The sequence below is a fragment of the Neomonachus schauinslandi genome, chromosome 11, assembly GCF_002201575.2.
Source record: "Neomonachus schauinslandi chromosome 11, ASM220157v2, whole genome shotgun sequence".
NCBI lineage: Eukaryota > Metazoa > Chordata > Mammalia > Carnivora > Phocidae > Neomonachus > Neomonachus schauinslandi.
Window position 1 is genome coordinate 67,145,872 of NC_058413.1, and position 72,089 is coordinate 67,217,960.

At 37.7% G+C, this 72,089-nt stretch overlaps 1 pseudogene; it reads right to left on the bottom strand.

Annotated features, from left to right (window-relative positions):
* Positions 1-30,534: 30,534 nt before the first annotated feature.
* Positions 30,535-30,860, bottom strand: LOC110581901 (annotated as a pseudogene).
* Positions 30,861-72,089: the final 41,229 nt, after the last annotated feature.

A 72,089-nucleotide genomic window follows, 5' to 3' on the forward strand; every position in this document is an offset into this window, starting at 1 on the left:
GTTTCCCTTGCCTCAGGGGACATATCTAGAAAAATGCTGCTATGGCCAATCTCAGAAAAATTACTGCCTGTTCTCTCTTTTAAGATTTTTATGGTTTTAGATCTCCCCTTGATGTCCTTAATCCATTTTGAGTTTATTTTGTGTATGGTGAAAGAAAGTGGTCCAGTTTCATTCTTTTGCATGTTGCTGTCCAGTTTTCCCAACACCATTTGTTGGAGAGACTGCCTTTTTCCCACTGCATATTCTTGCCCCCTTTGAAGATTAATTGACCATATAATCATGGGCTTATTTCTGGGCTCTGTTATGTTCTATTGACCTATGTGTCAAAATTACTGATTTGAAGGTGTACATGCACCCTCATGTTTATAGCAGCATTATGGAAAGAGCCTGGATGTCCATCGACTGATGAATGGAGAAAGATGTGATATATGTACAATGAAATATTACTGAGCCATCAAAAAGAATGGAATCTTGCCATTTGCAACAACATGGGTGGAGTTAGAGAGTATTATAAGTGAAATAAGTCAGAGAAAGACAAATACTGTATGATTTCACTCCTATGTGGAATTTAAGAAACAAAACATATGAACATAGGGGAAAAACAAAGAGAGGCAAACTAGGAAACAGACTCTTAACTACAGAGAACAAACTGAGGGTTACTGAAGGGGAGGTCACCTATAACTAATATTACACTGTATATTAACTGGAATTTAAATAAAAACTTGAAAGAAATGTGTCTATTTTTGTGTCAGTGCCATACTGTTTTGATTACTACAGCTTTGTAATATATCTTGAAATCTGGGATTGTGATACCTTCAGTTTTGTTCTTCTTTTTCAAGACTGCTTTGAATATTTGAGGTCTTCTGTAGTTACGTACAAATTTTAAGATTATTTGTTCTAGTTCTGTTAAAATGTTGTTGGCATTTTGATAGGGATTTCATTAAATCTGCAGATTACTTTGAATAGTATGTGCATTGTAACAGTATTTGTCCTTCCAATCCATGAACATGGAATACCTTTCCATTTGTTTGTGTCATCTTCAATTTCTTTCATCAGTGTTTTATAGTTTTCAGAGTACAGGTCTTTTACCTCCTTGGTTAAGTTTGTTCCTAGGCATTTTATTCTTTTTGGTACAATTGTAAATGGGACTGTTCTCTTAATTTCTCTTTCTGATGCTTCATTATTAGTGTATAAAATGCAACAGATTTCTGTATTGATTCTGTATCCTGTGACTTTATTGAATTTGTTTAATAGTTCTAGAAGTTTTTTGGTGGAATCTTTAGAGTTTTCTATATATAGTATAATATCATCTGCAAATAGTGAAAGTTTTGCTTCTTCCTTACCAGTTTGGATGCCTTTTATTCCTTTCTCTTGTCTGATTGCTGTGGCTAGTACTTCTAGTACTATGTTGAATAAAAGTGGTGAGAGTGGACATCCTTGTCTTGTTCCTGATCTTAGAGAATAGGCTTTCAATTTCCCACCACTGAGTGTGAGGTTGGCTGTGTGGTTTTCATATCTGGCCCTTATTATGTTGAGGTATGTTTCCTTTAAACCTACTTTGTTGAGGGTTTTTATCATGAATGAATGTTGTACTTTGTCAAATACCTTTTCTGCATCTATTGAAATATGTTTTTTATCCTTTATCTTGTTGATGTGATGTATCACATTGATTTGTGAATATTGAATCATTCTTACATCCCGGCAATAAATCCCCCTTGATTGTGGTAAATGATTTTTTTCTAATGTATTGTTGCATTTGGTTTTCTAATATTTTGTTGAGGATTTTTGCATCTATGTTTACCAGAGATATTGGCATGTAATTCTTTTTATTTGGTTTTGGTATCAGGGTAATGCTGGCCTTATAGAATGAATTTGTAAGCTTTCCTTCCTTTTCTAAATTTTGGAATATTTTGAGAAGAGTTAAGTATTAACACTTCCTTAAATATTTGGCTAATACATCTTTCTTAAAATTGATCCTAAAGACCCTGAATCAAGACATGATATGGTTCAATGCAAGATAAGAGATTCCAATTCTAATAGCAAGTTTCAACATAAAAATAAAATGTTCTTTCCCCATCCCTTCATTAAATATTTTTTATATCTTTTTCACAGGGCTACAATCAAATGATGCTGAAATAGATAGGATGGTTTACATATCCAGTCAATAACCACTGAGGGTTAGGAGGAGGGGTATATCATAGCACAGCATACAGTCTTACTTTCTCTCCCTTTCTGTTGGTTTATAAACTAGCCCCTGTACATAGAGGGAAAGGAGAGACCAAAGAAAGAGGCAGGCCGCTCCTGATTGGTAGGAGAAAGTTTTAATAAACAAGAGAATTTACATACTAGGCTTGTCATGGGCAGCAGCAAGACAAGTAGATCTCTGCATCTGCTTGCCAGAATCTGACAAGTTCTCACAGAGGCCTTAATAGGGTTCAGTTGCAAGTACCATCTAGATAGTCTCAACCTCTCTCAAGATTGGGTCCCTAAAATGGTTCCAGCTGTGGAAACAGTGAGCATACTTTCCAAGGACAGAGAGGGTGAGGACTCTCTGATAGCCTGGATTTAACTTGAGGGTCAACCTGTGGTCCTGTCCTCTTGATCTCCTCCAAGCATCTCTCAGTGATGCTTTTCCATTAAACATTATCCTTTATCTAAAGCCTTGACACTAACCAAAATCCAGATCCTGGTGCTACACATTTACCTGAAATTGACTCCTTAAGACATATTTTACAAAAAAATGGAATGTGTCTAACAAAAATACTTGTAACAACTGTGAGGTGATTTTAAAATCTGCCTCTTATTAAAATTAAATTATTAAAGTTAGTGTCCCTTAATCTCTTAACTTTTTCCATGTGTAGCAACTACAAATAAAGCCATAAGGGAAATATTTTCTTCCTAGTAGCAAAATCTTATAATTGGACTTCTGTTTAAAAAATACATTTTATGCCATAAAATTGCCAAAATTGATTTTAAAAATAACTTATCAAAAATAAAACACCTTATTTACAAACATTTCTTATGTAAAAAACAAACAATATATAAAGTTATAGTGTAAATTTTTGTCTTTGATCATTTTATGCATTTGTTGGACTTGCTGAGATCCCTTAAAATATAAGCTTATTGAAATTTGGACTGAAGATTCCCTCTATTTTTCCTTAGAAAATGTTCCTGTTAGTAAGCAGAGGAAATTTGTATTGTTCTATTGCTCTAAAGACTCTCAGATTTCATCAAAATTAGAGTAATCGGTTCTAAAAGTTTTCATGGTTTATTCAGTGCATATGAATGTTTCCATAAAGTCTTTAGATGAAATACCCAGGGAGAAGCACAGTTTCCTTGGTGATCTTCTTTTCTTCAGTAATCTCTTGCTATTCCATTTCAATAATACCCCTGTAGACCCCTGCTGGCTTACTGAGGTTATAAATCAATTCAGAACAGTGGTAATGTCAGCATCACTCACAGTTACTATGTAGTAACAAATCAATTTTTTTGTGTCATTACATTGGAGGCATTATTTAATGTAAACCACGGTTTCAATTTGATCCATTCAAAGTCATTAAAGTTAATGTGGGGAATAGAGAACATGGAGTGAAGTGAAAGTTTTAAAATATGACTTTATAAATAATGGTTTATACCTATTTTCAAAGATATCAGAGAAGAAAAATTACATGAAGGTGTTTTATAAACACCTAACATATGAAATAAAAATAGGAATGAAGGTGTTAGAGTTTAGTTTTTTTCTACATAGAAAATACCTCTGCATTCCAGTTGTAATATGTATTTAGATTTCTTTTTTTACATTTGTCTTTTAAATAATTCTAATAGGTCTACTAGTGAATTAGTATAGCCTCAGCATATTTGTTCAGCAGCTCTATCTTTATAGTTTTCTGTCTATATATATATTCTACAGGGAAATATAAAATTGGTAGTAAAACACTCACAGAACTTTGCAACATTTAGTTAAGTGTTCCTCAAGTTTTTTTAAACTAATGGCTTTCTAAAAGCCACCGTAATTTTATAAAACACCATGATGCACTTACATACAAACTTAAAACAATTAAAAAACATACATTGTGATACATAAGCAACAATCTGTGGCAGAGAAAGTGCTATGAACTTATAAAATGTATTTCATTTTCTTCCTGGTCAGACAGGAGGATTACATATCCTAACCATTAGAAGTAAACTTGGCATCATAAATTTCATTCTGGCCAATAGAATTGAGTGAAAGTGATGTGTTCCATGACTGACAAAAAAGGTAAAACTTTATTATTTTAAACCAATAAGATTTTGAGGTGATTTGTTTCAGCAACTAGGCATACTTATTCTAATACATCTTATATAGATTTTAGTATTTGAAAATAATAACAAACACCAAAAGTTTTAGATAAATTTATTGAAAAAAATTTTCATCACACCTGGGAATAATTGAAATAATTCAAATTTATAATTAGAATCCCTTGTTTCCACTAGAGTATAACTTGAGAACAACTGCTTCTAAATAAAATGGGTACTGGTGATGGGCATTAAGGAGGGCAGGTACTGCATGGAACACTATGTGTTATATGAAAACAGTGAATCATGGATCACTACATATTGAATGGTGACTAACATAACATAATAAAATAAAATTAAATTAAAAAAATAAAATGAGAACTGAATTACATCATGAAATCATCAACAAGGCTTACCATACTTGACTGAAGCAGGTGACAAGTTATATTTCAGTCCAGTAGGTAAATATTTCATTTGACAAGGAAAAGATATAATCTACTTTTAGGTGAAGAATAGAGCCATGGATAGTCAAATATTTGTAAAGAATAAGAGAAGGAAATAACACTTTCCCTATAAGATATTTCTATGAAGCTATATTAATTGAGAAAACAAATAATCCAGTTAAGAAATGGGCAGAAGATATGAATAGGTATTTTTCCAAAGAAGACATCCAGATGGCCAACAGACCCATGAAAAGATGCTCATCATCACTGATCATCAGGGAAAGAAATGCAAATCAAAATTATGATGAGATATTGCCTCACATCTGTTAGAAGGGCTTAACAACAGAAGAAATAACAGGTTATGGAGAAAGGGGAACCCTTTTGCACTGTTAGCAGGAATGCAAACTGGAGTGGGCACTCTGGAAAACAGTATTGAGTTTCCTCAAAAAGTTAAAAATAGAACTACCCTCTAATCCAGCAATTACACTACTAGGTATTTACCCAAAGAATACCAAAAATACTAATTCAAAGGGTTACATGCACCCCTATGTTTATAGCAGCATTATCTACACTAGCCAAATTATGGAAACAACTCAAGTGTCCATCAACTGATGAATGGATAAATATAATATATAAATATATATAAAATGGAATATTACACAGCCATGAAATCTTGCCATTTGTAATGATATGGATGGAGCTAGAGAGTATAATGCTAAGTGAAGTAAATCAATCAGAGAAAGACAAATACCATATGATTTCACTCATATGTGGAATTTAAGAAATAAAACAAATAAGTAAAGGGGAATAAAGAGAGAGGCAAACCAAGAAACAGACTCTTAACTATAGAGAACAAACAGATGGTTACCAGAAGGAAGATGGGTGGAGGGATGGATTAAAAGGTGATGAGGATTAAGGAGTGCACTTTTTGTGATGAGTGTTGTATGGAAGTGCTGAATCACTATATTGTATACCTTGGAACTACTATTTCAGTATATGTTATCTAACTGTAATTTTAATAAAAATAAAAATAAAAAGATTGGAAGAAGATAACCAAGTAGTTAGATATAGGTCATTGTCAAAGTCCTGGATTTTGCTCTCAGTGACGGATTTGCAAGTGTTTTTTAAATTGTCAAACCAACCAAATAAATGAAGCCATGTAATTCATAAGCCAATGTTGGCAATATGTCATAAGACAAGGGATATGATTAATAAAATTATATGTACCTGAGTTCAAAAGGAAAAAATTAAAATGGATTAATGAAGTAGAATAAAATCAAGCAACAAACTTAGGTATACAAATATAACAGATGATGAAAATGACATCTCAAATCACTGGGAAAGAATTAACTATTTAATAAATAGTATGTAGCACAATTAGTTATACATTATATATTATCTCACAATATACAACCAAATAAAGTCAATGATATTGTAATAGCATACAGTGATAGATAGTAGCTACACTTGTGCTGGGCAAAACATAATCTATAGAACTGTTGAATCACTACATTATGCACCTGAAACTAATGTAACATTGTGTCAACTATACTAAAAAAATAATAAATAAAAGAAGAAAACTTTAAAAATATTTTAATGTTTTAAAAATCAAATAGTAAATTAAAATTTAAAAATTGAGGATAAAATAAAATTTTAAAAAATTAAGGAAGTTCATATGATTTATGAAGAATCTCTAAGCAAGACAAAAAATGTATCAACTACAGAGAAAATGATTGACAGATGTCACTAGTAAAATTTAAAACATCTATATGTGAATACCATAAATAATATTTCAAGAAAAAAGATAGTTTAGAAGAAAATATATTCACCTTATGTAATAAAGGATATATGAAGACCATCTGAAAATCATATAAATGATCTAATCAAAAAACAAGAAAAATGTATGTACAGTAAAGGCACCAGAAAAAAATTATAAATGGTAAAACGTGTGAAAAATTATCAACTTATCTTTTCTAAGATAATTCAATTTAAAAAGATATTTTTTTTACTATATATTGTCAAAAGATAAAGTTGTTTATAATATTTTTGATGGAGAGGGGTTTGTTGTGTTTTAAGTTGGTAGAGTCTATGGAAGGGCAATTTGTCAATATCTATAATAATTTTAACTGTACATACCCTCCAAGTCTGACACTTATACTTTCAGGTATCTATCAGCATCAGTAAGATATCTTTTGGTTGTGATTAACAGAAAAGCTCACCTAAAATGGTGTAGGCAGAAAAAGGAAATTTATTGCTTCATATAACTATAAAATCCAGGGCTACTTTTTGCTGGCAACACAAACATCTTGTTTCAGGGATTGACATTAGGTCAACAGGACTTTCTTCTCTACCTACTTCTTGGCTCTGCTTCCTTATTTTGGCTCCATTCCCAGGTAGGTTTATTCATGAGGGTGGCAGGAAAGTGGTAGCACTTTCAAAATTGTATTATATCTGACTAATAGTAAGTGGAATATAATATTTCTCTTATAAATTAAATGAAAGCTATCATGCTCATGGGATGAAATGGGTCATCTTGAATAACATTGAAGAGTTGTGGAGGAAATTCCACAAAAGTCATTTGGATTTCATCATCCAAAAAAAAAAAAAAGGATGCTAGATGGGTCAATACCTGGAAGTATTCATTACCCTGTAGTAAAGAAAGATACCATAAAAAAGAAGGAAATCCTGCCATTTACCACAACAGGCTTGGACCCTGAGGATATTAAGCTTAGCAAAAAAAATGTCAAGCAGAGAAAGACAAACACCTTATGATCTCACTTACAGGTGAAATCTAAAAGACAAAAAAAAAAAGGCAAAACAAAACTCAATGATACAGGAGACAGAGAGGTGGTTGCCACAAGGGGGAGGGGTGGGGGTGGGAGAGATGGGTGAAAGGGATCTAGAGGTATAGTCCTCCAGTTTTGAAATTAATAAATCATGATTTGGGGTGCAGCATGGTGACTGTAGTCAATGGTAACATAGTGCACATTTGATGGTTACCAGGAGAGTACATCTAGAAAGTTATCTGAAACAATGAAGCCAGAATTGAAAACCAAGTTGGAAAAAGAATAAGGATATCCAAAGCCTAAAAGGAGTGGGGACAGAGGAAGAGAGACTGAGAGTCACTGAATATAACCAGAATATTGAGAAAAGAGTTCAATAAGAAATAAATATCAAGATCTCTGGGTCACCAGATGTGCATTGCCTTTAATTTGTGGCAATCTCTCTGGCAAGCACTAATGCTATGCAATGGGCAGTATCTTTCCAATGGAGTCACCTTCAACACCATCACTTTCTATGGCTTTCTTTACTTGTGTTTCTTTACAAACAGAAATAACAATGAGTCAATTCACTCAGAAGATAGACCCCTACTGTGAAGAAAAACTTGTGGGGTAGATTCCTAATTGAACAGGGAGAGAATGTTGGAGGTAAAGAAGTTTCAAGTTTTACCATGAGATGGAATGAGAAAAGGAATATCTTGGAAACTTCACTGAAAATTACCATGGAGGGGAGCCATATTATTTTCTCAAATACATTCATTTTGAGAAATTTCAAGCTTATAGATCTTCAGCTAAAATGGCAAATTGTTAATATTTTGCCCCATTTGTCCCCTCCCACATGCACACATATGCTTTTTTCCCCTCAAACCATTTGAAAATGTTTCACATTTCATAATATCTGAACACTGAGTATTTCAACAGATATCTCCTAAAAATAATTATATTCTCCCCTGTATGCACAAAACCTTTATTACACTCTATCATGGATATACTATCTAATACTATGTGGCCCATATTTAAATATCCCCATTGTTCCAATATTGTCTATTTAGCCCTTACTACTTATAGTGTAGTCTGCAGACTGAGTAATTGTATTACCTGGGAGTTTGTTAGAATTATAGAACCTCAGACTCTACTCATTTAATAAGATCCCAGTGATTCTAAATACATGCCAAGTTTGAGAATTGCTGTTGTATCTTTTTTTTTCCTTTCAAATCCAGGATCCAGTTGAGAGAATCACACATAGAATTTAGGTGTCTTACCTCTTTAATATCCTTTAATGCGAAGTTCCTGACTTTTTTATTCTAATGACACTGACTTTTTTAAAGAATCCAGCCCAATCATCATATAGAATGCCCTACATACATATTTGTCTAATAGTTTTCTTATTAAAATCATGAATCTTCAATTTATCCAAAGATATTGCAAAGCTTTAGTTAATACTTATTCACAAACCATGCTTCCCTCTATCTTCTCAGAACCATCTATAATAATAATGGCTGACATTTAAATATGCACTTTTATACATATCTTATTTGTTCTTCATAATCCTATAAAGAGCCAGTATTATTTTTTTCTTTTTATTAACATATAATGTATTATTGTTTCAGGGGTACAGGTCTGTGATTTATCAGTCTTACACAATTCACAGCTCTCACCATAGCACATACCCTCCCCAATGTCCATCACCCAGCCACCCCATCTCTCCTACCCCCCTCCACTCCAGCAATCCTGTTTGTTTCCTGAGATTAAGAGTCTCTTATGGTTTGTCTCCCTCTCTGGTTTTGTCTTGTTTCATTGTTTCCTCTCTTCCCCTATGATCCCCCCCTTCTCAAATTCCACATATCAGTGGATCCTATGATAATTGTCTTTCTCTGATTGACTTATTTTGTTTAACATAATACCCTCTAGTTCCATCCATGTTATCGCAAATGGCAAGACTTCATTTTTTTTAAATAAGAGCCAGGATTTTTAGCCTTCATTTGACAAAAGAAAGAGAGGCATGGTGAGGTCTGACAACAACCCAGAGTCACCATTATGAAGTAGTGCAATCGTCTGAGCAACCACTACAGCAGAGCGCTTTCCCCAGTGCATTCTGGGAAAACCTCTAAAAGTTTAAGAGGTAAATGGAGGAGGAATCAGGGATCCAGTCAACATTGATATGACAATGTACTTTAGTTACAAAGTGATATTTATGCCATCTTTACTCACTTAAAAGGTAATTCAAAAGTAACTAACTGCTTAGATAACAGAAGAGACTAAGTAATATCTACCTTCCTCTGAGTATAAAGCTTGGTAAGGAATGAGACACAACCAATGCTTTAGAACCAGGCCTGGGCATCTCCCCCATGCAAAACCTTGGTGGAGGAGTCCACGGGGTTGCAGTGCTGGGACAGCTCAGGTAGCCCTCAACTAGTAAATATGAATCGAACACCAAAACCTGCTTTGTGACCTTTTGTGTGAACTGAATCCCTCCAAGCTTCAATTTCTAAGTCAATGGAGAGCATATGTCTCAGGGTAATTTTCAGGATTAAATGAGCACTGTAGTAACCAAACAGAGGTACTTATTAGTTTTAAAGACTAAAATTTTATCTCCATGAGGTAATTTTAGTCTCAGTCTTTGGAGCTTGGGAGACAGTAGATATGAGATGAAAAAGACAATGCCATAAAAAGAAAGGGCTTCAATTTTAAAGAGTCCTCTAGGCAACAGTTGGTCTAAAAGTCATCCATTGCCTTGCTGGGAACCAAACCTCTTTAGTATAGCCACAGAGAGCACTCTTGAGGCTTTTCTGGAAATTGTTATAGGCAGAAGACATTAGTAAAGCTTCCTGACATTGAGGAAGAATAGGACCTTATATCCCAAACTGCACAAATGTGGGCAATGGCAATTTGGAGCTATGGAAATAAACAGAGATGAAAAACAGAATTGATAGAATCTAAAGTTGAAAAAGGCAGCCTCTGTACTTTGTGACTATGAATACTTAATATTTAATGAATACCCATCCTGTATGGATGCTATTCTGAGTGATTTGAACATATTAGCTCATTGAATTATCAAGGAATTCTAAGAGGAAGGAAACATTATTATTTCTATTTTACAGATGAAGAAACTAAAAGCCAGAGCTCAGTTCACTGAGCTGGTAAGTAGTAGATAAGTCTCAAACCCAAGTTATGTTGCCTTACCCAGCAGAGTCTGCAGTGCCATACACTGTAAAAGGCAGAATACTTGAGTTATGGACACAGATGCTGAAACCTTCTGCAGTGGAAAGACACGAGGAAATCACCAATCTGACATGGAATATTCAGAAATTGAGGACACTATGGCACAGAGACTATGACAATAGAAATTAAAGAGCGACCCAGATTGGGGAAGGGGGAGAGAGAGACAGTGAGAGAGAAAAGAAAAGAAAGGATAATTTGGAGGTCAGGCATACACCTGAGCCATATACTCCTCACAGAAGGCTTCTCTGCTACTGAGTAGCCCCCAGTGAGGAAGGATGGGAGTCATAGGGATGCTACTGTTGGTGCTCTGCCATTATCCCCTTTACTGGCTGGTACATACCACCCCAGCTGCTTCAAGTATTGCCTCCTTCTCAGGAGAACTGCCCCCTACTAGGCAACAATGCTCCCCACCCCAGTCCCATCTCCTTTAGATCGTTATATTGTGGCCAGTGACTGTGGGCCTGGGGCCAGGTAGCAAAGGCTGCCTCCACTGCCCCAAGTGAAACCAAGACTGTCGGACTGTTCATACTTCAGAGCTCTCCACTGTGAACAGACTGAAGTGAGTCCAAACCTGAGACATCATTGTTGATTCACTTTTTTCACTGTCCTATCCTCTTCTATCTGATAGAAGAGTAATCTATCAGAATCCAGGAAAGTAAAACCACAAAGGCAACCATTTTAAATGACACTATTACTTAAACTTACATTCTTGTGGCAAATTGTCCTTTACTATTCTCTGCTACATGATTATTCATTTTCATCAACCAAATAATAAATTCAGCTACTATTTTTTAGATTATTTATTATGTTCCAGGCCCTGGGATAAGCACCTAACACAGTATCTCATTTAATCTTCTTAAGAAATCATGGGGCACCTGGGTGACTCAGTTGGTTAAGTGACTGACTTTTGGTTTTGTCTCAGGTCATGATCTCATGGGTCTTAGGATTGATCCCAGCCTCAGGCTCCATGCTCAGCAGGGAGTCTGCTTGAAGATTCTCTTCCTTTGCCCCTCCCCCACTTGTGCACACACTCTCTCTCTCAAATAAATAAATAAATCTTGAAAAAAAAAGAAATTGAATGACCACTCACAGGTACTTAGCTTGAGAGCCTCAATGTGTCATGAACATTTATCCCAAATTAGCGCCCTGCTCACTTTACTACAAAACTTCTGTAAATAGGACTGAATTAACAAAAGTATCAGTTCTCTTTGGAACATGTAATAGTTTTATAGTTTTGGACATACCACAGCAGCAATGTTAGAGTGCTATATATATTTCTGCTGTTTTCAATGATTTTTAAGATCAAATATATGTGAAGGATTTACTGAAAAAACCCATTGGGGTACATTCAAGATTATCTCTAATAACTTCACAATAGTTTGTATTCTGTTATGTTTTCTTGAGTGGGAGACAGCCCATAACCTACAACCTTCCTATCTATGCAACCCAACCCAACCAATTGCATTCCTATTCTTTGCGCCTACTCTTTGATGTATATCAGTGAGGGAGGTGTGCAGGATACTTCTGTAACTAAATTCACAAAAACATGTGCCTGTTACCAAGTCAAAGGCAACCAGACTGAGCTGATACCATGAAAAAAATGAGTACTACATAATATGGGTTAAAAGTCAGAAAATCTGGGCCACCTGGGTGTCTCAGTTGGTTAAGCAGTTAAGCATCGGACTCTTGGTTTTGGCTCAGGTCATTATCTCAGGGTCCTGGGATCCAGTCCTGTGTGTTGGGCTCCATGCTCAGCAGAGAGTCTGTTTGTCCCTCTCCCTCTGACTCTGCTCCACCCCCACTCACTCTCTCTCTCAAATAAATAAAATCTTTAAAAAAGAAAGTCAAATTCTATCCATCATAATTTTAACAAAATAAATTTGCTTATCCTGAAATGATATAAAATTGTTCATCTTAATAATACCTGTGGAACAGAAGTCTGGAAAAAAAGGGCTTTCTAAAATTAATAACTTTTGACATGATATTATTTAGCCTTTTAAAGTAAATACTTATTTGGTACTGATTTTATTATTCACATGCTGACAATAAATATTTTTTATGAGTGCTTCATTAAAAGATTTCTATGGATCTGTTTATTGTACTTCCTCACAAAAGCTTTTACAGTTCCATGAAAGAATCTGTGTAGGCTCAGAATGTCAGACATGAACATCATCCTCTATGAGTCATCATGACAGTGGGTCAGAAACATTGCCCTGCAAGGGTATATAAAACAGCTGTAACCCAAAGTTGAAATAGGCTTTATGCTTATGATGTGCTAGTGTGCTCACATTTATTCTTAATTCAGGTTTTTTAATGCCGTATGTCAAATAGAAAAAAATCATAAAAAATTAATCATGGCAGGGTCTACACACCTATTGTCACCAGGGCCCCATCACTTTTTTTTACTACAGACTTTGGCTCCTCCGGCTTTTTTGGCCGTTCATGTTTCTTTATTCTTGCCTTTCTTTTCGTGTTTCTGAGATAAGATAGCATCCTATTTGTATTTGCTAATAACATTCCACATAAAAAAAGATGCCCACAGGGCGCCTGGGTGGCTCAGTTGGTTAAGCGACTGCCTTCGGCTCAGGTCATGATCCTGGAGTCCCTGGATCGAGTCCCGCATCGGGCTCCCTGCTCGGCAGGGAGCCTGCTTCTGCCTCTGACCCTCCCCCCTCTCATGTGCTCTCTCTCTCTCATTTTCTCTGTCTCAAATAAATAAATAAAATCTTTAAAAAAAAAAAGATGCCCACATAAAGTGCAGAAGGAAAATAACTTAAGCAAAGATGTGACACAATGGTTCCCATTCTCTGCCCAAGCCAGTTTAGACCTTTCTAAAATTAATAGCTTAGTTTAGACTAGCCATGATATTATTTAATCTTAGTAAATACTTATTTGGCAGTGATTATTATTCACATGCTTGAAAGTGACAGCCTCAGAACCATGTGGGATTTTTCTCAGTCTGGTGTTTGTGTACAGAATAACTATCAGAGTCTGTATGTTTGTACTTTTTGCTCAGACCAAATAAAAACTATGGTTTTTCATGTGTAATGCGACCATTCAATCCTGTATTTTATGTAATTGAATTTTTTATACAATTCATAGCATTATGTTGTGTTTTACTTTATTATGCAAAATGTTAAAATGGTTTTATAACTATATTTTATGTACAAACTATTCCATTTGTTCCAAAATTTAATCTGTATCCAAACACTGGGTTTAATATATAATATGTAAAAATTAAACTAAACAATTTTGAGAAAATCATTTTTGTGTTTAGTTGATTTCACCTGAGGGTCCAAATATGATTCAAGTTAGCTGTTAGTTTGTTTGTCAAAGCATGTTATTGTGTATTCTGACTGCCTTCAGGACAAACTGTGAACATCTAGGTTCCAGAGAATCAGACTGTGATCCATTCTCAACAACCCCTCCCTACCTTCTGCCATCAGCTCCGGTAAAGCAGTGATCAGAACTTAGCCAGCTCAGCTTAGGTAAGATGTCAGGCTTCACGTGAAAAAAGACTACATTTACAAAACAAATCCCCAAATACCTGCTATATGCCTGGATTTTGGACTTGATCCAGAAGTTTGTGGTGTACACACACACACACACACACACACACACATTTTAAGTCCAAGTGTCTTCCAATAAAGAGCATGAATTAGTCTATAAAAAATCTCGGGCATTTTTAAGTACAATTTCATAGAAATAGACATAGAAAAATAGACAAATCATAAGTATATAGCCCAATTCATCTTCTTCCTGTCTCTCCCCACCAACCTTACTGAATGAGCTCCTCTTGGCTACCAGTGCAGACTTCCTAAGGTAGTTTCATCCTCACAGCTGATATCCTTAGTGAGGCCCAATTTACCACCCAGGTCTCTTTAGTAGCCATGAAATCACACTCTCCTCCTTCTACATAATCCTGTGCTCCCAGATTCTCTATTAATTTTACCCTCTTCTTGAGTTCCTGACCAGTGTCTATTATAACAGCTCCGTGGTGTCTACTTTGTTTCACATTCTGCATGCATTACTTATCCCTATAACATGATGCAAATAAGTCTTATTCTCATTTTGCATAGAGGGAAACTGAAAATTTAAATAAATTCCCCACAATCCTACAGCTGGCATGAGGTGGGCATAGGGTAAGAACTCGTTTTGCCTGACTAAAACCTAGACTTTGCCCATTATACTCTTTTTTTTTAATTTAATTGTTCTTGTGTCCCCAATGCCTAACACATGCTCAAAGAAGTATTTAATTTGAATTAAATGTTCTCAGTCTCTTACTTGTGAACCCCCTGGTTATGCTGCTCAGAAAACAGCAGAGGATGGTGCATAAGCTTCATAACATTCCAGAAAGTAGACAATAAAATGTCTTAAAACTACAAAATGATGAGGAAGCGTTCCGTGGTTTCTGGAAGAATTTATCCCAAGGCAATGTTGAGCATGTCGAAGAATGTTTTCATCAAGGATAATCTCAGTGTTAGAAAATCAATTCCCATTGCTGACAGTGAGGCTATGCTAAAAATTGCATTTCCCACTCCCCAGTTTTAGCTCCTCTTTAATTCATGTACTCCCACATATGGGTAAGCAAATCACAGCAGTTAAATCCAGCTGTGTGCCACTTACATCTGCAAAAACAGTGGGTTCGCCAGGTGAGCTCCTTGCTCAATCCACCTCTTTAATCCATCCCATGGAGAGAAAAATGAAACTCTGGCTCAAGGATGAAATTGTTGCCCTGCCTTATTATACCATTCTCATTAAATCAGTTATTTCCACATTATTGCAATGGAAAATATCCAAGTTGAGTATCCTATCCTAGCAGGCTTCTCTAATTTGCAGAGCAATTATTGAATCTTTTTTTTGGGGGGGGGTGCCCCTGTGGGAAACTTACATTGCCTAGGCATTTAAATTCTGGCAAAGGAGTTGGAGGGTTGGGGAGGCAGGTCATACTAAAGAAAGGCAGAACTCTAGCTATTTTTGTTTTGCTTTTTTACCATGGAAAGATAATGGTTTTTATATTAAGAATATCATAAATATAAATTACATTGTTTACTAATTCCTACATCAATCACTAAAACAATAAATTACTTGAGTTGAGCATAAAATTTCTTATTTACTTGCAATGGGACTGTATGCACACAAATATTTTCTTATTTATGTGGCTATGTAACCACATTGCCAGGGCACAGCACATTCTAACATAGGGACAGATTTCAGAAGGAGCACCTGCTTTGCTTCTCTCTGTTTTGTTCACTTCTCTCTCTAGGGAGGGAGGGGTGGTGGGAGGGTGATAAGATAAATTAGATAGAGGGAGGAAGAGAGAGAGAGAGGGAGGAAGAGAGAGAGAGGAGTTTTGCAGTGACTGAAATTTTTTTTTTTTAAGATTTTATTTATTTGACAGAGAGAGAGACAGTGAGAGAGGGAACACAAGCAGGGGGAGTGGGAGAGGGAGAAGCAGGCTTCCCACTGAGCAGGGAGCCCGATGCGGGGCTAGATCCCAGGACCCTGGGATCATGAACTGAGCTGAAGGCAGACGCTTAACGACTGAGCCACCCAGGCGCCCCTAGTGACTGAAATTTTTTAAGTTGGGACTACAAAAAACAAAAAGACTTGTTTAAAAAGGTAGGACCCATACTCTAGGATGGGAACTCTAGGAGCTTTATTTTAGGGCTCTGTGTAGTGGACTGAGGGGATGTATAATGGGTTCTGCTGTGCCCTCTAGTTCTTCATTAAGGAGCCATAAGAATCTCTGTGTTGTCATGGAATAGTCTCAAATGCTCGTCTCATGTGGTTTTTCTCCTAAGAGTGTAAAATTATTTTTATTCTGGGGCAAAACCATCCAGTTCTTATTCTGAAAAACTTTCATTACCAGGGCTAATCATTGCTTATTCTGTTATGCAAAGTGCATTAATTACTGTGTGACCTTGAGCAAGTTGCTGTCTTTCTCTAAGCCTTAGTTTACTCATCCATAAAAAAATAGTAACAGTATCTATGTCTTAGCATTGTAAAAAATAAATAAATACAATAATATCTTTAAGGTGCTTGAAATGCTCAAAATATTACTAATTATTATTTTAAAATATTATTATAGTTTTTCCACAACATGTTATATTTCTCTATCAAGGCACTCATCTTACTTCATAATGGCTCATTTATCTTCCCTTCTAGAGAGTGGGAACAGTGGTACATAGTAATAACTTCATATATACCTAGTGACTGAGTTAACTAATATCTGATTACTGGATCTCTATTAAAGGATTTCTTTGGACTATTTTATTTCTCATTTGTATTTTCTTTTTATTTTAATATATTTTTTAAAGATTTTATTTATTTATTTGTGAGAGAGAAAATGAGAGAGAGCACATGAGAGGGGGGAGGGTCAGAGGGAGAAGCAGACTCCCTGCCGAGCAGGGAGCCTGATGCGGGACTCGATCCAGGGACTCCGGGATCATGACCTGAGCCGAAGGCAGTCGCTCAACCAACTGAGCCACCCAGGCGCCCCTCATTTGTATTTTCTATACCTTTTGGCTATCGCTAGAAATACCACCACCCTTCTTATTTTTATTTTTCTTTTCTTTTTTTATTATGTTGTTAATCACCATACATTACATCATTAGTTTTTGATGTAGTGTTCCATGATTCATTTTTTGTGTATAACACCCAGTGCTCCATTCAATACGTGCCCTCTTTAGTACCCATCACCAGGCTAACTCATCCCCCTACCCCCCACCCTCTAGAACCCTTCTTATTTTTACATGACATTGTCTCATGTTATATTTCCAACAAGATGACTATAAGGTATAGACCTCTTACAATTCAATGAGACCACGCAAATGGAATATGGATGGAAGCCATGTACATCATTTCAAGTCCTGGCCATGACATGTCACACATAGCTTCCCTCCTCTGTCCAGCCACATTTTAAAGCCTTGAAAAGAAAGAGTTCAAGATGGTGGAGCTACAGATGGAAAGAGCTTAGTTCCCCAAGTCATGTTAATAGAGAACTGCTCAAGGGACTATGATATGAAAAACAAGTTATATTTTATTGTGTTAAGTGGCTAAATGTGAAGTTTATTTTTACCACATTTACCAGTGACTAAGACATTGTTTTAAGCTGAGAGATTTTATATTCCATTTTGGTGTGAAGAGTCATTTGCTGTTTGGTGTGAAAACAGCAAGTATATATCTTATATGACCAGCAACACTATTCTTCCTAGGTTTTATCCTTAATAAACTATCCCTAGATAGTAGTTTAAAAGAAACTCAGAATTTTCTGCTTAATCACCTTATGCCTACTCATATTATTCTCTCAGTCATTTCTTCATCAACTAATAGTTGATGAGTAGGGTTTACAAAAGGCATTGAGAATAGAGTGGTGAACAAGAAAGGTCCTTTCCCTCACGGAGCTTACTTTTGTGTAGGGCACTATTTCAGACGGTTGAAAATAATGAATTACTAATAAAATATCAACTAGCATTGAGTGCTCTGGTGAAAAATAAAGGAGGGGTTTTTAAATTTTATTTTAATGGTATCCCCAATACATAAGAACACTGGTGCCTAGAAGATGCTGAAGGGAAGGAAATGATGCAGGCTATGTGGGGGAAACACTGTCCCTTCTGCCCTCATGTTCACAGCTCAGGCCATTTATTGAGCCATATTTTATGGATGGAGTATTGACTTAAAAGATGGATTTCAGACTAGGCACTAAGGTATTGGATGCTTGTCCACTTGTTAATAAAGCAGCTGGGTCTTTCATTGCCTTTTCCTTGTCTTTCTACTTTTATTTTTTATCTGGTTCACATTATATTTATTTTTGTTCATATCTTCTGGGCATAAACTCATATTGAATTTAGAGACTACATCATGTCACATAGTATTGTGTTTATTATCCTTTCCTTTATACTTATTTGTTATTCTTATTGTTTCATTATAACCAAGGTTTTTCTAGCCATACTCTGAGTAAGAACAGGACTCTAATGACAACAATATCTCTGTGGTTGTAGGCATTTAAGAATTATGGATGAGTTATCTCTTATGAGATCCATAAATCAGCTCTCTTTGCCATTAAGTTATTTTGCTCTGGTTTCCCCCATTTTCTGCTCTGGCTTTGTGATCACATTCCTGTCACTTCAATATTAAATGCCAGAACTGTAGTTTTGCTCCTGCTAAAAGTATATCAAGCCAAATCATGTGAGTGGTGCTCATGCTGCTGCTCATGCCTCAATGTCCATAGCAAGAACACTGCTGCTCAACAAACACAAGGGTGGCTGGAGTTGGGTCAGGCAGCACCACCTTCACTGGTAACTGGCACCAATCTTCCATTCCTGCCATAAGTTTGCATTGTCCTTGAGCCAAATCAACACTTTCCAACCACCCTCTTTAACACAAGTTATTACCTGACGTTTGCTAAGGCAATCAGACAGATCTGAGTAGTAAAGATATCCTTAGTTTTCTAGAATAATTTTATGTTTCAGAGATAGGGGTTATTATTCTGGTATTCCTGACTTCCCCTGGCCCAGTTTAGGGCACATAGGAGGCCCATAATGAATGAAAAAAAATTCTCCCTATGCTTTTTCACAGGTGATATTAACTCAAGTGTGACTTTTGTCAAATGTGAGTCTAGCATGCTGCCTATGGATTTTGGTATAGGAGTAAGTGTTGGTTCTAAAACTTGGGTGCATTTCAGAATCCCCTGCATGGCTTTATAAAAATGCAAGCATCTGGGCCTCATTGTAGATCTTATACTTGAGAACCTCTATGATAAATATAGGTAAACTATATTTTTCAGATCTCCTCTGGTGATTTTAAGTCTACCAATCCACAGATTACATTTAGGAACCACTCCACAAGGATAATGTAATATTCAGTTGCATTCTACCAACACTGATGAAGCACATACTTCCAATTAAACACTAGGCTAAATGACATGGATACAAACTAAATAAGTTAGTTCCTGTCCTCAAAATACAATGGGGGGTGAGGTCCGAAATGTAAAGGAACAATTAGAATAGGATGTGATTGTGAAACAAGATGTTTCTATAGCTACACTCATTTTGGTCTCTCTATTGTGGTCACTTTTTCCTGTTGGCCATAGAATCTCAGCAACATGGACCATTCTCATGGAAACTCAGTTAACCTATTTTCTTAGGGAGCATCTGGGTTATTTTTCAGAAAATGGTTTTACAAGGTATGTTTTTTTTAAGCTTTCTCTTTCTCCCCAAGATGACAATAAATCTGCCCGGGATTAAAGGTGGAATTTACTCTATTTTCCCTATATTTACTGCTCTGTAAGATAGCTTCAAGTTCCAATACAGCTGTTTGGAGAGGATTCATTTAATTTTCACTAATTTTTTTTTTTTACATTTGTTTTTCTATGTGTGACTGTGGTGGACAAAGCTTCATGAAATCACCCTAGTAAAAGCCTAGAAACACACTTAGTGGATTTACTCTGGTTACTGGGTGGGGAGGGGGAGAGGTCACCACTGATCAGATATGCCACCTGAATCAATTTTCACTTTTAGCATCCACTCTAAATCACACCATGCACCTCAGAATAAATCCCCCTCCACTACTACCACCACCACAGCAAACCAACTCTTTCCATGGAAATTCTCAGCTAAGCCAGGGAGCTGGTTTACTGAATCCTTGATAGGGGAGACAGCAGAGGGAGGTGGATAAGAACACAGACTCAGGAATTAAATGACTTAGCTCAAACCTGTTTGATGCTGGCTGGCTAGGTCACTTTTGGCAAGTTCACCTCTCTGAGCCACAGTTTCTTCATCTACAAAATGGGGATAAGAGTCTGTACACAATGATGTTGCTGAGAGAATAAGGTAATGCCCAGAAAGCATAATAAATGGTTGCCATTTTTGATAGGCAGAAAAATGGCCCCTAAAGATGTCCACACTCAAATCCCTGGAACCTGTGAATATGCTACCTTACCTGGGAAATCAAGGGACAGGCCTGCATGCTGTCAAGGTCAGGCAAGAGAAACAGTGGTCAGTGGTGCGCTGGAGCTGCCTGGAAGGATTTACACCATGGAAATCATCAAACACCATACCAGAGACCCGCCCTACCCAAGAGAGCCCAACGTTAAGGATTTGCCAACATATGATCAGTTGGTTTGCAACTAGTCAAACTGTTTGATTCTAATAGGTAGTTTGAGTCTACCCAAGACTATCAAGGTCAGAGGAACTAGCTATTACACTAACTCCTTCTTAGTGAAAAAAATTTTATTTTGATTATCTCTCCCAATCCTTACAGCTGCCCTGGAAAAATGACACTATTATTCACTTTATATAAACAAGGTGAGGGTCAGAAAAATGAGCTGATTGTCCACAATTGTACCATGTGAAGGAGCCAGGGCTCTCACAAAACATCCTGATGCCAAAGCTCTTGCTTTTTTTTCTTTTAATACTGATGCCCGGCATATTGTGTGGCATATCACTGTGCTGAATGAATATGTGTTGAATAAATAAAAGATTACACGTGCCACCCAGTTCGGGAGCAGAAGAAATAGAAAATAATTTTCCTTAGCCAGTTTAACTTTCTTGAAAAAAAGGACTAAGACTAAAATTAGACTGAGATACTCAGCCCAAAACTAACTCCATGAAAAGGGAAAAGAGAACTGTCTCCCCATGGTGACTTTGTGTTAGTGTGCTAAGTGTGACAAAAATCACATTCATCATCTCCTCTAAGGCAATCAAAAACCCTGCTGACTTGTGATTATCATACCCGTTTTACATAAAAATGAGACTCTGAGAAGCTACATGACTTGCCAAGTTCTTGCGTTCCATGAGTGGCTTATTAGAGATTCAAACCTAGGTATGTTTGACTCCAAAGTCTGCCTGATCTCCCTGTGCTATATAAGAAAAAAAGTTGGGCATCTTTACTTAATCACTCACTGTTGCTCTGGGTACTCTTTTTTTTTTTTAAAGATTTTATTTATTTATTTGACAGAGAGAGACACAGCGAGAGAGGGAACACAAGCAGGGGGAGTGGGAGAGGGAGAAGCAGGCTCCCCACAGAGCAGGGAGCCCGATGCGGGACTCGATCCCAGGACCGTGGGATCATGACCTGAGCTGAAGGCAGTCGCTTAACCAACTGAGCCACCCAGGCGCCAGCTCTGGGTACTCTTGCCTTCTTCCTTCAGTGGGCAAAACAGAAATTGGATATTTAATTAGCCAGAAGCTGACTAGTACTTGCATGTGCTCTGCAAAGTGCTATACTTCTAGTGTTATGTCCAGAAAATATTTGAAAAGTAATAGAATGTAATGTTTAACAGCAAGATTGTTACATATGAAAACCCTGGGTTAAAAATCCTGTCTCTTCCTAGTGGCATGAACATGGGCAAATTATATAACCTCTCTAATTCTTATTTCCTCTTCTGTAAAATCAGGAAGATAATAATTACGTGACAAGATTGTTAGGATTAAAGGATATAATTTATGCTGTAGCACACTACTTGAAGGCAATAGGATCTCAAAAACATGGTGGCTAATTTTGTCATAGCCAAACTTTGTTCTGGGAAACATCTGCCTAAAGCGAGACAGAAAACTCATGAATGGATCCAAGGACCACATGATGTGTTTCGAAAATAGATTTTTAGCATATAGCAATTTACAGAATAGGAAAATAAAGGGAAATAGTAATACAAGCAAAAATATAATAACAATGTGAGCAAAACCAGTTTGACTATTCTGAATAACTTTGGTCTAAGAATCTTTTAATTACTGCTTTTCTGTACAATGTTCCTGTGCCATCAAGGGCATTGGTGATGCAGCATTTCTGAAAAGTGCTCTAAAATTTTCTTTGAGATTTTCTTCCAAGCCCCAGACTCTCATTCTACATGTTACAATGGTAGTGATTTCTTGATTTTACCTTGTATCCGGGAAGGTTTTCAGAAAACAACTAAGACTCATCCTTTCATTAAATGTTCCTTAAGTGACTTGTGGTAAAAACATCAAGAGACTGCAATTACCAAATCATGCTTTAAGAACAACACCCAAGTTTGTGCACACACAGGCAATGACATATAGTTACAACTCTCTTTTGCTAACAGCAATCGTAGCACACTATGTATGTGCTTTTCCGATAGGCTTATAATGTAAAAAAAAAAAAAGTGTCTCATAATTGATGAAATGCAGTAAGTTGTGAACAGCCAGGGAAAGGAGAGAGTACTGTGATAATGAAAAGAACATCAGCTTTGGAGTTAGACAAACCTCTGTCTGAATACCTGTCCTACCACCATCTTTGTGAGTGTGGACATACTGTTTAGTCTCTCTGACCCTCAGTTCTCTCTCTCTGTTGAATGAGTATTAGAATGGATACCTTGAAGGGAAGTTAGGAGGAATGAATCTATTATGTATGTAAAAGCATCATTGATACACTAACTTACACCCTTCTTTCTTCATCAGCTGCCTTCTGGTAAACCTTCAAGAGCAAGGTGTTTAGAGAAGAGACTTCCCTACCTGCTCCTTCCTCACACCTGGCATCATGTAAAGAATCAGGCCTAGCATTGCTATAAGGGAAGGAGGAGGAAAGAGGATTATTTTGTCCTAAATGTAATATATTAGAACTAACTTCTCAGATACTTAATCCGATGTATTAGTTGCCTGAAAGGTGGAATTAAGTACGGCACACTCAACTGATAGAACAAAAAGACAATAAAGGCATGGGCTACTTCCAAGGAGATACCACTGACAATTAGTGCTGTCTGCAAGTACAGGGTTGCAGTGTTCAAAGTAGATAACACTACTTTAAGGAAAGATTTCTCCCTAATTAGCTCCCATGTAGCTCTAAAGGGAAAACCATACAGAACACAGCACTCACTAATTTGTTTTCCTCTTACCAACAATAGTTTTCAAAGTCTGAAAATATGTGTGTAAAAAGAATATGACCTTATGTTTTTCTCCAAATGAAAGAACTCTTGGTTATTAGGTCAGGAAATCACTGAAGTGCCGCCCTCTGCCCAGTAAGTACAGAAAGAAGAAAGAAGGCACAGGCAGAGGAGTCCCTGAGTTTACTCTCTCCTCCATCTGCTCTTTGAATGCCTCCTGCAGGTAGCTTTTACTTTGCTGGAGCCAAACAGAACTACTTGTCATGAACACCCATGACCTCCCAAAGCACATGTGCTCTTTCCTTTGCGCAGGGCTAATTATCTACTTTTTCCTACCTCATTTATTTCTTTTTATCTTTCAAGAATCAGCTCAAGATCAACTCATCTGAAAAGCTATTCCTAACTTAGTCAACCTAAACTTTTTCCCAACTGTGTGTGCATTGGTAATAATATTAATAATGATAGGATTTTTGAGCACCTGCAATGTGTGAAGTTGTTTGCATATATTATGTAATATAATCCTCATAACATTTCTGAAACAAAGTATGATCTCTAATTTTGTAAAAGAAACACACAGAAAAGCCAAGTAAGCCTTCCAAGCTGACAGAGTAGCTAAACAGCAGGGTCTAGATTCGAACCAGGTTTGTCTGACTCCAAAGCTCATACTCTTTCTCCTACATCATATTAACTTCATACATGACAACATTCTATACTCGTGTGTGTGTATGTGTGTGTGTGTGTGTTATTTGTTTCTCTATTATTTCTGCTGCCAGAATATGTTGTACTTAAGGGCAGATATCACACCTTTCCTCTAAAGTCCTACTAACTAATAGAGAGAACTTCATAGTGTTAAAGGCATAATGAGTATTTATTGGCTATAATAACTATACAAAACCTATATAAATTATGTGATGGAATATTATATTTTTTATTCATTTAACAAATATTTGTTAAAGACCTTGTATGTACAGGACATTACTCTAGGTAATAGATACAGAAAAGTGAAGAAGAAAAAGTACCTGACTTCTAAGAGCTCACAGTATAGTGGAATTACAGAGAGAGTCATTTTCATATATTCTTATATAACTTTACATAACATAAAAACCTATAAAATCATGGAATCTTTAGAAAAGTTTTCAAAGATCATGTAACTTAGGCTACTTGTATATAAGGAAGTCAGGCTGGAGAGGTTAAGTATATTGCCTAAGATTAAATAGATTTTATTTTAAAGTGACCCTTTCACTTTGTTATGGGTTCCATCTCATTCCTGCATACAATCCACATCTAGAATTGCATAAGGAGAAATGTGGGAGCTCTTACTTTGCCTGCCTTTTGTACTGGAAGATATGGCAGACCAGGATAAAAATTCATTACTTGAAATTAAATTGAAGTGATAGTAAAGATAATGGAGGCATCAATAGATGAAGGATATCAACAAATTTAAGAATGAAGGAAGGCAGAAAGGAGAGCACTGAATGCTGAATGGGGACAGAGCAAAGTAAAGTTGTGGAGACAAGCTGAAGGGTTGTAGTTATCCACCCGAAACCCTGAGTATTTCTGGGTGCAGAGATGGTAGATACAATACAGGACAGGAGTGAGGAATGAAACTTACACCAAGGGATTGCTTAAATATCAAAATGACAATTTCAGGGTTCAACCTAAATAACTTAAAAATACACAAATACCTATTTACTCTTTTACCTATTACAGACAACATGTCCTAAATCCGATCTTGGAAAGACTAGGATAACACTGCCTTTACCTTTCTCTCAAGTTTTGTCACCCAAAGCTTTACTTTTCCTATCAAAGCTGAGAGTTCTTATATTTACTTCAATAATGATATTAAATATTTTAACCTTTGTTTTTAGGTCAGTTTCTAAAAGTTGAATTACAGTCTGAATATATTTTAGTGGGCAGAACCACCAGGATCTGTGATTGGCTGTGGAATGTAAACACAGTGAAGAGTCAAGGATGTCTCCAAGAGTTTTAGCTGAAGCCACTGGAAGTGATGGAGCTGCTATCAATCGAAATGGGGAGGGCTGTGGGTAGAGCAGATTTGGGAGTGAAAATATGGTGCTCATGTTTGGTTATGTTAAGTTTAAGATGATTATTAAACCTTTAAGTGGAGACATCCAGGAATGTGTATAGCTGAGTCTTTTGGGGGGACTGACTTTATAACAGAATTCTCTAAATAAACTACTATATAGACTAAATACAATGTTTGTGAACAGATACAAAATAATAATGTGCTAATTTCAACTTTAAAAACAGTTGAATCATCATGTATAACAATGTAAGTATAGTTCATTACAGAGACAAGTCAATAATTTTAAAAAACTAATTTTATTTTTATATTTTAGCAACAAAAAGTTGAAAAAATAAAATTTAATAAGTATATATTCTTTAATATAGCATTTAAAAAATCAACTACCCAGAAAGGAAATACAGGTAAACCAGTGGTGAAAACTGAAAAACATGATTGAGAGGTGAATAGTAGCAGAATATGTAACCCCAAAATAAACCTTTTTGGCATAAAGATTACTTTGAGCTCATTATTTTGAGAAACAGCAGACACAGGAAAAGCTCTGAAAACAGTAGAAGTCACTTTTGTATTTGTAAAGGAAATTTCTTTATGTAAGGGATCCTCTTTTTATCAGGAAGAGAAGGATAACTAAATCACAAAAGAATCTTATCAATGGAAAAGGTACCAACTTAAACGTGTATAACAAAGCTTATCATTGTTTAGTGTGCTTTTCATGGTAAACTCCCCACAAATGACCTCCCCCCACACACACACCTTTCTTCTTTTGTCTTTAGCTAAAGATTGTATTTAGGCCAGAGTTTTAAGCCACCCCAGAGAATTACTCGTTTTTCCCTGGATATCTTCCATGTATACATGAGCTGCACATCAATAAACTTCTGTTTGTTTTTCTATTATTAGTCTGTCTTCTATTATAGGGGTTATCAGTCAAGAACTAAGAAAGGTAGAGGGAAAATTATTTTTAAATCCTGCACATCCCTCTACTGCTTAAGTATCCATGAAACCTATCTAGCCATTAGTCTGTTACCATCCAGAGAAACTTTCTAAAATTCATGTCTGATCCTTGTCATTTACCTATTTAATGAACCTACACAAATTATGTAAGCCATAGAATAATGTTTAAACTCTTTAGAATGGTATCCAAAGCTTTCAAAATTTTCATCATCTATTTTTTTCCAACTTTATCTCTCCATAACAGACCCCCCAACAGGCTGGAATCCAGCCATGAACCAAACCTCTTGCCACTTCCTGAATCATACAAGTCCTTTTCTCCTCTGTGCTCTTGCACAAAAAAATTTTTTTTGTACTGACCATGTTCTTTTCTTACTTGGAAACTTCCAACTTATTTTTCAGGAAAAAGTTTTATTCACTCATGAATTTATTCACTTACTAAACAGTCATTGTGTGCCAGGTATTGTATTAGTATATGCATTCTAGGACTAGTCCAGTGCAAAATGAAAACATGGAGCCTCTTGTTAAAAAATTAGTAATAATGTCAAGACAACAACAGCAGCACATTAAACCAAGAGAGAGGCCCTTCAAAGTCACCTGCAGAGACCACATGGTTATGAAACCAGCCCTACCCTGCTCTCTCTCTCATCTAGACTGTGTTAATTTACTGTTTATCTAACATGAAGGGGTAAAAACCCTAAATTTTTACTTCCTTAAAAAAATCATTACATAGGAATGCTAGGAGTATTAGTAATGGAAGTTCTTGGCTTGGGGTAGCCTTAGAACATCTACATTTCACCTTATTCCATTCTCTCCTTACTTTTCATCATTGCCAAGACACCAGACATCTAACAGACATCCCCAAGAATGCAGACAAAAGGAGGAGATTCAGAGTCTGGTGCTTTGGTATCAAGGAAAATATATAGATTTAAAATCCTTGACCTTGATTCCAATTATTTCTATGCCATATTTATCATGGGCATAGAGGAAGAATGAATACCACTCAACATGGTTGCTCCCTAACCCACTTGCTAATTAATCAATGAGATTATGTGATTGGATTGTTCTTGCAATGGTGAGTGAACTGAACTGGGTTTTGTATTTGGATGACATTTTCTACAAGAAGGTCCTAATCATTGTCTCCACTAAGTTGGCCCAATATTTCTCACTTTTGCTCAGTATTACATAACTCTAACAGACCCTGTTGATATTACTGAAATTATCTGTTTGCATGTTCAGTCATCATGGCAGACTATAAGCTTATTGAAGTTAAAGACCATGGTACAAGATTTATAAACTTGCATCATGAGATAATGAGCATAAAACATTTAGTATACTGCTCCATGGATGCTCCATATATAACCTGTTGTTTCTGTGATCTTGATGGTAGTATTAGTGGCAGAGATGTAGCTAGCTCTTAAGTGCCAGTGCACTTTTCATCTTTCCTCAGTGCTTCACTCTGTTTCTCTCTTACTGAAGACCAATTCTTTCATAAGTCAGGAAATATCACAGTAGCAGCTATCAAATCTTATCATTCTTAGAGTTTTAGTTACTAAAGGTGACTTGGTCCTTTTACCAGTTCTTGTTAAAAAATATGCTAGGAAGGGGTTTGATTGGCCTAGATAAGGTCAGGAGCCCTCTGCTGGATCAGTCAACTGTGGATGGGAGGCACAGTGTTGATAACAAGATAACCTCACTACTAACAAGAGGGCCAGTCAGAGGTGGAGGGGTAGGGTGTGAGGGAAGAAGAAAGAGTTTTGCAGAAAAAGGACATGCTATTCCCAGAGTAAAGGAGTTTTGATAGACAGCCAAAACCAATATGTATTTACTATGCCAGCTATTTTAATGATAATGATGATAATTACCTTAATAATGTATTATCTTAAATGTGATAAATACCCTAAAAATAGATCCAACGTATTACTGATGAAGGATGAAAATACTGCATCAAATGTGCTGCCTCTTAAAAGGACCACTTTAAGATAGATGTACCACAATCATGTGAACATATAAATTCTGTTGTGTTGGTTAAAGAAATGCCCGTGGCACCTTATTGTCTTGCCTGGCATTAATCATATTCACTTCATATTCAAATTTGTGGAAACAATGTTAAAATAACATCAAGTATGTCTACTGTTTTGTGTGAAACATGCAGAATGACTTATATATGAAATTTTTATTTTTTCATATGTGAATATATATAATATATATACACATATATATACATATGTATGTGTACATACATACATGCATATGTTACATTTGTAATATGTATTTTTTACTCACCATAGCATTTGAGAAGGTAATATAGATAAAATGTTTAGTATTATGAAAGAGCAAGAACCATAAATATATTGAATTTCCTTTTTTTGCAAAGAAGAAAGGATTATGTAGCTCTGATTATAAATGAGCCTCCTGGAGCAGCCATCAGTTATCAATGTATTAAGTCATTTCAATTTCTGCAAAAGAAATGTGCTGTTTTGCCAGCATCCTCTGGCCCCATTTTGTGGGGTTGATAGAGTTCAAAAGAAATGGCTGCTTCGTGATGGGTATTAAGGAGGGCACATAGGCATGGAGCACTGGGTGTTATATGCAAACAATGAATCACGGAACACTACATCAAAAACTAATGATGTACTGTATGGTGACTAACTAAGAAGGAGAAGAAGAAGAAGGAGAAGGAGAAGAAGAAGAAGGAGAAGAAGAAGAAAGAAGAAGAAGAAGAAGAAGAAGAAGAAGAAGAAGAAGAAGAAGAAGAAGGAGGAGGAGGAGGAGGAGGAGGAGGAGGAGGAGGAGGAGGAGGAGAAGGAGGAGGAGAAGAAAAAGAAATGGCTGCTTGGAGAACAGAATGAGTTTATTTAAAGAGAACAATAAAAGCACCCCCAGGTATGAGTTGGGGGTGAATTGCTCTAGTGGGGACCTGGAAAGAAAGCAGCTTGTTTGACTTAAGAGAGTAGTAGCTAAGTTGAAGGCATGAAGCATCCCTGTCCATATTAGATGAGAGTCAAACAGAGCACAGATGATGGGGCAGGGGTAGGGGATAAATACTTTAGAATAGGTCTATGCTTGGAGTCAAATGCGGTAGACAATTGGGAGATGAAAGATAATTATAGGGAATAGGCTTGCAGTCCCTGCATGGGGTGCTGAGAGAGGACAATTTGGCTTAGGGAAAGCCAGACTCCTTAAGCCTTTGCTTTGAGGAGCAAGAAAAGAGGGCATGGCATGGACTCCTGAAATTTGTTTCATTCAAGTTTATGATGGGCAACCTAGCTAAGTTTTTCATTTAGTTCTCTCAACCTCTCAGCAAGCAAAGTATTATTAGCTCCATTTCACAGATGAGCAATTAAGGCACACAGCTAGATAATGGAGAATCTCCTGAACTCCAAAGCTCATACTCCTTCCATACCACCCAGCTTCAGGAGAGGATAGTGTTCACTGCCCTGCTTTGGCATACATTTATAATTGCAACCCATGCAGTGAGCACAGTGAGAAAGCCTACTTTGTGTTGGCTACTTGGGCTACAGAGAAATGAAACATGGAGCATGCTGACAACCTAGTTGAGAAGACATACTTATTATAAATGTATAGCAGATTATGATGAATGCTATAAATTAAGGTACAAATGAAGTCTTCAAAAGGAACATTTCTTGTACACTATTCCCTCATACCTATTTGTGCCTTTGTATTTGTTATTTTCTTCCCTCATTCCTTCTAAATGATTTAAGCCTGCTTATTATTTTGAAAGTCAGTTAATAATTCAGATACCTTTTAAAAATACTATTTGTTTTTATTTTTATTTTTTATTTTTTTATGGCTCTTTTCAGTTTGTTGCATGAAGGAGTTACACTAGTCCAAGTTAAAAGCAGACCCCAAATGGTTACATTAAACAAGCTGTGAGGTTTTTAAACTTGTGACAAAGGACAGAAGGGAAATTCTACTCATTGCAAGGAAATCCTCACTTAAGCTTCAGTGAGCCAAAAGCACTTAAAACCCATGAACCTTCAGCTGGTTGTCCTTAGCCAGTCCAGTGGAACTGGCATATGAGGAACTGGCATATGTTCTTGTGCTGGTCACCCTGTAGCTGAATTACTTCTCCATATTCTGGATGCTCAATTACAGTATCATTGCAGGAGAATTTTTTCTTAATCGCCTTCACTATTTTCTTTTTATCATAACCAAGCAACCTTCCTGCCATTTCTCTGTTGAATTCTTATATGGATATAATCCTCAGTGCCAGGAGGAAGCAGATCATCACCCTTACTTGCATCAGCAAAGGGGTCAAAAGAGTGGAGATTCTGGATAATGGACATACGATAGGATTCCTTTTCCTGCAGGGAAATGGCCTACAGAAGGCAGAGGTGGGAGAAGGCCGGAAGTGGGGGGATGGATTGTTGGGAAACAAAGGGGCTTGAAGAGGAGGCTGCTGAGTCCTTGGCTGTGGCTCAGTGACTGGAGCTATTTTACTTTATTTTTTTAAAGATTTTATTTATTTATTTGAGAGAGAGGGAGAGTGGGGGAGGGGAAGAGGGACAAGTAGACTCCGTGCTGAGTGGCAAGCCTGAGGTGGGGCTCAATTCCAGGACCCTGAGATCATGACCTGAAGTCAGATGCCCAAAAAAGTGAGCCACCCAGGCACCCCCCAAAATGTTATTTATTTAGATAGATGTCATGTAATCAAGTCTGTACCAAATACTTAGAAAAATATAGCAAAGTATAAGATTGAACCCTACTCATTAGGAATTGGTAAAAGAGAATAAGAGATTAAAGTCAGACAGATCTGAATTAAAATCCTGGTTCAACTCTGGAAAACAGTATGGAGGTTCCTCAAAAAGTTGAAAATAGAGCTACCATACGATCCAACAATTGCACTACTGGGTATTTACCTCAAAGATACAAATGTAGGGATCTGAAGGGGTATGTGCACCCTGATGTTTCTAGCAGCAATGTCCACAATAGCCAAACTGTGGAAAGAGCCAAGATGTCCATCAACAGATGAATGGGTAAAGAAGATGTGGTATAGATATACAATGGAATATTATGCAGCCATCAAAAGGAATGAGATCTTGCCATTTGCAACGAAGTGGCTGGAACTGGAGGGTGTTATGCTGAGCGAAATAAGTCAATTAGAGAAAGACATGTATCGTATGACCTCACTGATATGAGGAATTCTTAATCTCAGGAAACAAACTGAGGGTTGCTGGAGTAGGGGGTGGGGTGGGAGGGATAGGGTGACTGGGTGATAGACACTGGGGAGGGTATGTGCTCTGGTAAGCACTGTGAATTGTGCAAGACTGTTGAATCTCAGATCTGTACCTCTGAAACAAATAATGCAATATATGTTAAGAAAAAAAAAAGAAGATAGCAGGAGGGGAAGAATGAAGGGGGGAAATCGGAAGGGGAGACGAACCATGAGAGACGATGGACTCTGAAAAACAAACTGCGGGTTCTATGGGGGGGGGTGGGAGGATGGGTTAGCCTGGTGGTGGGTATTGAGGAGGGCACATTCTGCATGGAGCACTGGGTGTTTTGCACAAACAATGAATCATGGAACACTAAATCAAAAACTAATGATGTAATGTATGGTGATTAACATAACAATAAAAAAATAAAATAAAATCCTGATTCAGCCACTCACCAGCTGTGTGACCACTGCTGAGTCACAAGCTCTCTGACCTTCCGTTTCCACTCAGACATTTAGAAGGAGACCATGCAGAGGGGCCATTAAATCCTCCTCCAGACACTTTTTGTAAGAGTCTCTCATACTCTAGACCACAAGATGTCTGTACCAAAAGTGATATATTATGAAGAGGTAATATCTGATTTGAAATCAGGAGAGAGTGTTTGCTGGAATCTGTGTCAACACATCTAGAAGAAAGAAAACCATTTCAAATTGCGTGCAAACACATTACATCAAACATATTGCTCTCTGCTGAGAGTTATGACAGAAGAGTTGAAGACTCCAAGTCTCCATTAATCTCAAAACACAGTTGCTGAAAAATTTCCAAAGCAGAGGTCTCCTGTGGGTGTTGAGCTAGGAAACAGAAAAAGTACAGAGAATTAGTTGTCTTTTCAACCAATACTTCCAGTCTGTGGAAAACAGAGAAGGCATCTCTAAGTCAGACAGATATGGGTTCAAATCTCCAATGTGCATGTTGCGCAAGTGATTTATCCTATTGGCCTTCAATTTCCTCCTTTGTAATCCGGCTGGCATTCCCTGTGAAGTTTCTTTGTGAATATTAAAGAGCCTAATATGTACAAAGTATGCAGCAAATAGACACACATTAGGCACTCATATTAGGCACTCAACAGAGCTAGCATATTCCTCTGCTGTGCAACCAGGTTGGCTTTATCTTACTTTGTATCAGGCACTAGAGTGATTCATTAATAGTTTACATGCTTGTGGAAAGACTCCGTATATATCTTTTATTTGAAGCTGATCTTACTAATCTTCCTTTTGCCTTTTAAGTACAGACATCTGAGTTACTCTATAGCTTAGAAGGGTATATTCTTTTCATCAGTTGGGAAGTTCAATACATTTAAAGTAAATAGAATGAACATATGCCAATACGCATTTAAAATAATTCTTCAGGGGCGCCTGGGTGGCTCAGATGGTTAAGCGTCTGCCTTCAGCTCAGGTCATGATCCCAGGGTCCTGGGATCAAGCCCCACATCTGGCTCCTGACTCAGTGGGGAGTCTGCTTCTTCCTCTCCCTCTGCCTCTCCCACTGCTCATGCTCTCTCTCTCTCTGTATCTCTGTGTCTCAAATGAATAAATAAAATCTTTAAAAAAATAAATAAAATAAAATAATTCTTCAAACTTGCCCAAAGACTAACATAAACCATAAATAAAAATTGGCATCATTCTTGGTAACTTCTCCTATATGTCAAAAATCATGGAATAGCCAATATGACTTCAGATCTGACCCCAAAGCTCTACCTGCTGATACTTTTATTAATATTCCATTTGGGAAGACTGTAAATATTTTGCTATTATAAGTTTTTGCAAACACTGGTATTTTTCATGCCTCCAGCAATCTCCACCTTCTAAATATTTCATTTTCTTGGGTAGCATGCAATATGTGAAATGAAGTTCTGTGGCCAGATTTCCCAGAACTTAAAAACCTGAAGTTCTTGAAGTTAATATTGAATAGTGTCAAGATAGGTGTTTTTAATTTCTTCTGTAGGTTTGTTGTTGTTGTTCTCTTTTAAAGAAACTGAAAAGCAGCAGAAATGTTGATAAATGGAAGGATTTCCTTTCAAATTTCTAAAGCAAGTGTACACATTTGCCTAAATTGTGCATGGATTTGCAAAGCACTAGGCCATACGAAATTGTTTTTAAAAGCTGAAAAAGAGGATGTGAGGGCGATCTGGCTGCGACATCTGTCACCCCATTGATTGCCAGGGTTGATTCGGCTGATCTGGCTGGCTAGGCGGGTGTCCCCTTCCTCCCTCACTGCTCCATGTGTGTCCCTCCCAAAGCTGCGCGCTCGGTCGAAGAGGACGACCTTCCCCGATAGAGGAGGACCGTTCTTCGGTCAAGGGTATAGGAGTAGCTGCGCTCCCCTGCTAGAACCTCCAAACAAGCTCTCCATTAAAGGTCGATTGATGCAAAAAAAAAAAAAAAAAAAGCTGAAAAAGAAGAAAGACCTCTAGAATTCACTCCAGGCAGAACCACCCACCAGTGTAAATGCCATGAATGGACTCTTCCACTGTTAATGTACAAGGGGAAAGTGTATCTCAAAGTACTTTTCAGCATCAGAAGAACAGAGCCTTTCTTGGTTTCCAAGACAAAGGAGGAAAGTAGAATAGCCAAACACTAGAATTGAGTTAGAGACTGAGCACAGGAGAAGAGGAAGAAGGGACTTGACAAAGACATGACTCAGAATCCCTGTCATAATGTGATTACAGGCAGTCACCATGAATCTATAAGGACTGGAACTAGAAATATCTATTTTCTAGCTCGGGATAGAATGATCTCTAATTTTTTGTCTATGGACTTATGGTTCCTAGAGGTGAGAGAGAGAGAGAGAGAGCGAGATCCCAACTATTCAATTGGATAGATGAATAACCTCCAAGAACTACCAACTCAATAGAGACAGTAAAAATTGGGTCAAGATGAAATGAACATGTGACTTTCACCAAAGAAAGGCCTCATCAGGCACTATGATCCTACTCGATTTCTGTTCTTCAAATGCACTACTCTTTCATTTCCCAAATGTGCCATGTTCCAAACAAACACGAGGCCTTTGAACATGCTGCTACCTTCATGGAATGAAAAGCTTTCCCATACCCCTGCCCTCCACTTTTTTCCTAATATGCTTTTAGTCTTCTTCAGATCTCAGACCAAGCAAATCCTCAGAGTCACTTTCCCTGAATCACCTCAACATGCAAAAATCACTTTTTGAGACTACAAAACTCAGGTATAATTTCACATTTGCTTCTAATTTTTAAAATGAGTATCTGGTTTCCCTTCTAGACTTGCACTCTACGACCACAGAGGTATGACTGGTTTTGCTCATCATTATATCTCAGCACCATGCTTAACATGTGGCACATATTAGCTGCTTAATAAACATTTGTTGAAGGACTAAATCAATGAGTACACTGCTATGCATATTTTTCAGCATTCATTATTTCAAGGCTTCTAACAAGGCATACTTTTTTGCCTTGCTGCCATTTTTTAAGAATTTAGTAGGATGGGGAATGTTAGTTTCTCACTAGTTCCCAATTACATTTCTAGGTTCTTAAGGGGCCCTTACTGTAATAATTATGGTAATAATTTCTGTTACTACATTCCACCATGGTGAGAGTGTAACTAAAACAGGGTGGCAGGAGAAGGTGTCAAGGATTGGCCACAAGACAGACTAGGAGTTCTTTACATAGTAAGAACTGAGAGGCTACAGAGGGCAGTAGGACCCTAATATAATCCCTATTGATGCCTGCTATTACTCTTTTATATTTTTTGCTATGTTAAAGTATTTTGTGTTCTGGAAGCTTTTTTTTTTTTAATGAAAATACTCTCTGGAATGATGCCACTGTCACTAACACTTAGGAATTGGGTTATCAATGCACATTCAATGGTACTAGACATTTGGAGGCAATAATAATTAGACCCTTTAATAATGAATGGGTAGCCCAAGGAAAGAATAAAGTGCCTATTTGTGGATATTCAAATAAAGTGGAATGGATACTCATGAACATAGTGGCAGGGATTACTGTACTGGGTACAGAGATGGAGGGGTGGTCCCTAAGATTCTTTCTACCTATAAGATGCTATGAGTTTCTGACACTCTGATGAACTGGAAAGGAGTGTCTCTTAAATGCAGATGAAAAGCACAGGCCCGGGGGAGGGATATGGTCTCAATTAAACGCTGAAAATGTCAAACTTATTTTGTTCCCAGACTCCACAAAAATTCATGAAGCTCTCATGTCCTTTTCCAGATTGTTTTGGAGCATTTGGAGCTCAACATCCTATAAGGAAAGTGTAAAATCTTTTTGCTGAAGACTGTTATCCTTTTCCTAGCCTCATTCAAGTTTTATCAACTTGATAAACATCAGCCTGCAAGCACACAGGAGCATATTTCCCAAGGCTGCTAAAGCGTTCATTCCCTGCTCCCCCCCCCCGCCCCCCGCCACAGCCCACTCCACCAGAACAACAGATAGGCTGACTTGCAATGAAGTTAATCAATAGACACATAAGATCAGGGATTCTAAGGAACAGTTTCCACATATTTAACTTAAACAGTAAATCATACCAGAATAAGGTAATTACCTGAACTGTACTCCTAGAATCTTGAAAGTACCATTCTATTATAAAAAGGACTTTGGGACATTAATAATCATAACTAAGCATGAAAGTCCTTCAAATCATGGTTTGACTAAAACCATATTAATATCGTAGAATTTGGCTTATGTAGTGTCTAGAATCACTTACTACTTTGAATAAAATTACTGTGTTTTGCTGATTTTTCCTTTTTTACCTCCAGTCATATGAGAAATCTCATAAAAGGAAAGAGAGAGCCCAATAAAGCCATCAACAAAGGAAAGTGAAAAGGCTGGACCATGGGAGAAGATATATGAATAATGTAATTTGTTTATCACTGTATATATAATCATCTCTGTACATATACCCAAATTTTATTAATTTTACATTCTATGACCTTCCTAATTACACTTTAGTAATTCTAAATACACTTAATAATTAATTATAAGAATGGATAAAGAAGATGTGGTCCGTATATACAATGGCATATTACTCAGCCATCAGAAAGGAAGAATACCCAACTTTTACATCAACATGGATGGGACTGGAGGAGATTATGCTAAGTGAAATAAGTCAGGCAGAGAAAGTCAATTATCATATGGTTTCACTTATTTGTGGAACGTAAGGAATAGCATGGAGGACATTAGAAGGAAGGGAAAAATGAAGGGGGGGAATCGGAGGGAGAGATGAGCCATGAGAGACTATGGACTCTGAGAAACAAACTGAGGGCTTTAGAAGGGAGGGGAGTGGGGGGATGGGCTAGCCCAGTGATGGGTATTAAGGAGGGCATGTACTACATGGAGCACTGGGTGTTACACGAAAACAATGAATTGTGGATCACTACATCAAAAACTAATGATGTATGGTGACTAACATAATGATAACATAATAATTGTATGGTGACATAACATAATAAAATAAAAAAATGAATGATGCTAACTCCAGGGCACTTGGGTGGCTCAGACGGTTAAGTATCTGCCTTCGGCTCATGTCATTGGTCTCAGGGTCCTGGGATTGAGCCCCACATCGGGCTGCCTGCTCAGTAGGGAGCCTGCTTCTCTCTCTCCCTCTGCTGCTCCCCCTGCTTGTGTTCTCACTCTCTCTGTCAAATAAATAAATAAAATCTTAAAAAAAAAAAAGAATGATGCTCTATTTTCAACTTTTTGAGGAACCTCCATACTGTTTTCCAGAGTGGCTGCACCAGCTTGCATTCCCACCAACAGTGTAGGAGGGTTCCCCTTTCTCCGCATCCCCGCCAACATCTGTCGTTTCCTGACTTGTTAATTTTAGCAATTCTGACTGGTTTTGATTTGGATTTCCCTGATGCCGAGTGATATTGAGCACTTTTTCATGTGTCTGTTGGCCATTTGGATGTCTTCTTTGGAAAAATGTCTGTTCATGTCTTCTGCCCATTTCTTGATTGGATTCTTTGTTCTTTGGGTGTTGAGTTTGATGAGTTCTTTATAGATTTTGGATACTAGCCCTTTTCTTAATTGCAGGAAACAAACTGAGGGTTGCTGGAGTGGGGGGTGGGGTGGGAGGGATGGGGTGACTGGGTGGTAGACACTGGGGAGGGTATGTGCTCTGGTAAGCGCTGTGAATTGTGCAAGACTGTTGAATCTCAGATCTGTACCTCTGAAACAAATAATGCAATACATGTTAAGAAAAAAAAAAGAAGAAGAAGGTAGTGGGAGGGGAAGAATGAAGTGGGGGAAATCGGAGGGGTAGACAAACCATGAGAGACGATGGACTCTGAAAAACAAACTGAGGGTTCTAGAGGGGAGGGGGGTGGGAGGATGGGTTAGCCTGGTGATGGGTATTGAGGAGGGCACATTCTGCATGGAGCACTGGGTGTTATGCACAAACAATGAATCATGGAACACTACATCTAAAACTAATGATGTAATGTATGGGGATTAACATAAGAATAAAAAAAAAAGAATGATGCTAACTCCAAAAAATACAAAAATACTAATTCAAAGGGATACATTCACCTTGATGTTCATAGCTGCCTTATCTACAATAGCCAAATTATAGAAACAGCCAAAGTGTCCATTGACTGATGAATGGATAAAGAAGAAGTGGTATAATATATACAATAGAATATTACTGAGGCATAAAAAATAATGAAATCTTGCCATTTGCAGTGACTTGTATGGAGCTAGAGAGTATAGTGCTAAGTTAAATAAGTCAGAAGGAGAAAGATAAATACCATATGATTTCACTCATATGTGGAATTTAAAAAACAAAACAATTGAGCAAAGGGAAAAAAGAAAGCGAGGCCAACAAAGAAACAGACTCTTAACCATAGAGAACAAGCTGATGGTTACCAGGAGGGAGGTGGGTGGGGAGATGGGTTAAATAGGTGATGGGGATTAAGGAGTGCACTTGTGATGAGCACCAGGTATTATATAGAAGTGTTGAATCACTATGTTGTACACTTGAAACTAGTATTACATTGTGTGTTAACTAACTGGAATTTAAATAAGACCTTAAAAAAAAAAAGAATGATGCTAACTGTGGGTTTTTTACAGATGCTCTTTATTAGCTTTAGAAAACTTAGTTTTACTCCAGTGTATTGAGAGTTTTTCCATAAATGAATATGGAATTTCGCCTTTTAAAATTTTTAAATTTTTATTTGGAAATGGCTATATGATTTTTCCCTTTTATTCTGATAGGTTGAATTATACAGTATTTTTTTGTTAATGTAAATCAAACTTGCAATCCTGGGAAAAATTTAAGCTGTTCTTGATGTATTATCTTTTTATATATGTCTGCATTTGATTTATTCATGTTTCATAAAAGATTGTTAAACCTATATTCTTGAGGACATTGGTCTTTGCTAGGTTTTGCCTATAAATTCTTTATTTGATTTTGGTCTCAGACAATGAAGCCTCTTTTTGAAAGATTTTGTGTAAGATTACCCTTTTCCTTAATTGTTTGTTAGAATTTACCAGAGAATACATCTGGGCCTATAACTTTCTTTGTGCGAAATTTATGTATAACTATAAATTTAATTTCTTTAGTAGATAAATGTTATTCAGATTTTCTTTCTTTTGGGGTAAAGTTTGATAGGTTATGTTTTTTTAAATTATTGACATATAATGTATTATATGTTGTAGTCTGTGATTCATCAGTCTTACACAATACAGGTCTGTGATTCATCAGTCTTACACAATACACAGTGCTCAACAAAACACATACCCTCCCCAGTGTCCATCACCCAGCCACCCTATCCCTCCCACCCCCTCCATTCCAGCAACCCTCAGTTTGTTTCCTGAGATTAAGAGTCTCTTATGGTTTGTCTCCCTCTCTGGTTTCGTCTTGTTTCATTTTTCCCTCCCTTCACCTATGATCCTCTGCCTTGTTTCTCAAATTCCACATATCAGTGAGATCATATGATAATTGTCTTTCTCTGATTCACTTATTTTGCTTAGCATCATACCCTCTAGTTCCATCCACATCGCTGCAAATGGCAAGATTTCATTTTTTGATGGCTACATAATATTCCATTATATATATATAATATAATATATGATATAAATATATAAATATAAATATATAAAAATATATATACATATTATATATATACACACACACACCACACACCACATCTTTATCCATTCATCTGTCAAAGGACATCTGGGGTCTTTCCATAGATAGGTTTTTTTTTAAGATTTTATTTATTTATTTGAGACAGAGAGAGAGAGCATGAGCAGTGGGGCAGAGGGAGAGGGAGTAGCAGGCTCCCCACTGAGCAAGGAGCCTGACCTAGGCCTTGATTCCAGGACCCTGAGATCATGACCTGAGCTGAAGGCAGACGCTTAACCAACTGAGCCCCGCAGGCACCCCTGATAAGTTATGTTTTTGCAAGAACTTTTATCCATTTCATCAACGTTATCAAATTTATTGGCATTAAGTTTTTCTGAATTCTGTTACATTCCTTTTAATGTCTGTACCATATACAGTGATGTGCTTTTGTCCATTCCTTATATTGGTAATACATTTTGTCTTTTCTTTCTTAATTTCTTTAAGAGTTTATTTCATTTACATTTTCAAAGAACCAACTTTGTGTTAATTTTCCGTTTTCTTTTAAGGGCTTTTGTTGTCATCTTTATTATTTCCTTTCATCTTGCTTGTTACTTTTAAGACTTTTTTATTAGTGGTTTGTAACATTTTGATTATGATGTATATTGGTGTGGTTTTCTTTGTTATACTGCTTGGGGCTTGTTAGACCTTAGAGCCATGAATTTTTATTTTTCATGGAAACTGAAAAAAATCAACCATTATTTCTTTCCATCACTGAGATTCTCTTTTTTTCCCTCCCTATCTCAGTTTGAACAGTTTCTCTTTTTCTGTCTTCAGTGTTACTGATATATTTTTTCTGCAGTTTATAATTTACTGATTAGCCATCTGATGAATTTTTTCAGATATTATGTTTTTCAATCAAAAAAATTTTTTTATAGTTTCCACTTTTTTAATCGAATCCTTTATCTGTTCCCTCCTTATGCTCACGTGTTTCTTGAAGTCCTTGAACATATTTATAGTAGCTGTTTTATGTCCTGGTCAGCTAATTCTATCATCTTTGTCATTTCTGTATCTTCTTATATAATTGATTTTTCTCCTGATTATGAGTCACATTTTTCTGTTTCTTTGCATGTCTCATGATGTTTTATTGTTGTAGATGCCATATTTTGTCTTGTTTAAAGAGAGTTAAGTTTTTTTTTTTTTTTTAAAGATTTTATTTATTTATTTGAGACAGAGAGAATGAGAGACAGAGAGCATGAGAGGGAGGAGGGTCAGAGGGAGAAGCAGACTCCCTGCCGAGCAGGGAGCCCGATGCGGGACTCGATCCCGGGACTCCAGGATCATGACCTGAGCCGAAGGCAGTCGCTTAACCAACTGAGCCACCCAGGCGCCCGAGAGTTAAGTTTTTTATTTGCAGGCTGCTAATTTACTTATCAGCTTGACCATTTGAGACTTGTCTGTAAGGTTTGTTAGGATTAGGCTAAAAGAGCTCTAATCTTGAGAGTGGCCTTTCTAAAGTGCCAATTATCCGAGGTATTCAACAAGGTTTTATTACTCTTGGTGGTTGGAACTCAAACTTTGAAATCTCCATTGACTTCTCAGCTCCCTGGTAATTGTTTTCTGCTTGGCCTTTCAGAGTCTCACCCAATGCTACGTAGTATTCAGCCAAAGATTAAATGGGAGTCTTATGCAGTCAACTAGAGCTCTCTTTTTCTGCACAGTTGTCTCCTTTCTAATACCCTGCCTGTGAATTCCAGTCTCCCACAGTACCTCCAAACTGATCTCTGTTCCTCTACCTCAGCAAGATACCTGTGCTCTTCTTGGCTCTAGCTCCAAGTGCTAATGACAAGAATATGCCTCTGAGCAGAACACTAGGACAATCATGAGGCTTACGTCGTTTGTTTCCTTTATTTGGTGGTCTTGGTTTTATTCTGCCTCTTGTACACTACTTAAAAAAAATCACATATTTTATCCAGTGTTATAGTTGTTTATGACAGAAGGACTTGACCATTACCAGCTATGGTATCATACTAGAATTAGGAGTCCTCTCCCTCCCATGAACATTTTAAAAATCAAAGAAATGAGCCAATAAAGCTTCAGGAAGATAGCAAATTATTTCCATTTTCACAAATATGGTAGGTCCTGGCACTGGTCCTTAAGAATCCAAACTTCCAACTCATTTGGTTAATAAGACTTTTGAATGGAGTAAATGTAACACTTAACCAGTTATGTGAATTGTTACTAAACATTTAATGTAGAAGTAACTACTATCTCATAGTTGTGGTAAAGTCTAGAAATAGTGTTTTTAAAACACATAACATAGTGTTTGACACAATAAGCACTTAAACAATGGATATCATTATTCTGTCATCAAATTTAAAATCTTCAATGCAGTGATATTTTAAAATATTTTCATTATATAAAAATAGTATATACATATAATAAGAAGAATCTGAGTAGTATAAAAAGTTACACAATAGGAAGTGTCTGCCTGCCCCCTCAGAGCTCTAATAGTACTTCTGAGAGGTAAGGCTAGCAACAGTTTCATATGTATTCTTCCAAAATTTTGCCATGGTATATAGATATGGGAGTCTGTAGCTTTGTGATATTCTTGCAAAAATAAATGTTTTATACATGCTTTTCTCTGCTTTTATTCATTCAATGATATGTCTTGAGTTCCGTTCATTTTAACACATACAAATATACCTCATTCTTTAATAGCTGCATCATATTGCTTGGCATAAATGTATCACAATTTCTGTAAATACTTCCTATTTATAGAATCAATGTTATTTTCAGATTTTTGCTTTTTAAAATATAGCTCTGATAATCATTTTTTACATATATCTTTCTGCATGTGTGAACATGAGTAGGTAAATTTTTAAAACTAAGATTGCTAGATTAAATAGGTACAGTTTTATATTTTAGTCAATATAGGTATTTTCTTCCAAAGAGCTTCTCAATTTACACTCCAGCAAACAGGGCTTATTTCTCCACAACATCCCAACACTATGCATTACCAAACTTTGGGGTCTTTCTCATTGCATATGTGAAACATGGAATCTTAATATTTTAATTTGTATTTCTTTTAATATGACTAAAGTAGAAAATTTCATTTGTTTATGAGTTATTTGTATTTCTATCTAAACTGCCTATTCTTGTTTTTTAAAGATTTTATTTATTTATTTGAGAGAGAGAGAGAAAGCAAGCACACGAGCAGGGTGGGCAGAGGGAGAGAGTGAGAGAAGCAGACTTCCTGCTGACCAAGGAGCCCCATAGGGGGTTCGATCCCAGGACCCTGAGATCAGGCCCTGAGCTGAAGGCAGATGCCCAACTGACTGAACGCCCCCAGGAGCCCTCAACTGCTATTCTTAATCTTGGCTCCTTTCCTATTTTTTTTTAAGTTGGTTTGTCTTTTACTTATTGATTTGCAAGATTTTTTACGTAGAATCAAGAAATTAGTCCTTTGACACATATTGCAACATTATTGATTTTTTTTTTAAAGGTTTTTTAAATTTATTTTTTGACAGAGAGAGAGACAGCGAGAGAGGGAACACAAGCAGGGGGAGTGGGAGAGGGAGAAGCAGGCTTCCCGCGGAGCAGGGAGCCCGATGTGGGGCTCGTTCCCAGGACCCTGGGATCATGACCTGAGCCGAAGGCAGACGCTTAATGACTGAGCCACCCAGGCGCCCCACGTTATTGATTTCTTAAGACAGACTTTCAATTTATTTTTGTCCACTTTGTTGTTTTATTTGAACTTCTTTACTTTTTAAAATTTTTTTATTATTATGTTATGTTTATTTGACCTTCTTTTCTTCTATTTATTTATTTATTTATTTATTTGACAGAGAGAGACACAGCGAGAGAGGGAACACAAGCAGGGGGAGTGGGAGAGGGAGAAGCAGGCTTCCCGCGGAGCAGGGAGCCCGATGCAGGGCTCGATCCCAGGACCCTGGGATCATGACCTGAGCCGAAGGCAGACGCTTAACGACTGAGCCACCCAGGCGCCTCAACATTCTTTTCAATATTTTCTTCTCCTAAGAGGTTTAAAATTTTTATATAGACAATATTTTCAATAATTTCCGTTATGATATTCACTTTTCTGTGTCCTTCCTTCTCAATTTCACTATTATTTAAAAATTATCTTACAGGCAATTTTTGACACTGCTAAATTTCCAATATGACACTTTTCAAATTTCCAACATCTAAATTTTTATTCACAGGCAATAGATTTTTGTATAAGGACTGAATTAATAACTCTTTTTGTAGCTAGTAAGTTGTCTCAATGTCATTCCTTGAATAATTCCACTTCCTAATGACTAATTGAAAATCCAGTTCAGTGGTTTCTATTTTCTATTGTAAATGCTGTGTTTCTGTTCTACTATAATTCTAGAAGCCTTTATAAATCTAATACAGTGGGTTAAATTTGCTAACCCTTGTTTTCTGGTGGAAATTTTAATAACATGCATGCACAAAAATGTATATAATAAATATGCTGTTAGAAAATGGTGTGATTTAAAGTCTATCTGAATTATACACAATACTTACAGTACTTATCATATTCCTCCTGTCTCCCTTTAAGACTAAGATGCATTTTGTAACAACAAACCCAAGTCATGAGACTTAACATGAATTCTCTTAGGGAAGGTTTTTGTCTAGACATATAGCAGTTCAGAGGGATGCCGTGCTGAGAGGGAATGAGATCTGTGTGCTCAACAGCAAGTGTGATTGGATTTACAGATTAACAAAATGAGAAAGATCAAAGCCTTGTTATCAAGCAGACCTACAAGCCTACTCTTTCTAATCTTGACCTCACAGAAAGGGTTTTGTACTTAAGACAGTGTCATCATGATGCAAAATTCAGGTCACATTCCACTTCTTTTAATATAGGTGAACACTCCCTTGGTGACTAAATTGGTAACTCTATGAAAATTTCAGGCTTCAAACAGATTTCTAATTCCATTAAATTGGTGTTCAGCAGAGCACATTGACTTTTGTGGTCAGTAAAGGGAAAATTAGGCCCACATACTTACTCCTAATTAAGCACAGTCTCCTTTTTCCCAAATTGTAGAGACTTTGTTTTTCTTCTATTTCTTTAGTGACTTCCACTGTGCTTGTCACGTAGCAATTTGCTGGATAAATAATTTTTTTAGACTCAAAGGTGTTGCAGCTTGTGTGGTTTTTAATGCTAACCCACAAATCCATATTAACTCAGCTAAAGGAAATGTTTGGGAAATTTGAAATTGGTAATATGTAGGCAGATAATGAGGATCTCATCTTACGGATTCATGTTAATCAGGAACAACATTGCCTTAATTAAGATGTTGAGCTCTTTCTTATTCATAATATTAAAAAAAAAAAACTGGAGCCCTTTGAAATGTCTGTTTTATAAGAAAATTTACCATGTATGGATTGCCATTTTGGAAAAAAAGTGGAATGAATCAAAATGTTCACAACTGAAAACTGATGAAAGTGATTTAACCTTACTGAAGCAGGGGATGCCTCAGTGTATTCCAATTCCTCAAGGTCAACATAATGCCATCACAGATCTTTGTACTTACATATATCCCCTTGCCTCTAACATTATTGTATTTAAGAATCATTTACTCTATCTCAAGTTCCTAAAAATGAATCATTCTCTCCTTTACCTTTGGGTCTCTGCTTATGCAAGACTCTCCTTGGAGGAAAACTTCATGTCCTTCTTTTCCTTTTCATTTAGCTTATCCTACTAGTGTTTAAAGATGAACATAGATATGATTTCTCTAGATGATATCTTGACTTCCCAAAGTTTGGCCTCCTGCTCTTTTTATGTGCTCCCATAACACGTTGGCTTACTTCTCACAGTCGGTAGGGATTAAGAAATACATTTCTCATCTGTAAAGCATCTGTACTCCTTCTCAGCTGAGCCTAGATGAAGCCTCAGAATCCTTTTTTTCTTAACAAATTTATTGAGGTATATTGACATACTATATATTTTACTATATATGTTCAAACTGTAAAATTTGACAGGTTTTTCCACATGACCCATGAAACCATCTCTAAAATCAATATAATAAATATATTTTTCAAACCCAAATGTTTCCTCATGCACCTTGTAGTCTTTCCTTCTTCTGCCTTCTGATCCATACTCCACTTTATGATTATACTGTGTATACTCTTTTTTCCTCTGGCTTCTTTTATTCAGCATAATTACTTTAAAATTCATCCATATTACTGCATGTAACCAATTGCCCATTACTTTTTACTTCACAAATCACATATTTGGGCATCCCCAAATTTTGATATGTTGCATTTTCATTTTTATTTAGTTCAAAATACTTTGGAATCTTCCTTTAGATTTTTTTCTTTGACTCATTGTTTACTTCAAAGTATGTTATTTAGTTTTCCAATATTTGTGGATTCTCCAGCTATCTTTCTATTACTGATTTTTAATTTAATTCCACCAGAACTAAAGAAAATACTTTGAATGACATGAATCTTTTAATTTTATCAAGACTGGCTTTATGGCCAGAATATAATCTATCTTTTTTTTTTTAATTTTTTTTATTCTTATGTTAATCCCCATACATTACATCATTAGTTTTAGATGAAGTGTTCCATGATTCATTGTTTGTGCATAACACCCAGTGCTCCATGCAGAATGTGCCCTCCTCAATACCCACCACCAGGCTAACCCATCCTCCCACCCCCCTCCCCTCTAGAACGCTCAGTTTGTTTTTCAGAGTCCATCGTCTCTCATGGTTCATCTACCCCTCCGATTTCCCCCACTTCATTCTTCCCCTCCCGCTACCTTCTTCTTCTTCTTTTTTTTTTTCCTTAACATATATTGCATTATTTGTTTCAGAGGTACAGATCTGAGATTCAACAGTCTTGCACAATTCACAGCGCTTACCAGAGCACATACCCTCCCCAGTGTCTATCACCCAGTCACACCATCCCTCCCACCCCACCCCCCACTCCAGCAACCCTCAGTTTGTTTCCTGTGATTAAGAATTCCTCATATCAGTGAGATCATATGATACATGTCTTTCTCTGTTTGACTTATTTCGCTCAGCATAATACCCTCCAGTTCCATCCACGTCGTTGCAAATGGCAAGATCTCATTCCTTTTGATGGCTGCATAATATTCCATTGTATATATATACCACTTCTTCTTTATCCATTCATCTGTCGATGGACATCTTGGCTCTTTCCACAGTTTGGCTATTGTGGACACTGCTGCTATAAACATTGGGGTGCACGTACCCCTTCGGATCCCTACTTTTGTATCTTTGGGGTAAATACCCAGTAGTGCAATTGCTGGATCATATGGTAGCTCTATTTTCAACTTTTTGAGGAACCTCCATACTGTTTTCCAGAGTGGCTGCACCAGCTTGCAGTCCCACCAACAGTGTAGGAGGGTTCCCCTTTCTCCGCATCCCCGCCAACATCTGTCGTTTCGTGACTTGTTAATTTTAGCCATTCTGACTGGTGTGAGGTGGTATCTCATTGAGGTTTTGATTTGGATTTCCCTGATGCCGAGCGATATTGAGCACTTTTTCATGTGTCTGTTGGCCATTTGGATGTCTTCTTTGGAAAAATGTCCGTTCATGTCTTCTGCCCATTTCTTGATTGGATTCTATGTTCTTTGGGTGTTGAGTTTGATGAGTTCTTTATAGATTTTGGATACTAGCCCTTTATCTGATATGTCATTTGCAAATATCTTCTCCCATTCTGTCATTTGTCTTTTGCTTTTGTTGACTGTTTCCTTTGCTTTGCAAAAGCTTTTTATCTTGATGAAGTCCCAATAGTTCATTTTTGCCCTTGCTTCCCTTGCCTTTGGCAATGTTTCTAGGAAGAAGTTGCTGTGGCTGAGGTTGAAGAGGTTGCTGCCCGTGTTCTCCTTTAGGATTTTGATGGACTCCTGTCTCACATTGAGGTCTTTCAACCATTTGGAGTCTATTTTTGTGTGTGGTGTAAGGAAATGGTCCAGTTTCATTCTTCTGCATGTGGCTATCCAATTTTCCCAACACCATTTGTTGAAGAGACTGTCTTTATTCCATTGGACATTCTTTCCTGCTTTGTCAAAGATGAGTTGACCATAGAGTTGAGGGTCCATTTCTGGGCTCTCTATTCTGTTCCATTGATCTATGTCTGTTTTTGTGCCAGTACCATGCTGTCTTGATGATGACAGCTTTGTAATAGAGCTGGAAGTCCGGAATTGTGATGCCGCCGGCTTTGCTTTTCTTTTTCAACATTCCTCTGGCTATGCGGGGTCTTTTCTGGTTCCATACAAATTTTAGGATTCTTTGTTCCATTTCTTTGAAAAAAGTGGATGGTATTTTGATGGGGATTGCATTGAATGTGTAGATTGCTCTAGGTAGAATTGACATCTTCACAATATTTGTTCTTCCAATCCATGAGCATGGAATGTTTTTCCATTTCTTTGTGTCTTCCTCAATTTCTTTCATGAGTATTTTATAGTTTTCTGAGTACAGATCCTTTGCCTCTTTGGTTAGATTTATTCCTAGGTATCTTACGGTTTTGGGTGCAATTGTAAATGGGATCGACTCCTTAATTTCTCTTTCTTCTGTCTTGTTGTTGGTGTATAGGAATGCCTCTGATTTCTGTGCATTGATTTTCTATCCTGCCACTTTACTGAATTCCTGTATGAGTTCTAGCAGTTTTGGGGTGGAGTCTTTTGGGTTTTCCACATAAAGTATCATATCATCTGCAAAGAGTGAGAGTTTGACTTCTTCTGTGCCAATTTGGATGCCTTAGATTTCTTTTTGTTGTCTGATTGCTGTGGATAGGTCTTCCAATACTATGTTGAATAGCAGTGGTGATAGTGGACATCCCTGCCGCATTCCTGAACTTAGGGGGAAAGCTCTCAGTTTTTCCCCATTGAGAATGATATTCGCTGTAGGTTTTTCATAGATGGCTTTTATGATATTGAGGTATGTACCCTCTATTCCTATACTCTGAAGAGTTTTGATCAAGAAAGGATGCTGTACTTTGTCAAATGCTTTTTCTGCATCTACTGAGAGGATCATATGATTCTTGTTCTTTCTTTTGTTAATGTATTGTATCACATTGATTGATTTGCGGATGTTGAACCATCCATGCAGCCCAGGGATAAATCCCACTTGGTCATGGTGAATAATCCTTTTAATGTACTATTGGATCCTATTGGCTAGTATGTTGCTGAGAATTTTTGCATCCATGTTCATCAGGGACATTGGTCTGTAATTCTCCTTTTTGATGGGGTCTTTGTCTGGTTTTGGGATCAAGGTAATGCTGGCCTCATAAAATGAGTTTGGAAGTTTTCCTTCCATTTCTATTTTTTGGAACAGTTTCAGAAGAATAGGTATTAATTCTTCTTGAAATGTTTGGTAGAATTCCCCTGGGACACCATCTGGCCCTGGGCTTTTGTTTTTTGGGAGATTTTTGATGACTGCTTCCATTTCCTTAGTGGTTATAGGTCTGTTCAGGTTTTCTATTTCTCCCTGGCTCAGTTTTGGTAGTTGATACATCTCTAGGAATGCCTCCATTTCTTCCAGGTTATCTAATTTGCTGGCATAGAGTTGCTCATAATATGTTCTTATAATTGTTTGTATTTCTTTGGTGTTGGTTGTGATCTCTTTCATTCATGATTTTGTTGATTAGGGTCATTTCTCTTCTCTTTTTGATAAGTCTGCCCAGGGGTTTATCAATCTTGTTAATTCTTTCAAAGAACCAGCTCCTAGTTTCGTTGATCTGTTCTACTGTTCTTTTAGTTTCTATTTCATTGATTTGTGCTCTGATCTTTATTATTTCTCTTCTCCTGCTGGGTTTAGGCTTTATTTGCTGTTCTTTCTCCAGCTCCTTTAGGTGTAGGGTTAGGTTGTGTACTTGAGACCTTTCTTGCTTCTTGAGAAAGGCTTGTATTGCTATATACTTTCCTCTTAGGACTGCCTTTGCTTCATCCCAAAGATTTTGAATAGTTGTGTTTTCATTTTCATTGGTTTCCATGTATTTTTTTAATTCTTCTTTAATTTCTTGGTTGACCCATTCATTCTTCAGTAGGATGCTCTTTAGCCTCCATGTAATTGAGTTCTTTCCGACTTTCCTCTTGTGATTGAGTTCTAGTTTCAAAGCATTGTGGTCTGAAAATAGGCAGGGAGCGATTCCAATCTTTTGGTACCGGTTGAGACCTGATTTGTGACCTAGGATGTGATCTATTCTGGAGAATGTTCCATGGGCACTAGAGAAGAATGTGTATTCCATTGCTTTGGGGTGGAATGTTCTGAATATGTCTGTAAAGTCCATTTGGCCCAGTGTGTCATTTAAAGTCTTTATTTCCTTGTTGATCTTCTTCTTAGACGATCTGTCCATTTCAGTGAGGGGGGTGTTAAAGTCCCCCACTATTATTGTATTGTTGTCGATGTGTTTCTTTGCTTTTGTTATTAATTGCCTTATATAATTGGCTGCTCCCATGTTAGGGGCATAGATATTTACAATTGTTAGATCTTCTTGTTGGATAGATCCTTTAAGTAGGATATAGTGTCCTTCCTCATCTCTTATTACAGTCTTTGGTTTAAAATCTAATTTGTCTGATATAAGGATTGCCACCCCAGCTTTCTTTTGGTGTCCATTAGCATGGTAAATGGTTTTCCACCCCCTCACTTTCAATCTGGGGGTGTCTTTGGTTCTAAAATGAGTCTCTTGCAGACAGCATATCGATGGGTCTTGTTTTTTAATCCAGTCTGATAGCCTGTGTCTTTTGATTGGGGCATTTAGCCCATTTACATCAGGGTAACTATTGAAATATAGGAATTTAGTGCCATTGTATTGCCTGTAAGGTGACTGTTACTGTATATTGTCTGTGTTCCTTTCTGGTCTATATTGCTTTTAGGCTCTCTCTTTGCTTAGAGGACCCCTTTCAAGATTTCCTGTAGGGCTGGTTTTGTGTTTGCAAATTCCTTTAGTTTTTGTTGGTCCTGGAAGCTTTTTATCTCTCCTTCAATTTTCAATGACAGCCTAGCTGGATATAGTATTCTTGGCTGCATATTTTTCTCATTTAGTGCTCTGAATCTATCCTGCCCGTCCTTTCTGGCCTGCCAGGTCTCTGTGGATAGGTCTGTTGCCAATCTAATGTTTCTACCCTTGTAGGTTACATATCTCTTCTCCCGAGCTGCTCTCAGGATTTTCTCTTTGTCTATGAGACTCGTAAGTTTTACTATTAGATGTTGGGGTGTTGACCTATTTTTATTGATTTTGAGAGGGGTTCTCTGTGCTTCCTGGATTTTCATGCCTGTTTCCTTTCCCAAATTAGGGGAGTTCTCTGCTATCATTTGCTCCATTATACCTTCTGCCCCTCTCTCTCTTTCTTCTTCTTCTGGGATCCCAATTATTCTAATGTTGTTTCGTCTTATGGTATCGCTTATCTCTCGAATTCTGCCCTCGTGATCCAGTAGTTGTTTTTCTCTCTTTTTCTCAGCTTCTTTATTTTCCATCATTTCATCTTCTATATTACTGATTCTCTCTTCTGCCTCATTTATTCTAGCAGTTAGCGCCCCCATTTTTGATTGCACCTCATTAATAGCCTTTTTGATTTCTACTTGGTTGGATTTTAGTTCTTTTACTTCTCCAGAAAGGGTTTCTCTAATAACTTCCATATTTTTTTCAAGCCCAGCTAGTATCTTTAAAGTGATGATTCTGAACTCTAGATCTGACATCGTACTAATGTCCATATTGAGTAGGTCCCTGGCAGTCAGTACTACCTCTTGTTCTTTTTGTTGAGGTGATTTTTTCCGTCTTGTCATTTTGTGCAGAGGAGAATAGATTAATGAGAGAACAAAATGCTAGCAGAGTAACAATGTCCCCAGAAAATATACTCTAAACAAATCAGAAAAGACTTGAAGCAGTGGGAAAAGAAAGGGAAAGAGAGAAAAAAGAAAAAGAAAAAAAAAGAAAAAGATAAAGATAAAAACAAAAACAAACAAAACAAAACAACAACAACAACAACAGAAAAACCAGAATGTGATCAAATATGATCAGGCTGGTATATAGATCAGTGCCACACACTAGATTTGGGGTGTATTTTGGTCTTTTAGAAGAAAGTGCCTCCCAAAATTTTAAAGAAAGAAAAACTTATATATGTACAAAAATAAGGGTTGATATGATGAAGGGATGGAATATGAATGTAAAGATGGTAATTATAAAAAATTTTATGAAAGGAATTGATAAAAAGTTGTTTGAAAAAAGAAAGAAGAGGATTTAAAAAAAGAAAAAAAAAGGGAGAGGATGTGATCAGGCAGGGGAATAGAAAACACCATATACTAGAGATTTAGGGTATATTTTAATCTGTTAGAAGAAACTATCTCAAAATTTTAAAGAGAGAACAACTTATATATATAAGCCAAAAATACGGGTAACTACTATGAAGGGATAGAATATGACTCTAAAAATGAAAAATAAAGATTTTTTTTTTTAAAAAAAGGGATTGATAAGATGTTGGTTGAAAAAGGGAAAAAGAAAAATTCAAAAAGAAAAAAAGACAGTTAAAAAAAACTTAACTTTGAAAGACTAAAGAATCATGGTAAAAAAGCCATGAATTCTATGTGCAGTAGTCCCCTAGCGCTGGAGTTCTGCCGTTCTCATTGATCGGTAAACTTGGCCTTGGCTGGCTGTTCTTGCTGATCTTCTGGGGAGGGGCCTGTTGCCGTGGTTTCCAAATGTCTCTGCCGGAGGCGGAATTGCCCCACCCTTGCCCCCTCCCGGCTAAGTAATCTGCTCAGGTTTGCTCTCCAGGGCTTTTGTTCCCTGCGAGCTTTCGTAGAGCTTTGGAGGCGGAGAGTGAAAATGGCGGCCTCCCAATCTCCGCCCCGGAGGAGCCGAGAACTTGGGGCCCCGCTTCTCACTGAGCCCCCAGAGAAAAGCCCTCAGTCACTCCCGTCTCCCCGGTCTCCAGCCTCACTCCGTGCTCACCCGGCCTGTGACCGCGCGTTTCTATCTCTGACACCCGACCCCGGGTGGAGTCTCCAAACCCAGCAGATCCCTGCGGTGCACTCCCGTGTGGCTCCTCCCAGGGGAGGAAGGTGAGTCTCCCCGGATCTGCCTCTTGTTGGGTCCCTGCTGGAGGAGCAGTGGCCCGACTGTGCCGCGGATCACGGTTTATGGCAACCCCAAGCTGAGAGCCCGCGCCTGGGCTCCGCCTCTGCAGCCAGCTTCCCTGCTCCGTTACCTGGGAGCTCTGCCACACTCAGGCACCCCCGGTCTTTCTTTGACCCCAGGGTCCTGAGACCACACTGTCCCGGAGGGTTCCACCCCCCGCTTAGCCACCACAGTGACGTCCCTTGGCTGAGCAGACTTTTAAAAGTTCCGATTTTGTGCTCCGTGGTTCTATCACTTGCCAGAAGCGGCCGACGGAGGCCCCTCCCCCGCCGTCTATCCTCCCGAATATCACCTCGGATTCACTTCTCCGCACGTCCTACCTTCCAGAAAGTGGTCGCTTTTCTGATGAGAGAGTTGTTGCTCTTCTTTTCTTCGATCTCCTGTTGAGTTTGTAGGTGTTCAGAATGGTTTGATCCCTATCCAGCTGAATTCCTGAGAGGAGACGAAATCCAGGTCTCCTACTCCTCCGCCATCTTGCTCCACCCCCTATAATCTATCTTGATAAATGTTTCATTTGTACGTGAAAATCATGGATTTTCTGTTTGTTGGGTGGAGTGTTCTATAAATGTCAAGTAGTTAAGTTGGTTTACAGTGTTTTTCAAATCTCCTATATCCTTACTGATTGTCTGTCTAGTTCTATCAATTATCTGTCTACTTGTTCATGGAGGAATGTTGAAATCTCCAATTTTAATTGTGGATTTCTTTCTCCTTGCAGTTTTATCAGGTTATTTCCCAAGTATTTGGAAGTTCTCTTATCAGGTGCATAAACAATTAGGATTGTTATATACCATTAGATTAATTTACTCCCATTGCATTATAAAATGACCTTCTACATCCCTGGTAATATTCTTTGCTATAATTTATCTGATATTAATATAGTGATTCTAGCTTTCTCTCACTAGTGGTAGCCTGGTACATCTTTCCCTCCTTTTTACGTTTAACCTATTTTTGTCTCTATACTTCAAGGGAGTGTCTTGTATGCAACATGTAGTTGAATCTTGTTTTTCTGGGTTTTTTGTTTTGTTTTGTTTTTAAAATCCAGTCTGTCAATCTTTGATTTTAATTGGGGTGTTTACCCCACTTAATCTGATTTACGCAAATCTTTAAATTTGCCATCGAGCTGTTTGTTTTTTTATTCGCCCCAATAGTTTTTTTTCCTTTGTTCCTGACTTATTTTGGGTTAATAGTGGGTTGTTGTTTATTTGTTCTTGTTTTGTTTTGCTTTGCTTTATGATTCTGGATTTTTTCTCTTTGTTGGCTTATTAGCTATAACTCTGTTGTGTTACTTTAATGATTGCTTTAGGGTGCATATAACTCTTTAACTTACCAGTCTATGTTTCAGTGATATTATACTACTTCATCTAAAATAAAAGAAACTTCTAACAGTATGTATCACTTTTTCCTTCCCAACCACTGTTATATTGTTATCACAAATTTTATTTTTGAATATGCTCTAAGCCCCACAATATATCATCATTTTAATTTAAATATTTCATTATTTCTGAAATATATTTAAATAACATGTAGAAAAATCATCATTATATTTACCTATTTACCATTTCTGGTGATCATCCTTCTTTTATGTAGATTCAGATTTCTATCTGACATTGTTGTCCTTCTGCTTGAGGGATTATCTTCAACATTCCTTGTAATGTAGGTCTTCTCATGATGAACTCTTTCAGCTTTTCCTTATCTGAAAATGTGTTAATTTTATCTTTGTTTTTGAAAGCTATTTTCATTGGGTAAAAAATTGTGGGTTCACAGTTTTAATTTTTCTTTCCATACTTTAATGATGCTATTCTACTATCTTCTAGCTTGTGCTTTGTTTTTTTTTCTTCTGTCAAGAAATTTAGTGCTATTTCTACTTTTATTTCCTTGAATGTAATTTGTCTTTTATTCAGTGTCTGCTTCTCTCATTTTCTTCTATATTATGCATTTTAAGCAATTTGATTATCACGTTTCCTGTTGAAGTTTCCTTCATGGTTTTTTCTTTTCTTTTTTTTTTTTGTGATTGGGGTTTATTGAGCTTCTTGGATATGTAGTTAATCATTTTTTTAAAAGATTTTATTTATTTACTTGACAGAGAGATAGACAGAAGAGCACAAGCAGAGGGAGTGGCAGAGGGAGAGGGAGAAGGAGGCTCTGCACCGAGCAGGGAACCCGATGCGGGACTCGATCCCAAGACCCTGAGATCATGACCTGAGCCGAAGGCAGATGCCCAACCATCTGAGCCACCCAGGCGCCCTGTAGTTAATCATTTTTATAAATTTGGAAAATTTATAGCCATTGTTTCTTCAAATATTTTCTCCCATTCTGGGACACTAATTATATGTGACTACCTCCCAGTAGTTAGCTGATGCACCATTCAATTTTCTTCTTTTCAGCTTTTTCCTCTGTGTGTTTGAATCTGGGTAGTTTCAATGCTATGGAAATGAGTTCACCAATAACAATTTCTTGTGCAATATCTATTGGCCATTAACCCTACCAGTGTGTTTTCATCCCAGGCATGTAGATTTTATCAGTTAGAGGTTTGTTTTCTACCCTTAACATGTTCAATCTTTCTTTTAGCTTCTGTAATGTGTGGAATGAAATCACATTAACCATTGTAATTTCCTTGTCTACTACTCTAGTATCTGCATCATTTCTGTGTCAGTTTTAATTGATTTTTCTCCTTGTTATGAATTTTACTTTCCTGATTTTTTTGGCATGATGGTAGTTTTTTATTGGATGTTAGACATTGAGGATTCTACCTTGTTGGGAACTAGATTTTTTCCTGGATTGTGATTAAAGTTACTACAAAAGAGTTGGATTCTTTTAGGTTTTGCATTTATGTTTGCTAGCTAGTGTCTAAGCCTGTTTAATCTTGCACTAATTTTTTTGCTGCTATCAAAGCAAGACCTGGGTGCCTGGGTGGCTCAGTTGGTTGAGCATCTTACTCTTGATTTTGGCTCAGGTCATTCTCTCAGGGTCCTGGGATGCAACCCCAAGTTGGGCTTCCTAGTCAGTGAGGAGTCTGCTTGTCTCACTCTCTCCCTCTCCCTGCTAATGCTCTCTCTCTAAAATAAATTTTTAAAAATAAAATGATATATTTTTAAAAAAGCAAGACCCTTCATTGTACTTTAACCAATATTCTATGAATCATGAGCTTTTTTCCATTCTGGTTTATGGGAATTGGTACTCTTTCTAGCCCTGGTGAAGTCTAGGCATTATCTCCTCTTATCTTTTCAGGTATTACCTTAGTGTGCTGACCTGGGTAGCTTCTCACAAGCATGCGCTGATCATCACTCAGCTGACTACTCCAGGGAACCCCTCTGCAGATTTCAGCAGTTTTCTCTCAGTGCAGCTCTATTCTCTCATATTCTGCCTTCCTAATTCCTATTGCTCTTTCCCAGACTCCTAGCTGCACCTGCTCCCCTCTGGAAAATTGTTGTCTAGGTTTCCCCCTTTCTGCCTCATGACCTGACCACTCTCTCAAGGTAGAAGCTGGGGCAATTACAGGGCTAATCTCATTCGTTCCCTGTCTCTTATAGATCCCTATCTTTCAATGACAGATTTCCTCTCACTCAAAACTGTGGTTTTTCCTATATTTTGTCTTCTTTAGTTTTTCAGTTAAGAGACTAAATCTAGTTCTTATTACTCTATCTTGTTTGGAAAAGTAATCTATAAATCCCAGAATTCATTTTAACATTATATTTCCAATACTACTAAATGATAAAAGTTGCCACAGAGTGTGAATCCAAAATGACCTCTCATTTCTCAGCTCAGAAATCATTCCTGAACTCCAAGGCAAGGACAGCACCTTCTCAGTGCTACTCTAACACAGTGTTATAACACATAATATATATAACACTATAGAACAAAGAGTATATGTATATATAAAACATAACACTCTTTTCTTTGTACTATAAGTGCCTTTTTGCTTTTTGCCTTGTTTACCAGCTATTAGCTACTTGAGCTTAGGGATTGGTTTTATTCATCCTGCATGTTCAGGCCCCAGTACATGCCTACACATAGGAAGCCTTCAGTAAATAATTGTTGAATGAATGATTGAATAAAAATGTTTGGTAAGCAGATGCTTCTCTTCAGATAGCAGGGAGTTTATCACATTATTATAAATCCCATTTTTGAAGCAGCACCTTCAATAAAAACTAATGAAGGGATGAACTTAGTTTCTAAAGCCATTGAAACACATGAGCATAGGGTTGAACTTAAGCTCAGTCAGGATTCTGTCAGTCATGAGGAAGGAGCAAAATGGCTGCCAGGTAGACAACCAAGGGCATCTGCTACTTCAGATATATGCTCTCAAAAGCACCTTTGTCCTTTGTTCTGAAAAGAATGTTTTAAATACATTCTAAGTGAGGATTTTAAACAGTGTTTTAGACTGGTTCTTGACAGCATCTAACTTATATGACTGTAAATATTTCCAGAACACAATAAACTCCACTTCCATGCCAAGATGCTTCATGCAGTGTGTCACTTTAGATGGTAATTATATTGCATTAGGGAGACAGATTGTGCAGCCTCAAAAGTGGAAAGGATATGCTGGTAAATCTGTCATCCACCCCCACAGTGCACACCCTCTAAAGAGGAGAGTTCTTTTATTTCTGGGATAACCTTCATTTAATATTCTTTTTAAAAAAATCTACCTATTTTAAATATTGAGGTACAGGATAATTTCTAGGGAACAAGTATTTCAATCACAGAGATCTTTCTTTTTCATGTGGAGTCCTTATAAATATATAATTTCCCCACTTATTTCTTTTCACCTTTTTGATAAAAGGCAAGGCTTAACTACCCGTCATATTCTTATTAGACAAGTCATGCAAGTTTTCTGAGTCTCAGTTTTCTCATCAGAAAAAATAAAAGATACTTGTGTCTACCTTACTGAGATTTCTTTCACTCTTAAAATGGAGAAAAAATTCTTTGTATTTTGTTCTTTCCAAAACACTGAGCAAATTTTCAGTATAGGCAGACCTCATTTTATTGTGTTTTATTTGATTGTGCTTCATAGATACTGTAGAAGTTTTGTGGTATATGGAAATTTGGTGGGTGTTTATCTTTTTATCCCAACAACGTTACACTGAGGCTGAAACAGTCAGTACATATTTTAAAGATTTATTTATTTATTTTGAGAGAGAGAGAGCACACACAAATTAGCAGGGACAGGGACAGATGGGGAGGGAGAGAGAATCTCAAGCAGACTCTGTGCTGAGTGTGGAGCCTGATGCAGAACTCAATCCCAAGACCTTGAGATCATGACCTAAGCCACAATCAAGAGTCAGACGCTCAACCTACTGAGTCACCCAGGCACCCCAGTACATATTTTAAAGGAATTGAGAAAAGAATGAAGAAAGGACAATGGAAGAGACAGAAGGAGAAATGGAAGGGAGGGAGGGAAAAGAGAGGGAGCAGGAGGAAGAGAGGAAAAGAAGAGAGAAGGAAGGAAGGACAAATAAGGCAGGCTGAAAGGAGAAAAATGAAAGAAGGAGGGAGGGATGAGACAAAAGAGGAAGGGAGAGAGAATAGGGAAGGGATAGGAGGGACAGAGAAAGGAAGGAAGGAGAGAGGAAAGATCATGACTATTATGTGACTGATTGACTAATTTTGACTCGAAGTTGTACCTGAAAAATTGATCATTGCTGTGGCTATCTCCCTTCTAGATAACATACATAAATAACAAAAAAGTGACTAATTTTACCTGAATTTTAGACACAGTGACCTTATTTTGGGATGATGGAAGTAGTAATATGTCCTGTTGTATTAGTAATAATATTACCACCTTTGAGGATAAAACCAGAAGAGGAAGACATTCCCAAAGCTGGAGCTAAGTTGAAATCCTAGAGAAAGAGACTGATTGCCCCTTTTCCTATTTTCCAGAATAGGAAACAGCAGGGTACTTTTCAAATCTTCTCAGATTCTGATACTTGAGTTAGAAATAATTCCTTCATTTATTTTGCCCTTGAGCATAAACTTAAATCATTAGTGGGAACACATAAACAAACAGAATCAGCTCAGGAGAATGTAAGGTATTTGGATCTTGCTCCAATAAGGAAAAATCACTTGATTTTGTGTGTGTGTGTGTGTGTGTTAGCATTTTGGCAGTCCAAAGCCAACAAGTTGTTTTTTTTTTTTTAAGATTTTATTTATTTATTTGAGAGAGAGAATGAGATAGAGAGAGCATGAGAGGGGGGAGGGTCAGAGGGAGAAGCAGACTCCCTGCTGAGCAGGGAGCCCGATGCGGGACTCGATCCCAGGACTCCAGGATCATGACCTGAGCTGAAGGCAGTCGCTTACCCAACTGAGCCACCCAGGCGCCCAAGTTTTTTTTTTTTTTTGTCAGAGAGAGAGAGCGAGCGAGCACAAGCAAGGGGAGCAGCAGAGGGAGAGGGAGTAGCAGACTTCCCGCTGAGCAGGAAGACTCGATCCCAGGACCCTGGGATCATGACCTGAGCTGAAGGCAGACGCTTTAACGACTGAGCCACCCAGGTGTCCCGCCAACAAGTTTTTAAAAGAGGTAATATTATCTCATGCGATATCTCATGCAAACAAGTAATTCTAAAGTTGCATCAAGAAAGGGGTGACTTGGTGCCATAGATGCATTTAATGATAGAATTAATAATCATTGCTACCATTAATAAGTGCCTGTTCTGAGCAAGTCACTGCAGAGATGCCATCTCATCTCATTCCAATGGCAACACTGTGAAGTTAGCATTTGCATAACGGTTTTGAAGTTGATAAATTATAGCCTTGGAGAGAAGAGTTAACTTTTCCAAAAACTCTAGCTAGTTCCTCTTTACATTATGTTCACTTCCCCAAGTTAGAGAGGGCCTAAAGACCAGTGATATCAAAAAGAAAAAAACAAAACATCTCAAGGCCTTCTTTCATCTCAGGGGACAAAACCAAAAACAGCTAAGGGTAAACACCCATGAACACATTCATTCTGAATGAGATGCCTGGCATTGTTGTAATAACATCTTTGCTAATGGATTTTAATTAATCTTCTGACATTGACACTCTTATGTGGAAGATACTGCTTTCCTTATTTGACTGATGAGAAGAGGAAAGTTTGGGATGTTAGATTGCCCAGTTCCCTGGCAAGTGAAGGAATATGTATTTGAATTCAAATACATATGACTGTGCCCTTTTTCATGTCACACTGATCTACCTACTCTGTTTCACAAACACTTGCAGAACACCTGCTGAGTAAAAGCACTTTGCAAATTCAGGGCACTTTATGTGATGCAAAGATAAACAAGACATAGCCTTGATCTCAGAGAGCAAATTCTAATCACAAAATATCTGAGCTGGACCACTCTGGAAAACAGTATGGAGGTTCCTGGGAAAGTTGAAAATAGAGCTACTCTATGACCCAGCAGTTTCACTACTGGGTATTTACCCCAAAGATACAAATGTAGTGATCCAAAGGGGCATGTGCACCCCAGTGTTTATAGCAGCAATGTCCACAATATCCAAACTATGGAAAGAGCCTAGATGTCCATCATCAGATGAATGGATAAAGAAGATGTAGTATACATATATATAATGGAATATTATGCAGCCATCAAAAATGAAATCTTGCCATTTGCAACGATGTGGATGGAACTAGAGGGTATTACACTAAGCGAAATAAGTCAATCAGAGAAAGACAATTATCATATGATCTCACTGATATGTGAAATTTGAGAAACAAGACAGAGGATCATAGGGGAAGGGAGAGAAAAATGAAACAAGATGAAACCAGAGAGGGAGACAAACCATAAGAGACTCTTAATCTCAGGAAACAAACTGAGGGTTGCTGGAGTGGAGCAGGGGGAGGGATGGGGTGGCTGGGTGATGGACACTGGGGAGGGTATGTGCTATGGAGAGCGCTGTGTATTGTGTAAGACCAATGAATCACAGACCTGTACCCCTGAAACAAATAATATATTATATGTTAATTAAAAAAGATATCTGAGCTGGAGTACCATTTATGAGGAAATGTGATGTGGCTTGCAAAATAGTGAGATCATTAATTGGAACATTACTGGTGTCCTTTTTCCTGTTGGGCAAATCTCTGCTAGAAGCTGGACCTTAATAGTGCAGTGGTGGGAGAGGACTTAATCTCAGGTACATCGTCTGTGAGGGGCACTTCCTTCACTCCACTGGGTCATATATTTATGAGAGGTAAAAGCAAGCCTTCCTCTATCTCACATTTTACATTTATGCTCTCTCAGATCAATGTAAAACATTTTACATATATGCTCTCTCAGATCATCTTTTTCACAGCTTGTGGGTGGGAACTCTTATTCACCTTTTACTTGAGGAAACTAAGGCTTATAAAAATCAAGGGAATTGCTTTGGGTCAAACAGACAGTAAGTGGCAGAGTCAGGGGTCAAGCCAATGTCTATCTTATTCCAGAGAACTGATTTTTCCATTGTACCACACTTGCCTCCTTATGTATAAAAATGCATGCCTATGTGTGTGTGTCCGTGCATATATCTATGTGCATCTGTACATAGGCATATGTGTGTGCACGTGTATGGCAAAGGAACATTTCCTGCTGATCCTGAAGCCTGATTTTTTAAAAAAATTCCAACTTTATTGGGATATGATTGGCAAATAAAATTTTAAGATACTGAAAGTGTTAAAGGTAATGATTTGATGTGCCTATACATTGTGAAAGGATTTCCCCATCAAGTTAATACATCCATCACTTCACATATTTACTTTTTTTTGGGGGGGGGAAGGGTGAGAACATTTAAGTTCTATTTTCTCAGCAAGTTTCAATTACAGAATTAAGAGTTATCAACTCTAGTCAGGTTTTATATTTGTCTTTCTTATTTCCAGGTACTCTGCCCAGGATCTTATTTTTAACCTGTTGCTACAGGTATGTAGGTGAGAGGGGGCAAATGTTTCATAAGGACATATAGGATCAGTACTGGGGGCTACAGGAGAACTCAGCCATTTGGAAGGAAGATGCTGGGTTTTGTTCCTTCCCAAGTGTGTGCACACTGGGTGAATGATAGGAATGGATCGAGGGGAGTTGGGTGTGGAGTTGGGTGTGCTAGGAAGGTAGAGATGGAGATGTGCATCCTCACTGAAGATAGCCAACAGGGCCTGCTGTTGGTGACAGTTCATCTCCACCACTAGGATTATTGGAAAAACAGAAGAAAGGGAGTAGCCCCTCTCTTGAAAATTCACCAAACTTGGCTTCACCATATCCAAGATCCCAGTACACTAAAAGGTAAAATTGTGTTCAGCTTGGCACCTCTTCATTGGGGTAGGTTAAAAATATTTACCTTTCAAAGACTTAATTTTCAAATGCCAACTCATCCCCCAAGCTTCTCTAATTACCCTTCCTTCACTGATAACCAAGAATTAATTTTTCTACAAATATTTATTGAGCAGCTACCATGCACAAGACATTGTGTTAGCCATATTTGTTTATTCTTTAATCTGTATTTCCCTTTTATAATGCTCATCACTGATCATGTTGCACTATAATTATTTTTCTAAATATCCGTGTTGTGGAATATTACTCAGCCATCAGAAAGGATGAATACCCAATTTTTGCATCAACATGGATGGAACTGGAGGAGATTATGTTAAGTGAAATAAGTCAAGCAGAGAAAGTCAATTATCATATAATTTCACTTATTTGTAGTGAAATTATTATCCACTTATTTGTGGAACGTAAGGAATAGCATGGAGGACATTAGGAGAAGGAAGGGAAAAATGAAGGGGGGGGAAATCAGGAGGGGAGATGAACCATGAGAGACTATGGACTCCAGGAAACAAACTGAGGGTTTTAGAGGGGAGGGGGCAGGGGGATCAGTTAGCCCAGTGATAGGTATTAAGGAGGGCATGTACTGCATGGAGCACTGGGTGTTATACACAAACAATGAATCATGGAACACTACATCAAAAACTAATGAGGTACTGTATGACTAACATAACATAATAAATAAATAAATAAATAATAAAATAATAAAATAAATATCCATGTTGTGAACTAACAAAGACAGTCTCTTATTTGCTCAGTAGATGTAGTTTTTAGCATAGTCTGGACATAGATTGCGTGTGTGGTAAATGTTTGTTTGATGAAGGCATTCAGAGAAAAGACCAATGATTTCAAGTAGAGGTACTCCTGGCTTAGGTACTCCTAGGTCCTGGGCTAGGTGTCCCAAAGGATAGTCTTACGCATCCTGGAGGGAACCATGTGTCAGCATTACAGGGAGCAGACCACCATGCTAATGGAGCTACATAATTTGTTCTTCCTATTAAGTATCCAGTTGCAGGATGGGCTGTCTCTGGAAATCATTCACTTCATTTAAGCAAATAATGCCTTTATCTGTCTGGAGTGACCTGGAAAGATTTTCCACATTTATTTGACATTGATTTATCTCATTTAACATCAATATCTGCCATCCTATGATCAGGAAGACTTTATGAAGGGAACAGCAATTGTGTTAGGCCTTATGTGAAACAGGAGAGGAGAGTTCATGTCAATATACCCCCACACCACTACCCAGCCAGACTCTACTCATGTAAGCTTAATGCAGCACTGAGAGGGGACCACTCTGTTGGCCTACAGCCTACACCTGACTCTGAGTACAGAGTTCATCATCCATGGATATGAGCAGAGAAGTCCAAACAATGAAAGAATCTCCAATAGCCCTTTTGCTGTCATGATTGCCAACCTCATGTTTTCATTCTCAGGTCCTTCTCAACCTAATTTCTCTCACACCTGCGTTTCAAAAGCCCCAAACCTATAGTCGTAATTGACCTATGCTCTGAAATTTCAGAAAAGTTATCTCATTCAGTAAAATTTTAAAAAATCACAAAATGTTATTAAATTATTGTCAGTTAAAATGTAGTAGAAAAGCATTGGCCCTGAAGCTATCACTTGACTACAACCAACTCAGCCATCAAAAAGCTGTGTGACTTTAGGAGAGTCAGCTCATCTTTCTAAGTCTCATCTGTAAAATGAGAAAACTGACCTAAACAATCTCTCAAGAATTTTCCAGCTTTACTTTAAATAAATCACGTAGTATTATTTCTTTAGCATTCTCAGTCCCAAATAATAGCCATTTACCCATTGAAGCAATCTAAGGAAGCCTGAGTACCCAAGAGAGTTGATAAGTTATTGCAGATCAGTCTAAATAAGGATTAGGAAAAGCAAACTGAGCTGGCAGGTGACAGCCTGGGGCTGGTGCTGCTGAGGAGTTGGGCTTTATTACACAGTGATGAGCAAAGAGTGAGCTTTCCTCACAGGGCCCCACTGGCCAAGCTGTAAAGGAGCATTCATCCATCAATGCTGGACTGATGGCAGCACTGAGCTACAGCTCTGTCTTCCACTCAGGCTTCCTTTGCACAAGCTCCTCTGTTTCCCTTGGGAAACCCTGTCTGGCTTAGTTTGGTCCATTCTAGAACAGTAGCTCTGATAGCAGCCACAGGGGAGGTAGATCCAAGAGTGCAGAGAGCTTGCTCTAATGAAACAGAAACATAATGGCATGTGAACTTGCATCTGAATGACAAAGTGCAAACAGATTTTGGCTGTACCATGACAGCTGTTAATTCCGCATATTTTCTATATAGTCCAGGGGGCTTATAAAGAACAACTACAGGTAGTTATTGCTCAGGTAGATTCTTCTCACTTGGATATTAATGTATAACATACCTATGACTATATAATATTGTTGTAAGATTCTCAACTGTCCATCCCTAGACTGTGAGCTACTTGTAGGTGGGGTTTATGTGGAATACACCGCTACCTTCCAGCACCCAGCAGAGAGCACTGATAGACCTGGTCTCCAATATAGGCTTGAGAAAGAGAAGAATTGTTGAGAATCATTTTTATCTGAAGGCTGTTGGATTATAAATAATAGTCTCTCTTTTCAGAAGTATCCATAATATTGTACTCTGGTTTTTATCTTGAAGTGGGTTGCCTGTGGTGTGGCCCATCTTCTTGAACTTCAGTTCTCTAAATGGAATCTCCAACTTTGCCTAAACAGCAAATCCATTTTTTTCATATGGCCCACATAGCACAAGGCAGCATCCAATCTGAAAGGCGTACCTGGTTTCCTTGGGGTAGTTGGCCTCCCCCTTCCTTAGTTTCCAGTAGCTCATGGTTCATAAACCTATGAACAATTCATGTGTCCTTAAATCTCTTCCTACTATGTCTTCGCTATGCTGTGCATCCTTGTACAGTTATTTAAATTTCCTGTGTCTTTTTTCCTTGTATTTTTTAAGTTTTTAAAAGATTTTATTTATGTATCATATATAGAGAGAGTGAGTTGTTGGGAGGAGAGGAGCAGATGGAGAGGGACAAGCAGACTCCTGGCTGAGCAGGGAAACATATGAGGGGCTCCATATCAGGACCCTGAGATCATGACCCTGAGCCAAAATCAATAGTCTGACGTTTAACTTACTGAGCCACCCAGGCGCCCCCTGTGCCTGTTTTCTGATCTGCAGTATAGGGATAATAGAAACTATAATAGTTTTGTAGTGGGAGTTTAAAATAATTAACAAATGTAATGTACACAAAACAGTACTTGCCAAGTAACATGTTCAGTAAGTTTTAACTATTATTTGTAGCATTACTCCCCCCCTCTTTTTTATGTTGTACTTTTGGTAAAGCTGTTTTGATAAAATTAGTTTATTCAAAAAATAAATTCCAGAGGAAGAGCAAGATGGCAGAGGTATAGGAGACCTAAATTTGGTCTGGTCCCAGGAATTCAGCTAGAGAGGGATCAAACCGGTCTGAACACCTATGAACTCAACAGGAGATCAAAGAGAATAGCAGCCACTCTCTGAACAGAAAAGCGACCACTTTCTGGAAGTTAGGATGTGCAGAGAAGTGAATCCAATGCGATACTTGGGAAAATAGACCGCTGGGGGAGGGAGCTTCCATCAGCCGCTACCAGTAAGTAATAGAGCAGTGGAGCACAAAATTGGAACTTTTAGAAGTCTGCTCCGCTGAGGGACGTCACTCCAGTGGTTATGCAGGGGGTGGAGCTCTCGCTGGGACACTGTAGTCTCAGGACCCCCAGGGTCACAGAAAGACTGGGGTGACTGAGTGCAGCAGAGCTCCCAGGTATCAGAGTGGGGAAGCTGGCTGCAGAGACGGAGCTGAGGAGTGGGCTCTCAGCTTGGGGTTGCCATAAACTGTGATCTGGGGCACAGTCAGGCCACTGCTCTTCCAGCAGGGACCCAACAAGTGGCAGATCTGGGGAGACTCCCCTTCCTCCCCCAGGAGGAGCAGTGTGGGAGCGCACCACAGGAATCTGCTGGGTTTGGAGACTTCACACAGGGTCATGTGCCAGAGATAGAAATGTTGGTCACAGGCCAGGTGAGCATGGCGTGTGGCTAGAGACCCAGGAGACAGGAGTGATTGACTGCTTTTCTCTGGGGACTCACTGAGGAGTGGGGCCCCGAGTTCTCGGCTCCTCCAGGGCCAGAGACTGAGACGCTGCAATTTTTACTCTCGTCCTCCAAAGCTGTATGGAAAGCTTGCAGGGAAAAAAAGCTACTGAGAGCAAACCCGAAGAGATTACTTAGCCCGGGCCCTGGCAAGGGCAGTGCAATTCCACCTCAGGCAAAGACACTTGAGAATCACTGCAAAAGGCCCCTCCCCCAGAAGATCAGCAAGAACATCCAGACAAGACTAAGTTTACTGATCAATGAGAAATGGCAAAACTCCAGTACTAGGGAAATACAGCACATAGAATTCATGGCTTTTCCCCCATGATTCTTTAGTCTTTCAAAGTAAATTTTTAAATTTTTCATTTTTTTTCCTATTTTTTTAAATTTTTCTTTTTCCTTTTTTCAACCAACATCTTATCAATCCCTTTTTTAAAAATCTTTTTTAATTTTCATTTTTAGAGTCATATTGTACCCCTTCATGGTAGTTAAACTTATTGTTTGTATATATATGTTTTTCTCTCTTTAAAATTTTGAGACGCAGTTTCTTCTAACAGACCAAAATATACCCTAAATCTCTAGTGTATGGCTTTGTTCTAGTCTCCTGCCTGATCACATTCTCTCCCTTTTTCTTTTTTAATTTTTCATCTTTCTTTTTTCAACCAACATCTTATATTATCAATTCCTTTTATAGAATCTTTTATAATTTCCATCTTTACAGTCATATTCCATCCCTTCATTGTATTTACCCTTATTTTTATACATATATAAGTTTTTCTTTCTTTAAAATTTTGGGAGGCAATTTCTTCTAACAGACCAAAATACCCCCAAAATCTAGTGTGTGGCACTGATCTATTCACCAGCCTCATCATATACTTTTTTTTCCCTTTCCCTTTCTTTTCCCCATAGTTTTGGGCCTCCTCTGATTTGTTTAGTGTATATTTTTCTGGGATCATTGTTACCCTTTTAGCATTTTGTTCTCTCATTCATCTATTCTCCTCCAGACAAAAGGACAAGATGGAAAAACTCACCTCAAAAAAAAAAAAAAAAAAAAGAACAAGAGGCAGTACCGACTGCCAGGGACCTAATCAATACAGACATTAGTAAGATGTCAGAACTAGAGTTCAGAATGACAATTATAAAGATACTAGCTGGGCTGAGAAAAGCATAGATGATACTAGAGAATCCCTTTCTGGAGAAAGAAAAGAACTGAAATCTAACCAAGACGAAATCAAAAATCTATTAATGAGGAGCAATCAAAAATGGAGGCTCTAACTGCTAGGATAAATGAGGCAGAAGAGTGAATTAGTGATATAGGAGACCAAATGATGGAGAATAAAGAAGCTGAGAAAAAGAGATAAACAACTACTGGATCACAAAGGCAGAATTCGAGAGATAAGTGATACCATAAAATGAAATGATATTAGAATAATTGGGATCCCAAATGAAGGAGAAGAATTAGCGAAAGGGGGAGAAGGTATATTGGGGCAAATTATAGTGGAGAAGATCCCTAATTTGGGGAAGGAAACAGGCATCAAAATTCAGGAGGCACAGAGAACAACCCTCAAAATCAGTAAAAATAGGTCAACACCCCAAAATCTAATAGTAAAACTCACAAATCTCAGAGACAAAGAGAAAATCCTGAAAGCAGCTTGGGACAAGAGGTCTGTAACCTACAATGGTAGAAATATTAGATTGGCAGCAGACCCACCCCAAAAGATCTGGCAGGCCAAAAAGGACTGGCATGCTATCTTCAGAGCACTCAATGAGAAAAATATGCAGCCAAGAATACTATATCCAGCTAGGCTGTCATTGAAAATAGAAGGAGAGGTCAAAAGCTTCCAGAACAAACAAAAAGTAAAATATTTTGCAAACACCAAACCAGCCCTACAAGAAATATTGAAAGAGGTCCTCTAAGCAAAGAGAGAACCTACAAGTAACATAGACAAGAAAGGAACACAGACAATATACGGTAACAGTCACCTTACAGGCAATAGAATGGCACTAAATTCATATCTTTCAAGAGTTACCCTAAATGTAAATGGGTTAAATGCACCAAGCAAAAGACACAGGGTATCAGACTGGATAAAAAAAAACAAGACCCATCAATACGCTGTCTACAAGAGACTCATTTTAGACCCAAAGACACCTCCAGGTTTAAAGTGAGGGGGTGGAAAACCATTTACCATGGTAATGGACACCAAAAGAAAGCTGGGGTGGCAATCCTTATATCAGACAAACTAGATTCTAAGCCAAAGACTATAAAAAGAAATAAGGAAGGACACTATATCCTACTTAAAAGTTCTATCCAACAAGAAGATCAAACAATTGTAAATATCTATGCCCTTAACATGAGAGCAGCCAGTTATATAAGCCAACTAATAACAAAATCAAAGAAGCACATTGACAATACAATAATAGTAGGGGACTTTAACACCCCCCTCACTGAAATGGACAGATCATCTAAGCAAAAGATCAACAAGGAAATAAAGACTTTACAGGACACACTGGACCAAATGGACTTCACAGATATATTCAGAACATTCCATCCCAAAGCAACAGAATACACATTCTTCTCTAGTGCCCATGGAACATTCTCCAGAATAGATCCCATCCTAGGTCACAAATCAGGACTCAACTGGTACCAAAAGATTGGGATCATTCCCTGCCTATTTTCAGACCACAACGCTTTAAAACTAGAACCCAATCACAAGAGGAAAGTCGGAAAGAACTCAAATACATGGAGGCTAAAGAACATCCTACTAAAGAACGAATGTTTCCACCAGGAAATTAAAGAAGAATTTAAAAAATTCATGGAAACCAATGAAATGAAAACACAACTGTTCAAAATCTTTAGGATACAGCCAAGGCAGTCCTAAGAGGAAGTACATAACAATACAAGCCTTTTTCAAGAAACAAAAAAGGTCTCAAATACACAACCCTCCTTACACCTAAAGGAGCTGGAGAAAGAACAGCAAATAAAGCCTAAACCCAGCAGGAGAAGAGAAATAATAAAGATCAGAGCAGAAATCAATGAAATACAAACCAAAAGAACAGTAGGAGAGATCAATGAAACTAGGAGCTGATTCTTTGAAAGAATTAATAAGATAGATTTCCAGACTTATCAATAAGAAAAGAGAAAGGACCCAAATAAATAAAATCATGAATGAAGGAGGAGAGATCACAACCAACACCAAAGAAATACAAACAATTAAGAACATATTATGAGAAACTATATGCCAGCAAATTAGATTATCTGGAAGAAATGGATACATTCCTAAAGATGTATAAAATCCCAAAACTGAACCAGGAAGAAATAGAAAACCTGAACAGACCTATAACCACTAAGGAAATTGAAGCAGTTATCAAAAATCTCCCAACAAACAAAAGCCCAGGGCCAGATGGCTTCCCAGGGGAATTCTACCAAACATTTCAAGAAGAATTACTACCTATTCTTCAGAAACTGTTCCAAAAACTAGAAATGGAAGGAAACTTCCTAACTTGTTTTATGAGGCCACCATTACCTTGATCCCAAAATGAGACGAAGACCCCATCAAAAAGGAGAACTACAGAACAATATCCTTGATGAACACGGATGCAAAAATTCTCACCAAAATACTAGCCAATAGGATCCAACAGTACATCAAAAGGATTATTTACCACGACCAAGTGGGATTTATCCCTGGGCTGCAAGGTTGGTTCAACATCCACAAATCAATCAATATGATACAATAGCCATATAATCCTGTCAATAGATGCAGAAAAAGCATTTGGCAAAGTACAGCATCAAAACTCTTGAGAGTGTAGGGAGAGAGGGTACATACCTCAACATCATAAAAGCCATCTATGAAAAACCCACAGCGAAAATCATTCTAAATGGGGAGAAACTGAGAGCTTTCCCCCTAAGGTCAGGAACACGGCAGGGATGTCCACTATCACCACTACTATTCAACATAGTATTAAAAGTCCTAGCCACAGCAATCAGACAACAAAAAGAAATCAAAGGCATGTGAATCGGCAAAGAAGTCAAACTCTCAGTCTTTGCAGATGATATGATACTTCATGTGCAAAACCCAAAAGACTACACCCCAAAACTGCTAGAACTCATACAGGAATTCAGTAAAGTGGCAGGATATAAAATCAATGCACAGAAATCAGAGGCATTCCTATACACCAACAACAAGACAGAAGAAAGAGAAATTAAGGAGTCGATCCCATTTACAATTGTACCTAAAACCATAAGATACATAGGAATAAATCTAACCAAAGAGGCAAAGAATCTGTACTCAGAAAACTATAAAATACTCAGGAAAGAAATTGAGGAAGACACAAAGAAATGGAAAAACGTTCCATGCTCATGGATTGGAAGAACAAATATTGTGAAGATGTCAATGCTACCTAGAGCAATCTACACATTTAATGCAATCCCGATCAAAATAGCATCAACCTTTTTCAAAGAAATGGAACAAATAATGCTAAAATTTGTATGGAACCAGAAAAGACCCCGCATAGCCAGAGGAATGTTGAAAAAGAGAAGCAAAGCTGGCAACACCACAAATCTGGACTTCCAGCTGTATTACAAAGCTGTCATCATCAAGACAGTATGGTACTGGCACAAAAACAGACACATAGATCAATGGAACAGAATAGAGAGCTCAGAAATGGACCCTCAACTCTATGGTCAACTCATCTTCTACAAAGCAAGAAAGAATGTCCAATGACAAAAGACAGTCTCTTCAACAAATGGTGTTGGGAAAATTGGACAGCCACATGCAGAGGAATGAAACTGGACCATTTCCTTACACCACACACAAAAATAGACTCCAAATGGGTGAAAAACCTCAATGTGAGACAGGAGTCCATCAAAATCCCAAAGGAGAACACAGGCAGCAACCTCTTCGACTACAGCCACAGCAACTTCTTCCTAGAAACATCACCAAAGGCAAGGGAAGCAATGGCAAAAATGAACCATTGGGACTTCATCAAGATAAAAACTTTTGCACAGCAAAAGAAACAGTCAACAAAACCGAAGAAAACTGACAGATATTTGCAAATGACGTATCAGATAAAGGGCTAGTATCCAAAATCTATAAAGAACTTATCAAACTCAACACCCAAAGAACATAGAATCCAATCAAGAAATGGGCAGAAGACATGAACAGATATTTTTCCAAAGAAGACATCCAAATGGCCAACAGACACATGAAAAAGTGTTCAACATCGCTCGACATCAGGGAAATCCAAATCAAAACCTCAGTGAGATACCACCTCACACCAGTCAGAATGGCTAAAATTAACAAGTCAGGAAATGACAGATGTTGGCGAGGATGCAGAGAAATGGGAACCCTCCTACCCTGTTGGTGGGAAAACAGTATGGAGGTTCCTCAGAAAGTTCAAAATAGAGCTACCATACAACCCAACAATTGCACTACTGGGTATTTACCCCAAAGATACAAATGTAGTGATCCAAAGGGGTATGTGCACCCCAATGTTTATAGCAGCAATGTCCACAATAGCCAAGCTATGGATAGAGCCAAGATGTCCATTGACAGATGAATGGATAAAGAAGATTTGGTGTATATATATACAATGGAATATTACGCAGCCATCAAAAGGAATGAAATCTTGCCAAATGCCACGACGTGGATGGAACTGGAGGGTATTATGCTGAGCGAAATAAGTCAATTAGAGAAAGCCATGTATCATATGATC